We start from the raw sequence: 72,089 nt of genomic DNA on the forward strand, positions 1-72,089 counted from the left end.
GTAGGAGCTTGATCAGAAGTATCTTGATCATTATCATCAACTTCCTCTCCAATCGGTGCAGGCACCTCAGGAACATTTTCTTGAGCTGCGCCATTTTCCGGTTCAAGAGGCAATACTTCATCAAGTTCTACTTTCCTCCCACTTACTTCTTTCGAGAGAAACTCTTTCTCCAGAAAGAGTCCGTTCTTGGAAACAAAGACCTTGCCTTCGGATCTTAGGTAGAAGGTATACCCAATGGTTTCCTTAGGGTATCCTATGAAGACACATTTTTCCGACTTGGGTTCGAGCTTCTCAGGTTGAAGTTTCTTGACATAAGCATCGCATCCCCAAACTTTTAGAAACGACAGCTTAGGTTTCTTCCCAAACCATAATTCATACGGTGTCGTCTCAACGGATTTCGACGGAGCCCTATTTAAAGTGAATGCGGCAGTCTCTAAAGCATAGCCCCAAAAAGATAGCGGTAAATCGGTAAGAGACATCATAGATTGCACCATATCTAATAGAGTGCGATTACGACGTTCGGACACACCATTACGCTGAGGTGTTCCAGGCGGCGTGAGTTGTGAAACTATTCCACATTTTCTTAAGTGTGTGCCAAATTCGTGACTCAAGTATTCTCCTCCACGATCTGATCGTAGAAACTTGATTTTCCTGTCACGTTCATTCTCAACCTCACTCTGAAATTCCTTGAACTTTTCAAAGGTTTCAGACTTGTGTTTCATTAAGTAGACATACCCATATCTACTCAAGTCATCAATGAGGGTGAGAATATAACGATAGCCACCGCGAGCCTCAACACTCATTGGACCGCACACATCAGTATGTATGATTTCCAATAAGTTGGTTGCTCGCTCCATTGTTCCTGAGAGCGGAGTCTTGGTCATTTTACCCATGAGGCATGGTTCGCACGTGTCAAATGATTCATAATCAAGAGACTCTAAAAGTCCATCTGCATGGAGCTTCTTCATGCGTTTGACACCTATGTGACCAAGGCGGCAGTGCCACAAGTATGTGGGACTATCATTATCAACTTTACATCTTTTGGTACTCACACTATGAATATGTGTAGCAATACGCTCGAGATTCATTAAGAATAAACCATTCACCATAGGAGCATGACCATAAAATATATATCTCATATAAATGGAACAACCATTATTCTCGGATTTAAATGAGTAGCCATCTCGAATTAAACGAGATCCCGATACAATGTTCATGCTCAAAGCTGGCACTAAATAACAATTATTGAGGTTTAAAACTAATCCCGTAGGTAAATGTAGAGGTAGCGTGCCGACGGCGATCACATCGACCTTGGAGCCATTCCCGACGCGCATCGTCACCTCGTCCTTTGCCAGTCTCCGTTTATTCTGCAGCTCCTGCTGTGAGTTACAAATATGAGCAACGACACCGGTATCAAATACCCAGGAGTTACTACGAGTACTAGTAAGGTACACATCAATTACGTATATATCAAATATACCTTTGGTGTTGCCGGCCTTCTTGTCCGCTAAGTATTTGGGGCAGTTCCGCTTCCAGTGACCCTTCCCTTTGCAATAAAAGCACTCTGTCTCAGGCTTGGGTCCATTCTTTGACTTCTTCCCGGCAGCTTGCTTGCCAGGCGCGGCAACTTCCTTGCCGTCCTTCTTGAAGTTCTTTTTACCCTTTCCCTTTTTGAACTTAGTGGTTTTATTCACCATCAACACTTGATGTTCCTTCTTGACTTCTACCTCTGCTGATTTCAGCATAGCAAATACTTCAGGAATGGTCTTTACCATCCCCTGCATATTGAAGTTCATCACAAAGCTCTTGTAGCTTGGTGGAAGCGACTGGAGGGTTCTGTCAATGACCGCGTCATCTGGGAGATTAACTCCCAGCTGAGTCAAGCGGTTATGTAACCCAGACATAGTGAGTATGTGTTCACTGACAGAACTATTTTGCTCCATCTTACAGCTGAAGAACTTATCGGAGACTTCATATCTCTCGATCCGGGCATGAGCTTGAAAAACCATTTTCAGCTCTTCGAACATCTCATATGCTCCATGTCTCTCAAAACGCTTTTGGAGCCCCGGCTCTAAGCTGTAAAGCATGCCGCACTGAACGAGGGAGTAGTCATCAGTACGTGTCTGCCAAGCGTTCATAGCGTCTTGGTTCTGTGGGACGGGTGGATCACCTAGCGGTGCTTGTAGGACATAATCTTTCTTGGCAGCTATGAGGATGATCCTCAGGTTCCGGACCCAGTCCGTATAGTTGCTGCCATCGTCTTTCAGCTTGGTTTTCTCTAGGAACGCGTTGAAATTGAATACAATGTTGGCCATTTGATCTACAAGACATATTGCAAAGATTTTAGACTAAGTTCATGATAATTAAGTTCATCTAATCAAATTATTAATGAACTCCCACTTAGATTAGACATCCCTCTTAGTCATCTAAGTATTACATGATCCGAGTTAACTAGACTGTGTCCGATCATCACGTGAGATGGACTAGTCAACGTCGGTGAACATCTTCATGTTGATCGTATCTTCTATACGACTCATGCTCGACCTTTCAGTCTTCTGTGTTCCGAGGCCATGTCTGTACATGCTAGGCTCATCAAGTTAACCCTAAGTGTTTTGCATGTGTAAAACTGTCTTACACCCACTATATGTGAACGTAAGGATCTATCACACCCGATCATCATGGCGTGCTTCGAAACGACGAACTTTAGCAACGGTGCACAGTTAGGGGAGAACACTTCTTGAAATTGTTATGAGGGATCATCTTATTTACTACCGTCGTTCTAAGTAAACAAGATGCAAAACATGATAAACATCACATGCAATCAAATAATAAACGTGACATGATATGGCCAATATCACATAGCTCCTTTGATCTCCATCTTGGGGCTCCATGATCATCTTGTCACCGGCTTGACACCATGATCTCCATCATCATGATCTCCATCATCGTGTCCCCATGAAGTTGCTCGCCAACTATTACTTCTACTACTATGGCTAACGCGTTTAGCAATAAAGTAAAGTAATTTACATGGCGTTTCTCAATGACACGCAGGTCATACAAAAAATAAAGACAACTCCTATGGCTCCTGCCGGTTGTCATACTCATCGACATGCAAGTTGTGATTCCTATTACAATAGCATGAACATCTCATACATCACATATAGATCTTTCATCATTCATCACAACTTTGGCCATATCATATCACAAAGCACTTGCTGCAAAAACAAGTTAGACGTCCTCTAATTGTTGTTGCAAGTTTTACGTGGCTGAATTAGGGTTCTAGCAAGAACGTTTTCTTACCTACGTGAAAGCCACAACGTGATTTGTCAACTTCTATTTACCCTTCATAAGGACCCTTTTCATTGAATCCGCTCCAACTAAAGTAGGAGAGACAGACACCCGCCAGCCACCTTATGCAACTAGTGCATGTTAGTCGGTGGAACCGGTCTCATGTAAGTGTACGTGTAAGGTTGGTCCAGGCCGCTTCATCCCACAATACCGCTGAAGCAAGATAAGACTAGTAGCAGCAAGAAAGTTGACAAATCTACGCCCACAACAAATTGTGTTCTACTCGCGCAAGAAGAACTACGCATAGACCTAGCTCATCATGCCACTGTTGGGGAACGTTGCAGAAAACAAAAATTTTCCTACGGTTTCACCAAGATCCATCTATGAGTCCATCTAGCAACGAGTGATCGGATGCATCTACATACCTTTGTAGATCGCGAGCGGAAGCATTCAAAGAACGGAGTTGATGTAGTCGAACACGACGTGATCCAAATCACCGATGACCAAGCGCCGAACGGACGGAACCTCCGCGTTCAACACACGTACGGAGCGGATGACGTCTCCTCCTTTCTTGATCCAGCAAGGGGGAAGGAGAGGTTGATGAAGATCTAGCAGCACGACGGCGTGGTGGTGGATGCAGGGCGTCACAGTAGCAGGGCTTCGCCTATACTGCGAGAGATAGAGATGTAACGGGGAGAGGGAGGTGCCAAAGGCTGAGCTTTCAAGTCCCTCCTCTCCCCCACTATATATAGGAGGGCCAAGGGGGGGGGTGCGCCAGCCTAGGAGATCTAATCTCCTAGGGGCGGCGGCCAAGGGGAGGTTTCCCTCCCCCCCAAGGCACCTAGGGGTGCCTTCCACTAGTGGGACTCCTCCCCTATGGAAACCCTAGGCGCATGGGCCTATAGGGGCTGGTGCCCTTGGCCCATATAGGCCAAGGCGCACCCCCTATAGCCCATGGGGGCCCTCCAGGATGGGTGGTCCCACCCGATGGACCCCCGGGACCCATCTAGTGGTCCCGGTACAATACCGGTGACTCCTGAAACTCTCCCGATGGCCGAAACGGCACTTCCTATATATAATTCTTCACCTCCGGACCATTCCGGAACTCCTCTTGACGTCCGGGATTTCATCCGGGACTCCGACCAACTTACGGGTTACTGCATATTCATATCTCTATAACCCTAGCGTCAATGAACCTTAAGTGTGTAGACCCTATGGGTTCGGGAGACATGTAGACATGACCGAGATGGCTCTCCGGTCAATAACCAACAGCGGGATCTGGATACCCATGTTGGCTCCCACATACTCCTCGATGATCTCATCGGATGAACCACGATGTCGAGGATTCAAGCAACCCCGTATTCAATTCCCTTTGTCAATCGGTACGTTACTTGCCCGAGATTCGATCGTCGGTATCCCAATACCTCGTTCAATCTCGTTACCGGCAAGTCACTTTACTCGTACCGTAATGCATGATCCCGTGACCAGACACTTGGTCACTTTGAGCTCATTATGATGATGCATTACCGAGTGGGCCCAGAGATACCTCTCCGTCATACGAAGTGACAAATCCCAGTCTTGATCCGTGTCAACCCAACAGACACTTTCGGAGATACCCGTAGTATACCTTTATAGTCACCCAGTTACGTTGTGACGTTTGGTACACCCAAAGCACTCCTAGGGTATCCTGGGAGTTACACGATCTCATGGTCAAAGGAAAAGATACTTGACATTGGAAAAGCTCTAGCAAACGAACTACACGATCTTGTGCTATGCTTAGGATTGGGTCTTGTCCATCACATCATTCTCCTAATGATGTGATCCCGTTATCAATGACATCCAATGTCCATAGCCAGGAAAACATGACTATCTGTTGATCAACGAGCTAGTCAACTAGAGGCTTACTAGGGACATATTATGGTCTATGTATTCACACGTGTATTACGATTTCCGGATAATACAGTTATAGCATGAATAAAGACAATTATCATGAACAAAGAAATATAATAATAATACTTTTATTATTGCCTCTAGGGCATATTTCCAACAGTCTCCCACTTGCACTAGAGTCAATAATCTAGTTACATTGTGATGAATCGAACACCCATGGAATTCTGGTGTTGATCATGTTTTGCCCTAGGGAGAGGTTTAGTCAACGGATCTGCTATATTCAGGTCCGTATGTACTTTACAAATCTCTATGTCTCCATCTTGAACATTTTCACGAATGGAGTTGAAGCGACGCTTGATGTGCCTTGTCTTCTTGTGAAACCTGGGCTCCTTGGCAAGTGCAATAGCTCCAGTGTTGTCACAAAAGAGTTTGATTGGCCCCGACGCATTGGGTATGACTCCTAGGTCGGTGATGAACTCCTTCACCCATATTGCTTCATGTGCTGCCTCCGAGGCTGCCATGTACTCCGCTTCACATGTAGATCCCGCCACGACGCTCTGCTTGCAGCTGCACCAGCTCACTGCTCCACCATTCAACATATACACGTATCCGGTTTGTGACTTAGAGTCATCCAGATCTGTGTCGAAGCTAGCGTCGATGTAACCCTTTACGACGAGCTCTTCGTCACCTCCATAAACGAGAAACATTTCCTTAGTCCTTTTTAGGCACTTCAGGATATTCTTGACCGCTGTCCAGTGTTCCTTGCCGGGATTACTTTGGTATCTTCCTACCAAACTTACGGCAAGGTTTACATCAGGTCTGGTACATAGCATGGCATACATAATAGAACCTTGACTTGGAACTTCTTTCCTTGCTTCTACTCTTGTAGAACTTGTTGAAGTTCTTCACCATTAGGCGCAATTCTTCATTGAAGACTTGTTTCTCACTTGATGATGTAGGAACATCACATGAGGCTTTGTAAGCACCACTTAACTTGTTGTGAAGCTCTTCCTTATCCTTGAGTGACATCTCATGAGCAACAATTCTTCCAATGACTTCCGTTGGTTTGAGATCTTTGTAGTTGGGCATCATTTGGATCAATGTGCACACGGTATCATATTTTCCATCCAAGGCTCTTAGGATCTTCTTGATGATGAATCTATCGGTCATCTCTTCACTTCCTAAGCCGGCAATCTCATTTGTGATGAGAGCAAGCCTAGAGTACATTTCAGCGACACCTTCACCATCCTTTATTTTGAACTTGTCACATTCACTTTAAATAGGGCTTCGTCGAAATCCGTTGAGACGACACTGTATGAATTATGGTTTGGGAAGAAACCTAAGCTGTCGTTTCTGAAAGTTTGGGGATGCGATGCTTATATCAAGAAACTTCAACCTGAAAAGCTCGAACCCAAGTCGGAAAAATGCGTCTTCATAGGATACCGTAAGGAAACTATTGGGTATACCTTCTACCTCAGATCCGAAGGCAAGATCTTTGTTGCCAAGAATGGATCCTTTATGGAGAAAGAGTTTCTCTCGAAAGAAGTAAGTGGGAGGAAAGTAGAACTTGATGAGGTACTGCCTCTTTAACCGGACAGTACTGCAGCTCAGGAAGATGTTTCTGTGGTGCCTGCACCGACTAGAGAGGAAGTTAATGATGATGATCATGAAACTTCGGATCAAGTTGCTACTGAACTTCATAGGTCCACAAGGACGCGTTCCGCACCAGAGTGGTACGACAACCCTGTCCTGGAAATCATGTTGTTAGACAATGGTGAACCAACTATGAAGAAGCGATAGCGGGCCCGGATTCCAAAAAATGGCTTGATGCCAAGAAATTCGAGATAGGATCCATGTATGGAAATGAAGTATGGACTTTGACAGACTTGCCCGATGATCGGCAAGCCATGGAGAATAAATGGATCTTTAAGAAGAAGACTGACGCGGATGGTAATGTGACCGTCTATAAGGCTCGACTTATTGCCAAGGGTTATCGACAAGTTCAAGGGGTTGACTACGATGAGACCTTCTCACCCATAGCGAAGCCGAAGTCCGTCTGAATCATGTTAGCAGTTGCCGCATTCTACGATTATGAGATATGGCAAATGGACGTCAAATCGACATTCCTTAATGGTTTCCTTAAGGAAGAATTGTATATGATGCAGCCAAAAGGTTTTGTCGATCCTAAGAATGCTGACAAGGTATGCAAGCTCCAACGCTCCATCTATGGGTTGGTGCAAGCATCTCGGAGTTGGAACATTCGCTTTGATGAAATGATCAAAGCGTTTGGGTTTACGCAGACTTATGGAGAAGTCCGTGTTTACAAGAAAGTGAGTGGGAGCTCTATAGCATTTCTCATATTATATGTGGATGACATACTATTGATGGGATATGATATAGAACTTTTGGAAAGCATAAGGCCTACTTGAATAAGTGTTTTTCAATGAAGGACCTTGGAGAAGTTGCTTACATATTAGGCATCAAAATCTATAGAGATAGATCGAGACGCCTCATTGGTCTTCCACAAAGCACATACCTTGACAAGATATTGAAGAAGTTCAATATGGATCAGTCCAAGAAGGGGTTTTTGCCTGTGTTGCAAGGTGTGAGATTGAGCACGACTCAATGCCCGACCTCGGTAGAAGATAGAGAAAAGATGAGTGTCATCTCAGCCATAGGTTCTATTATGTATGCCATGATGTGTACCAGACCTGATGTGAACCTTGCCGTAAGTTTGGTTGGGAGGTACCAAAGTGATCCCGGTATGGAACATTGGACAGCGGTCAAGAATATCATGAAATACCTGAAAAGGACCAAGGATATGTTTCTCGTTTATGGAGGTGACGAAGAGCTCGTCGTAAAGGGTTATGTCAATGCTAGCTTCGACACAGATCTGGATGACTCCAAGTCACAAACCGGATACGTGTACATTTTGAATGGTGGGGCAGTCACTGGTTGTAACGCCCCTAGTGTCATGCTATAGTGATCTCATGCTAATGATGCCATGTCATCATGATTACTATGCTAATTGCCACCTATTTCAAATCAACTCCAAAAATTCAATACAAACTGCAAGTGAGATTTTTTTTCAAACTGACAAATAAAAATGTTCAATGGGTTGACAATAATCACTAGCTAAATTTTCCTGTAAGAACTAATATTTTTCAAAATATAAAAATTGCTCCCGGGTATTAAAACAGTGCACCAACAGCGTTAAGTAAGCCCATTTAAATTCAAAACTAGATTTGAACTGTTCCAATTGCCCAAACTTTTTGTGCAACCTAGTAGTGTTGTGTTTGACTTATGTGTCAAGTTTCATCATTTACAAAAATCATTTAGTACCTCAAACTAATGCAAAATGATGACTGAATTGTTTGGTAGAAAAGGAAAAAGTAAAATACCAACACACTACTGTGCACTTCGGCCCATGGGAGCAGTACAAGCCCAGCCCATCAGCACTTTAATCCTCAACCTCCTGTTCACAGGGGGCGCGTTGGAGGTGCGTGCGGCGTCCAGCCGTGGATGGCCACACGGCGACCATCCGGTGATACCCCTGCGAGGATAAAGCCACCCCGACCCCCTCCGAACCCTAGACGTCGTCACTTCCCCCCTCTCCCTTTTGCTCACCTCCTCCACTGAAGCTGCAGCCGCCACCATCGCCATGGCCAAGTTCGTTCTCGCGGCCACTGTCGTCCCTGCAGGCTGAGCCAACGTTGGGGACTCCTCCGGCCACCTCTACTTCGACTACATGGAGCAGATCAACTCGGGAATCCCCTGCTATGCCGGATTGAGGCCTTCTTCCTCCTGCTACCAACGACATTCCTCATCGAATCCGCCACCCCTGCTGCTCCTAAATCCACGCCGAGCCTCCGTGTGCTCGCCCGGTGAGCATCGCATCCATCCCCCATTGTTTTCCTCCGCTATGTCGCTCCTAGATGCTCCGGCCGCCATTGCCAAAGCTTACTTTCGCTGCTCACCTTGTTGTCGCTGCCACAACACGTGATGCTCGCTTCCGAGCACGGCATCGTGCTCCTAGCACTTCCAGGAGGCCTAAGATCCCTCCAACGCCTGCTACCACGCCCTGCAACCCCGTCCCCGACGAGCTCCCGTTGCAACTTCCGCCTCGGCTCGTTGCCGGTGCTGATTCCCGTCGCCCCCGGATGCGCTATGGCCACCCATCGACGCCCCTCGTCGCGAGCATTCGGACGCGGCAATCTGCACGCCTAACCCTGCTCCGCACGCGTTTTCCATGACCTCCCGTGTCGGCGCCCGGAGCTCCAAGCCCGCGCGCGCCCGCGCACGCCTGCAGCCGCCCGAGGCCATGCCCTGCTCGCCTGGCCTCAACCTGGCGCGCGGCCACACGCGCCCATCCACCCGCTGCCGCCGCGCCTGCTTCTGCCCGAGCGCCGGCCGCCGTTCAGCACGTCGTCGCCGTAGCTGCTGCTCCGGCCACCCCCTGCACGGGCCGTTGGTCCCGTTCGCTGCCTCGCCGCGCTCCGCAGCCCTCCCGCGTCGCTCGCCCCGCCGTCCGCCGGAGTACTCGGCCCCGCGCGCGCTGCACATCAGCCACCCACCGCTGAATACTGCTGCTCCTTTGCTACAGTAAATGTTCAGTTACTGTAGCAAGCAGTAGCTAGCTTTGGTACGTTTACACTGACTAGCCCTCTGTACTATAGTAAAACAACATCAAAACGACTTCTATTGTGGATAAGAATTATATGGCAGGTAGTACACTTGACAAGCTCCAAGTTACCCCATTGGACCAAATTCAAATAAGACATGGATTAAATCTGATGAAAATCACAAAATCCTATGTTCGTATATTTTAACTGTTTCTGGAATTAACAAGAAGTGGCATTTTTCAAGCAAATTTTTAATTAAGCAAATGAACTCTAACAGTGATGCGATGGTTACCATCTTGTAGATCACATAAAATTGATCAAGATTGATATAAGACACTACTACATAGGATGAGAAGAACACTAGCTATAGACTTTGGAAAAGAGCTACATGATGTTCAAAACTGAGGGATTCTCAGACTTGGCCAAATTTCAGTAAATCTCGAGAATAGCTAAAACTTGGAAATTCATGGGAAAATAACCGTAACTCGGATGAAAATACTTTGTATATAAAAGTTTCTCAGAACGACGAGACGAATCCGGATACGCAGTCCGTTCGTCCGTCACACAACCCTAGCATAGCGAACACGCAACTTTCCCCCTCCGGTTCATCTGCCGGAAAACGCGAAACACCGGGAATACTTTCCCGGATGTTTCCCCCCTACGCCGGTATCGCCTATCTCTACGTTAGGCCACCCCTAGCCCAACGTATTGACGCGTCTTGCTTTGTGTTGCATTTGATTGCTCTGTTATTCATTGTGTTCCCCCTCCGTTACTCCTTTCCGGTAGACTCCGAGACCGCTGTCGATGTCCGTGTGTTCAACTACATCGAAGACGACCCCTCTTTCTTGCCAGAGCAACCAGGCAAGCCCCCCCCCCCTTGATCACCAGATATCGCCTATTCTTCTCTCTACTGCTTGCATTAGAGTAGTGTAGTATGTTACTGCTTTCCGTTTATCCTATTCTGATGCATACCCTGTCATTGTTGCTACAACTGTTGATACCTTACCTGCAATCTTAAATGCTTAGTACAGGATGCTAGTTTATCATCAGTGGCCCTACATTCTTGTCCGTCTGCCATGCTATACTATCGGGCCGTGATCACTTGGGAAGTGATCACGGGTATATACTTATACATATATACATGCTATACATGTGTGACTAAAGTCGGGTCGGCTCGTAGGAGTACCCGCGAGTGATTCCGATGTTGGGGGCTGAAGGGGCAGGTGGCTCCATCCCAGTAGAGGTGGGCCTGAGTTCCCGAAGGCCCCCGACGTTAATTGTGGCGGAGCGACAGGGCAGGTGGCTCCATCCCAGTAGAGGTGGGCCTGAGTTCCCGAAGGCCCCCGACGGTTACTTGTGGCGGAGCGACAGGGCAGGTTGAGACCACCTAGGAGAGAGGTGGGCCTGGCCCTAGTCGGCGTCCGTGGTTATTTCAAAATAACACGCTTAACGAGATCTTGGTATTTTGATCTGAGTCTGGCTACTGGCCTATACGCACTAACCATCTACGCGGGGACAGTTATGGGCACTCGACGTCGTGGTATCAACCGAAGCCTTCTTGACGTTAGCGACTGAGCGGCGCGCGCCGGGTTGGACCGCGTAACACAACTTCCTTTGTAATGGAGGTTGCTAGGTCTGCTCACCGGCCGCGTCCGCAACGTGCAGGTGTGCAACGGGCGATGGGCCCAGACCCCTGCGCCATAGGATTTAGACCGGTGTGCTGACCTCTCTGTTGTGCCTAGGTAGGGCTGCGACGTGTTGATCTTCCGAGGCCGGGCATGACCCAGAAAAGTGTGTCCGGACAAAGGGGATCGAGCGTGTTGGGAAATGTGGTGCACCCCTGCAGGGAAGTTGATCTATTTGAATAGCCGTGTCCCTCGGTAAAAGGACGGCCCGGAGTTGTACCTTGACCTTGTGACAACTAGAACCGGATACTTAATAAAACACACCCTTCCAAGTGCCAGATACAACCGGTGATCGCTCTCTCACAGGGCGACGAAGGGAGGATCATCGGTTAGGATTATGCTATGCGATGTTACTTGGTGAACTTACCATCTACTCTCTTCTTCTGCTGCAAGATGGAGGTGGCCAGAAGCGTAGTCTTCGATAAGGACTAGCTATCCCCCTCTTATTCCGGCATTCTGCAGTTCAGTCCACATATGATACCCTCATTCCATTTGATACCAATGCATACATATGTAGTGTAGCTCCTTGCTTGCGAGTACTTTGGATGAGTACTCACGGTTGCTTTGCTCCCTCTTTCCCCCCTTTCTATACTCGATTGTTGCGACCAGACGATGGAGCCCAGGAGCCAGACGCCACCGTTGACGACGACTCCTACTACTCTGGAGGTGCCTACTACTACGTGCAGGCCGTTGGCGACGACCAGGAGTAGCTTAGGAGGATCCCAGGCAGGAGGCCTGCGCCTCTTTCGATATGTATCCCAGTTTGTGCTAGCCTTCTTAAGGCAAACTTGTTTAACTTATGTCTGTACTCAGATATTGTTGCTTCTGCTGACTCTTGTGTCTTCGAGCATTTGTATTCGAGCCTTCGAGGCCCCTGGCTTGTAATATAAAGCTTGTATATTTTAATTGTGTCTAGAGTTGTGTTGTGATATCTTCCCGTGAGTCCCTGATCTTGGTCATACACATTTGCGTGTATGATTAGTGTACGGTCAAATTGGGGGCGTCACACTGGTGTAGTTGCAAGCAAAGCGTCGTGGAGGGATCTACATGTGAAGCGGAGTACATAGCTGCCTCGGAGGCAGCGCATGAAGTAGTCTGGATGAAGGAGTTCATCACCAACCTAGGAGTTATTCCCAATGCATCGGGCTCGATGACTCTCTTCTGTGACAACACTGGAGCTATTGCCCTTGCCAAGGGGTCCAGGTTTCACAAGAAGACTAGACACATCAAGCGTCACTTCAACTCCATTCATGGATATATTCAAGATGGAGACATAGATATATGTAAAGTGCACACAGATCTGAATGTTGCAGATCCATTGACTAAACCTTTTCCATGAGCAAAACATGAGCAACACCAGAACTCTATGGGTGTTCGATTCATCACAATGTAACTAGATTATTGACTCTAGTGCAAGCAGGAGACTATTGAAAATATGCCCTAGAGACAATAATAAAGTGGTTGTTATTATATTTCCTTGATCATGATAATTGTCTATTGTTCATCCTATAATTGTATTAACCGGAAACCGTAATACATGTGTGAATACATAGATCGTAATATGTCCCTAGTAAGCCTCTAGTTGACTAGCTCGTTGATCAATAGATGGTCATGGTTTCCTGAGCATGGACATTGGATGTCGTTGATAACGGGATCACATCATTAGGAGAATGATGTGATGGACAAGACCCAATCCTACGCATAGCACAAGATCGTGTAGTTCGTTTGCTAAAGCTTTTCTAATGCCAAGTATCATTTCCTTGGACCATGAAATTGTGCAACTCCCGGATACCGTAGGAGTGCTTTAGGTGTATCAAACGTCACAATGTAACTGGGTGACTATAAAGGTGCACTACAGGTATCTCCAAAGTGTCTGTTGGGTTGGCACGAATCGAGACTGGGATTTGTCACTCTGTATGACAGAGAGGTATCTCTGGGCCCACTCGGTAATGCATCATCATAACGAGCTCAATCTGACTAAGGAGTTAGCCACGGGATCATGCATTACAGAACGACTAAAGAGACTTGCCGGTAACGAGATTGAACGAGGTATAGAGATACTGACGATCGAATCTCGGGCAAGTAACATACCGATGGACAAAGGGAATTGTATACGGGATTGATTGAATCCTCGACATCGTGGTTCATCCGATGAGATCATCGTGGAACATGTGGGAGCCAACATGGGTATCCAGATCCCGTTGTTGGTTATTGGCCGGAGAGATGTCTCGGTCATGTCTGCATGGTTCCCGAACCCGTAGGGTCTACACACTTAAGGTTCGGTGACGCTAGAGCTGTTATGGGAAATTGTATGTTGTTACCGAAGGTTGTTTGGAGTCCCAGATGAGATCTCGGACGTCACGAGGAGTTTTGAAATGGTCAGGAGGTGAAGATTTATATATGGAAGTCCAATTTCAGTCGCCGGAATAGTTTCGGGGGTTATCGGAATTGTACCGGGACCACCGAAAGGTGTCCGAGAGTCCACCGGGTGGGGCCACCTACCCCGGGGGACTTAATGGGCTGAATATGGGAGGGAACCAGCCCCTGGTGGGCTGGTGCACCCCCCAAGGGCCCAAGGCACCTAGGGATGGAAACCCTAGGGGGAGGGGGGCCTCCCACCTTGCTTGGGGGGCAAGTCTCCCTCCTTGGCCGCCCCCCTCTAGATGCATCTAGGGGGGCCGGCCCCTCTCCCCTTCACCCTATAAAAGGGGGGGGGAGGGCTGCCACACCCCTTCTCTGGCGCAGCCCCTCCCTCCTCCAACACCTCCTCCTCCTCCGTAGTGCTTAGCGAAGCTCTGCCGGAGAACCACGAGCTCCACCACCACCACGTCGTCGTGCTGTCGGAGTTCTCCCTCAACTTCTCTTCTCCCCCTGCTGGATCAAGAAGGAGGATACGTCCCCGGGCTGTATGTGTGTTTAATGCGGAGGCGCCGTCCGTTTGGCGCTTGATCGGATCTTCCGCGATTTGAATCGCCGCGAGTATGACTCCATCAACCGCGTTCTTGTAACGCTTCCGCTTAGCAATCTTCAAGGGTATGAAGACGCACTCCCTATCTCTCGTTGCTAGCATCTCCTAGATTGATCTTGGTGACACGTATGAAAATTTTGACTTAGTACTACGTTCCGCAACAGTATTCACTATGTGTTAATGCTTTGTTTCAGTTCTTTATTAAAAGGAGGCCTTAATATCCCTTAGATTTCCCTACGGACTCCGCTGCCGCAGGAGGGTAGGATGGAAGATATCATGCAAGTTCTTTCTATAAGCACGTATGACTATATAAGAAATACATGCCTACATTGAATTGATAAATTGGAGCTATTGTGTATCGCTCTAGGTTGCGACTGTTATATGATGAATGTCATCCAACACAAATATACAACGTTGATCCAATGCCTACGTTTTTCTCATATTGATCTTTGCTTAGTCACTATTGTTGTTGTTGTTGTTACAATCACTACAAAACTGCTTCTGTTATTGTTCTTGTTACTATTGCTACTATTACTATTAGTAACAAACTATCAAACTACTGTGTGTTTGCTTGTATTTGCGTTGGTATTTCCTTAAAGAGGAGATGATGATGTAGCACAACAACGGTAAATTTTTCCATCAGTTATGAAACCAAGGTTATTAATTCAGTAGGAGAACCAAGCAACACTATGTAAACAACAATTGCACACAAATAACAACTACTTGCAACCCAACACGTAAAAGAGGTTGTCAATCCCTTCTCAATATTGAGATAGATTAAATTGTATGAGATTGGATAAACAGATTTAGCAAAAACAGAAAATAAAATAAAGAAAGAAAAAGTGCAACAAGGCATTTTTGGGTTTCTGGAATAATAGATCTGAAAATAATATGATAGGAAATAAACCCGGTGACCGCAAGATCAAACCTATCACAAAGCACCTCTTTTCATTGCTAGAAAAATCAATCTAATTCGTAGTCTTCAAAATCTTTCAACTTCACCTTCTTAACCAGCCCGCGAAGAATCTTATCTACCTCACGAGCGGAGAAACTGTGGCCAGGAAGGAGCGGTTGCAAAAACCGCACCAGAATCTCTGCCAAGAACACACGCCACCATGGGCTTTAGAATCGCAATAGAAACCTGCCGCCTTGTGTGGGGGAAGAGAAAGAGCAGCGGTTAGGTTTAATCGCCTAGGGTACTTGAAACATAGAGTGGGTCTTTTTACATGGAATCATTGGTACACGGGGAGATCGCACTAGAGATGAACTTATCTTTTTTTTCTTTGTGAGGATGAGATGAACTTATCTTAATGTGTAGGATGTCAAACGGCTACGCGTGGATCCATTAGTTCGTGTGATTGTGATCTTGGGCAGTAATCATTGCTTAACTACGCCATCCGTCGCCGCATAAAGCTATAATCCTTGGCAGTAATACGAAATTACTAGGATTTTGACAAAGAATATCTGGATCCATCTTGGACCTGGAATCTTTGACCCTGGCAGACCGGGCCCTGGCAGCCAGCGCGGGCAGACCACCACCACTGACTGACGCACTCGCAGCATCTCGATGCCGAAATGAACCTGAGCCCGGCCCTACCCGTCCGAGCCGCCGTCCCGGTCTTCCCTCAAGCCGGGCCACCCGACCCGCTGCCACGGCCCACCACCATACGAATTCACCACCAGTTTTCTTCCAGTGGCTCCTTCCGCCCGGCCAGTCAAACGGCAGTCGCGGTTGCTGCTGGGCGTGGAGAGGCTGAGTCACGCACGCACGCACGCGACGCGACGCGGGCCAGCGAGCCAGCCGCGAGAGCCGGCGCGGACGGGGAGGGGACGCGACCCACACGCCTCCCTCCCCCCTCCCTACATTTCCTCCGCACTGTCCCCACCAGCACGCTCCCCCTCCCCCTCGCTCCGCTCAGTGTGTGCCGCCCCGCCCCCACCCCGCCCCCACCTGTTCGACGGAACTCCGGCGAGGCGGCGATGGTCTTCAAGGGCCGCTTCTTCTCGTCGCGGCACAAGTCGTCCGAGTCCTCCAGCCCCGACGGCAGCAACAGCCCGCGCACGCCCACCTCCGCCCCCGGGGCGGCCTCCGCGGCCTCGCCGGCCTCCTCCTCCGCCTCCTCCAGATCCGACAAGAAGAAGCCCAAATCCGAGACCCCCAAGAAGCGCGACAAGCTCTTCGGCTCCGCCGCCGTCGCCGTGCCCTCCCCCAGGGCCTCCCCGGCCTCCTCCACCTCCAGCCCCTCCGCCGCCAAGCACCACCTCAGGGATGCGGCCCCCGCCGCCGCGCTCTCGCCGATCCTCGCCTCCTCGCTCGGCCTCAACAAGATCAAGACGAGATCCGGCCCGCTGCCGCACGAGGGCCAGCGGATGGCCGCCGCGCTCGGGAGCAGCAACCTCGCGCGCGGCCACTCCCAGGCGGGGACAGCCTCCGGGAAGAAGGGCGTCAGCTCGTGGGCCGATTCCACCAGCGCTGGCAGTGCTAGTAACCGGGGCAAGGGAAAGGCCGCCGAGCAGCCCGTGCAACCCGTGCGCGCCGTGGAACCGGAAGGGAAGAGCGCTGCAAAAGGTAGTGGTGATCCTGCGTGTGTATGTACCCTGTTTGCAAGTTTTGTTCATGGCTTTGCTGCATAGTCCTGTAAGCTGGCTACTGATTGGTGGAAGCTAGGGCTTAGAACTTAGTACTAGTGCTGGTGAGCTCTCATATAGGCCGCGAATGGGAGTGTAGGCTCTAGCTATTCATGCTATTCAATTGCTTACTAAGTTGGCGGTTTCCGATAAGACATCACACAGCAGATGATCTGTAGTCTCACCTTAGATGTGTTGAGTTGTCGAGTGACGCAAATGCGTAACTCATCTTGATGTATGTCGTATCCAGATACCTGGTGCTGACGAAATGAATTTTCTAATCGTTGCCAAATCGAAACGGCAAGAGAATGTTCGTTATTGCTTACCTGTTTTAGTGATTCAGCATAAGGCGACCCCAACTAAATATAGGTGCATTGTGCGCCCCTTAATTCTATATAAACAATTCATTGTATGATAGTCTTTTTTCTGACACCTGGTAGGCGTCACTCAGTATCACTTCCTTGACACTTGTCGATGGGTACAGAGCCGTATTCGGCAATTCGCTTGTGCTTCATTTGTTCGTAATATTAAAGTGTTTGGTGCAGCGTACTGAATGATACTGTAGATATGCATATTGTATTGCTATAGCTGTCTGATTACAATCCTATAGTGCATGGTGTAATTGATTTTATGAATCTCATATGAAGATTACGAGTAGGCTCGAATGCAGTACATTCTACTTTACTACTCCCTCTGTTCCCAAATATAAGTCTTTCTAGAGATTTCAACAAGTGACTACATACGGAGCAAAATGAGTAAACCTACGCTCTAAAATATGTCTACATACATCCGTATGTTGTTGTCTTTTTGAAATGTCTAAAAAGACTTACATTTAGGAACGAAGGGAGTACATTTGTATGCCCATAGGGCAATACCTAACAGCTGCTGGATCTCTCTATGCAAATTAAAACCAAGTGTGTCTTCTCTATAACTCTATACCATGTTTGTGTGTTCTGGCGTCTTTCTTTTGTGGGGATTGTTCTCTTTGTTCTGCTAATAGATGTTTACATTTGACCTGGTCCTTTGCTCTGGCGCTCTTTTGTCTTGACAACCATATCTGATACGTGGGCATATAATCTATCTTATACACAGCTAAATCTAATTCATTTCGGAACCATTCGGGAGATTTGAGGACTCCGCCCCAAATACCAGCGACCGTGGTAATGATGTATTTGTATATGCTTTCCACTCCTTACTTACAAGTAAACGATGAGTTGTCCAACTTTCCCTTTTTTCTTCTTACACGTCTGCATCCACATTTTAATTGGCAGTCTGCATATGATGCCTGTGAAACGCCAAAGGAATCCGAGTCTCCACGCTTCAAGGCCATTATGCAGGCTACCAGTGCACCAAGGAAGAGAAACCCTTCAGATATAAAGAGTTTTTCACATGAGTTGAACTCCAAAGGGGTCCGACCATTCCCATTCTTGAAACCTCGAGGCGTATACAACTTGAAGGTAATCTCAGTTATTGTTCTGAGTGAGATGATTTCAATGCTGTATCCACATTTCACACTTTTATTTTATTTTTGCCTGATTCTTCTACTACCCAATAATTATGATCTTGTCATTTGTTGTCTATGCAGGAGGTGTTAAAAGTTATTCAGGTGAGATTTGAGAAGGCAAAGGAAGAGGTAAATACAGATTTGGCAGTTTTTGCGGGGGACTTGGTTAGTGTAATGGAGAAGTACGCAGACTCTCATCCTGAGTGGAAAGAAACTTTGGAGGATTTGTTAATACTTGCACGCAGCTGCTCTGTAATGACACCCGGGGAACTTTGGCTGCAATGTGAAGGTATAGTGCAAGATTTGGATGATCAACGTCAGGAGCTCCCAATGGGTGTGCTGAAGAAGCTTTACACTCGGATGCTCTTTATCCTTACAAGATGTACAAGGCTGCTCCAGTTTCACAAGGAGAGTGGATTTGCTGAGGATGAAATTGTTATGGATCAGCGAGATAAGATTATACAATCTGCTGATAACAAGATTTTAACGCAATCAGGTCCACATGCTACAACAAGCAGAAGTAGCAAAAGCGATGCAAGAAAATCATACAGTCAAGAGCAGCATAATCTGAAATGGAGAAGAAGCCAGGAGATAAAACCTGTTAAGCTTCTGCCCCTTGACACTGATATCAAGAAAGAGGTTGAATCTCCAACCAGAGAACGGATTTCTTCCTGGAAACCTTTTCCATCACCTGTTCCAAAGCCCCCAAAAGAACCTACCCCTATTAAAGAGGAATCGCCTACTAAGAAAATAGATACACTCGCTACGATTCCTAGCGGCGTTGAGTTAACCAGTCCAGTAGAATCTGTATCACATCAACCACTTCCTCCCAAGCATCAACACAAAACTTCATGGGGACACTGGTCTGACCAGCCAAATATTTCTGAAGAGGGTTCAATAATGTGTCGCATATGTGAAGAATATATCCCTACAAATTACGTAGAAAATCATTCGGCAGTCTGTGCAATCGCTGACAGGTGTGACCAAAAAGGTGTAAGCGTTGATGAACGTTTAGTAAGAGTTGCAGAAACACTTGAAAAGTTGGTCGAGTCTTATACGCAGAGAGACCTTATCAATTCTGTCAGCAGCCCAGATGCTGCAAAAGTTTCAAATCCAAGCATCAATGAAGAATCTGATGGTGCCTCTCCAAAACTGTCTGATTGGTCTAGAAGAGGTTCTGCTGATATGATCGACTATCTCCAAGAGGCTGATAACACTATTTCGTTGGATGATATAAAAAATCTTCCTTCAATGACATGTAAGACTCGCTTTGGGCCGAAATCTGATCATGGAATGGCTACATCATCGGCAGGAAGTATGACTCCTCGATCTCCACTAACGACTCCAAGATCAAATCATATAGACATGCTTTTAGCTGGGAGAAGTGCGATTAATGAGAGTAACGATCTTCCACAGGTAAGCCATGCATACAATTTATGTTATTATATGTATGTCTATGTTTTTGCATTAGTAACAGATCATTCTGCTAGAAAGTTGTTAGTTGTGAAATTACCCAGACTGTGGAAAAGTTAGCTAGTACTCCTATCTTTGTTTATATGAGTTTGATGTGCAAAGCTAGTAACCATGATAATATATGCCGAGTACTGAACTACTGATGTTTGATGTTTTATTCTCTTATTTATGAGTTATAACAATTTAATGCAATTGTGCAACTTCTGAATGTTAACTGCTCAAAATAAATAACATAAATACGACATAAAGGGATCCGTAGATTTTCATGATAGTAGGGGAAGTCATTCTTGTATCCCCATTAGCGTTTTTTTTTCTGTTAGGAAATTACTTATATTGCAGAATTAATTAGCTTAGAGCATCTCCAGCCGTTGCCCCCCCCAGGAGGCGCTAAAAATCACCGCCTGGGGGCGTACCAGCGCTAACTGCGCGCTGGGGGCGTGATGCTCCCCAGTCGCCGCGCCCACGTTTTTTTGAAAAACAAAATTCGGCACAAACAAGGCGCAAATTCAACCAAACTTCGGCGAGTTCATAACATATTTAAAATATTTTACAAAAGAAGGAAAAAACACACTACTAGACCCGTCGTCGCCCTCGCCGGCGAAGCTCTACATGTCGAGGAGCCTGTAGAACTTCGTGTAGTCGCCGCCGCCGCCGTCGTCGTCGTCGTCGCCTCCTCCGCGGCCGCCGTCCCTGCTGCTCCCCTGCCCAGGGTCGCCGACGCGCGGTGGGTTGGACGATCCGGGGGCGTCCTCGTCCTCGCCGCTGTCGAGGATCACCACGCCGTTATCGTCCTCGCGCCCAAGCTGGCGGGCGGCTATCTCCTCCAGGGCTCGGCGCTGCTGGACCATCTCGTCGCGGAGGTAGTCGTCCCGCGCCCACTTTAGGGCCTCCTCGTCGGAGAAGCCGTGCCGGACTATGGCCTCGTACTCCGCGGGGAGGCCGGGCTCCACCTTTGGCCTGACCAGCCGGGCAGAGGTGGGGGAGGAGTCGGTGATGCGGACGCCGGAGCTGCGGGTGCGCTGGCTGATCGGCGCGTCCTGGTGCTCCGGCTTGACGGGGAGGAGGGAGGGAGAGCTGGACGAGCGGCCGGACGAGGAGGACGCCGGGTCCATGCGTCTCGGCGTCCATGAGCTCCCACGCCGGCGGGAGAAGGAGGGGGGAGCGGGGTACTCCAGCCTGGGCGTGTTGCCGCCCTCGATGTACTCGAGGACGGCCTCCAGCGTGCGGCCGGGCTCGCCCCACCATCGGCGGCGGCCGTCGAAGTTGAGCCTTCCGGAGGGCACGACGCCGTTGGTGGCCTCGAGCTGCTCGGTGTGGCAGTGACGGAAATACCGCTCCCACAGTCGTGAATGTACCTCGGCCCTTCCCTCGCCGCCTGCGGCAGAGAGGCACGGATGCGGGCGATCTCCGCACGACGCGCCGGCCCGGTGGGCGGCGGTGGCACCGGGACCCCGCCGGCGCTGATCCTCCAAGCCCCGGGCACCCGCATGTCCGGCGGGACCGGGTACTCGGCCTCATAGAGAAGCCGAGCTTCGTCCTTGTGAAGGTGGCGGCGGCCGAAGCCGTTCGCCGCGCGCCGTTGCCTGGAAAGCGCTCGGCCATTGTGTGAACAGGAGACGGCGAGAAGAGAGGGAGGGACGGGGGCGTCAGCGGTGGAGAGTCTGTGCGTCACCGGTGCGGGAGGGATCGACTTATATAGGCGGCACTCGCATGGCCGCCGTGTGTACGCGTGGCGGGCGAGAGGACGCGCGTCGTCCCGTCTTCACTGCGCCGCCCGTGAGGCACCAATGGAGGAGGCTGACCGGCGCGGCAGCTTTGGCATTGATTCCGCCGCGGGAACCGAGGCGATGAGGACGACGACGCGACGAGTCGCTGCCAAGGAGGGCCCGTCGATTTTCGCGCCAAAAACGGTTCGGCCGGCGCCCCCAGCGCGCCGGGTTCGGCCTGGGTCCGCCGGCGCCAATTTCGGCCCGAGCCGGCGAAAAAAGGGCCTTTGGGGGCGTGACTGGGCCGATTTTTCGGCGCCGGCGGCCGAAAAATCGCCGGGGGGGGGGGGGGCTTTTGGGGGCGCGGCTGGAGATGCTCTTAGTACCAGCACAATGTTACTTACGTAATCAGAAAGTACCATATAGGACGTGTTTGTTTCACCGTTTTTGGCCTGGCATCTGATTACAGTGTCATCCAAACCCATTATTCATGTTTGGTTGAGGGGGTGTTTGTTTACAGGGACTTTTTTGTGTAGGGACTAGAAAAAGTCCCTCTTAGAGACTTTTTAACCAAACAGGAGGGACTACTAGGAACTAAAAGTTGCTTTTTGGGACTAAATGAAGAAGACTCTCAAGAAGAGTCTTTTTGGGACTTCTCCAACAATGCCCCTCCCTGCACCCATTGCCTCGCCGCCCCATGGTGTTGTTTGGCTGTTATTTTTCTTTATACTAGGGGTAACATGGTTTTTTACATGTCATTTAATAACCTCTAGGGAGGGACTAGGGACTTTTTAGTCCCTGGAAACAAACAGGGAGGGACTTTTTAGGGACTAGACTTTTAAGTTGGGACTAGAAAAAGTCCTAGGACTTATGAACCAAACAGGGCCTGAGTTATGCTGGAATTAAATACTGTGGAATCGGATTACAGCGCTGTACAAAGCCGATTACGCCCAGCCCTGGCCGTTAAATGATCTGGTCCTGATCTTTCTTCTCGCTTGACATCTCCTTCATATAGATGCCGAGCTCGACACATCACTCATCTATCGAGCAGCATCCACGCCAGTGGCCGGCCATCACCAGATCTGGTTGCTGCAATATCTGCCTCACAGTATCGGGCACCGATGGCCGGCCATCGCCAGATCTTGTCGCTGCATGTGCTGCTGCTGCCATTGGCACCACTGCAGCCGCTAATCTCTCTTCCAATCATGCGACCTCCTCTCAGCTTTTAGGCATCCAAGAACGGCGACCGGCGAACTCTGTCTTCTTTATACTAGGGGTAACATGGTTTTTTACATGTCATTTAATAACCTCTAGGGAGGGACTAGGGACTTTTTAGTCCCTGGAAACAAACAGGGAGGGACTTTTTAGGGACTAGACTTTTAAGTTGGGACTAGAAAAAGTCCTAGGACTTATGAACCAAACAGGGCCTGAGTTATGCTGGAATTAAATACTGTGGAATCGGATTACAGCGCTGTACAAAGCCGATTACGCCCAGCCCTGGCCGTTAAATGATCTGGTCCTGATCTTTCTTCTCGCTTGACATCTCCTTCATATAGATGCCGAGCTCGACACATCACTCATCTATCGAGCAGCATCCACGCCAGTGGCCGGCCATCACCAGATCTGGTTGCTGCAATATCTGCCTCACAGTATCGGGCACCGATGGCCGGCCATCGCCAGATCTTGTCGCTGCATGTGCTGCTGCTGCCATTGGCACCACTGCAGCCGCTAATCTCTCTTCCAATCATGCGACCTCCTCTCAGCTTTTAGGCATCCAAGAACGGCGACCGGCGAACTCTGTCTTCTTTATACTAGGGGTAACATGGTTTTTTACATGTCATTTAATAACCTCTAGGGAGGGACTAGGGACTTTTTAGTCCCTGGAAACAAACAGGGAGGGACTTTTCAGGGACTAGAGACTTTTTAGTTGGGACACCTCTGTTGATTGACTGCCTTTTCTGCGCGACAGTTACCGGGGGTAACCAAACAAAACGAGCAATCGCCTCGTCACAGCCGCAGCACCGTGTATCCTCATTACCTTACCCGTGGCCCAGCCAAACGCCTCCGTAACCTGAGGATGACATGTGGATAGTTCTTCCTAATTGTGCATCTTTGGTATTGATCTAATTATGTATTTCAATGTAACAAGTGCTAACCATTTCATATTTGAAATTTCTTCGGCTTCATCATCAACTTTTCAAGTTGCTAAAATAGTTCCATTCAATCTGTGCAGATTGTTGAACTTGCTGATATTGCACGATGTATTGCAAATACTCCTCTGGATGAAGAAAGTGCTTTGTCCCAATTGGTTACTTGCATAGAAGATCTGCAAGAAATTGTCAATCGTAGGAAGCACGAAGCCCTCACAGTGCAAACATTTGGCACTCGCATAGAAAAGCTCCACCGGTGAGGATCTGCTGAGTCAATACAATTCTTTCAGCAACTTCACTTTTGCTCATTTATAACAGTATTACTATTTTCCTTTTTTAACTCTTGAATTGATTCTGCCTTCTCATTTTCATAAATCCTTCAGGGAGAAATACCTGCAGCTTTGTGACTCAGTTGATATGGACAAGGTTGACTCGTCGAGTACCATAATGGACGAAGAAGATGATGTTGTTCGTAGCTTACGAGCAAGTCCTGTTCATCCAGTCAAGGATCGTACTTCAATCGATGACTTTGAAATCATAAAACCTATCAGCCGCGGAGCATTTGGACGTGTTTTCTTGGCCAAGAAAAGAACTACAGGAGACCTCTTTGCTATAAAGGTATTTTTTGTAGATACTCATGTCATCTGTCAGTATATTTTTTTTAGTGAATGTACCAAAAATGGCATGGAGCAAGTAATTGGATTGAAAAACATTAGCGGGCTTACATGAATGTCCTGACAGAGAGAAGTTCTTGTGGGATTTTAGTTTTCAGGGATGGGGGCATTTTCCCCTTGTATTGGCTCCCAGCTTGCTAATTCAAGAAAAAGAAAAGGTCGAGTATAGCTAGTGTTAGTTCTCACATTTCAATCTGGACTACCATCTTTGCCTATTCATGTTTGTTAGCACGTAAAACTAGGTTTCGGAAAGGATCATATTACATGATCACTTTCCATAAGAATGGATGTGTATTGTGCTTTTGATAGGACTTGATTGCATGCTGACACACCACATAAATCAATACCATGGGACTGATTTTACTACTAAACGCTTCTCAGCTTATGTTCATGTAGAAGTACAGCAGCAAATTTGAATTTGCTCTGGTAAAGCTTTCATTTGTTTCATGGCGAAGAATACTCATGTGCTGGATTCCTCTACTTTAAGCAGGTACTTAGGAAGGCAGATATGATTCGAAAAAATGCCGTCGAAAGTATATTGGCTGAACGCGATATATTGATCACGGTCAGGAATCCTTTTGTGGTGAGTGAACTTACAGTTATGACTATCAACTAGGATATAACTTGATTCTAAAATGGTTATGCTTTTGGAAGGTTCGTTTCTTCTATTCGTTTACCTCTCGGGAAAATTTGTATCTGGTCATGGAGTACTTAAATGGAGGCGACCTGTATTCTTTACTGAGAAATTTAGGGTGCTTGGATGAAGATGTTGCTCGTGTATATCTTGCAGAAGTTGTAAGTTTATTTACAAGTTTGTGTCTGAGCACTTCTCATTTTCTCCCTGCCAATTTATTAAAAAATAATATGCTGCAGGTGCTAGCTTTGGAATATTTGCACTCCATGCAGATTGTTCACAGAGATCTAAAACCTGACAACCTATTGATTGCTCATGATGGGCATGTAAAGGTAACGCACACAGATGATAATTGACCTCTCTCCGAATCATCGCATCTTCCACATTTGATAGTTGTAGAATAGCATTCTTATTTTTCAAATGTGATTCTTATTTCTGTTTGGTTACTGGTTGTATTTACTTTGATAGAAGAAAATCAGATTTGTAACAGGAGATAAAATAACCAGCCAACTTACATGCTATTGAGTATAATCAATATTCAAGTCCATGATGCGTTATTAGAAATTTATAATGCCACCATGTCATCTTTTTTTTTTGGATTTCAGAGGCTCCGAGCTTCGTGTTAGCGTATTAGGTAATGCTAAAAAACCATGATTTTTTTTCTTGGAGAAAAACATAGGATTTCGCTACAAATCGAACGTCAAATTTTTGAGCATGGCAAATCAAATGTTTTTAAGGGAAAATTATGTTGTCGCGTGGATGGTAATTTTTCCTTTAGCAAGCATGGCAAATCCTTGCCATGTTCAGTTTTTGGCCAGGATCTACCATGCTTGCTAAAGGAAATTGCCATCCTCGCGACAACATAAATTTCCATAAAAAATCGTTCGATTTGCCATGGTTAAAAATCTGATGAAAAACACAAGGCACTGTCAAATTTAAGCTTAGTGCAGATCCATTGGCTTATTACGAGGTGCTATACATAATTAAAGAACATATTTGTGACACAAGTTTGTTTCTGAATTCCCATTTCTTGCAGCCTAAAATTATTTCATTAGCCACTACTTCCATACCCAATATCCTATTTTCTAAGCATTTTACGGGCAGGAAGAATACCATTTCCGTTATTGCGATACCATGTCTATTTCCTCCTAATATTTATGCTGTTTTTAATCTTCATTTCCTTCAGTTGACAGATTTTGGGTTGTCCAAGGTTGGTCTGATCAATAGCACAGATGATCTATCTGGCCCTGCTGTTAGTGGGGCTTCATTGTATGGAGACGATGAACCTCAGATGAATGAATTAGAGGAAATGGATCACCGAGCACGGCGACAAAAGCGTTCTGCGGTTGGAACCCCTGATTATTTAGCACCAGAAATCCTTTTGGGGACAGGGCATGGTAAAATGATAAACATAATTTTAGTTTAAATTCTATGTTTTCTTCTGGTCTTGACTATTACTTTTTTGCTGTGTGCATTATCTTCACAGGTACTAGTGCAGATTGGTGGTCTGTAGGTGTAATTCTTTTTGAGTTACTTGTTGGAATACCTCCATTTAATGCAGAGCACCCTCAGGTACCATACTTTGCATTTTCTGTATAAAATGTTGGTTGCTAGAACTCAATGTTGGTTTTTGTTATCTGGATGTGTTGATGCAACTTGACATTCTTGTTGTACTTGTTTCTGCAGACAATTTTTGACAATATTCTTAATCGCAAAATACCTTGGCCACATGTCCCAGAAGAGATGAGTTTTGAAGCGAAAGATCTAATTGACAAGTAAGATTTTTTCCAAACCATCTGAGTACTTAATTAATAATATTTATAGCGTTACATGATAGTATGTTATTGCTTCCTGTTCAAATGTTAATAAGGGCTTTAGGTATTGTGCTTTGTCGTACTTTGGGGAGTTGGGATCTGGGAGCACTGTTCCAAATATGGCCAGTCAATCGACATCTTGGTCAGTTAATCGCCACTCGGTGGATCACCGAATAGCCAATTAACTGATTTATCGGACGATTAACTGGAAAATGCGCCTATTTATCCCTACTCAGCACCTGACCGATATATGGTACCAGTTACCGATATCCTGAACATTATCTGGGAGTTAAAGGGCTAATATTATTGCATGTTTGGGCTGCATTCATTTTGATTATTGTTGCAATACACAAAAGAAACCTAACCATACATGTCCACTAATTATACTCCCTCCGTCCCAAAATTCTTGTCTTAGATTTGTCTAGATACGGATGTATCAAGTCATGTTTTAGTATTAGATACATCCGTATCTAGACAAATGTAAGACAAGGATCTTGGGACGGAGGGAGTATCTTCTAAATCATACACTAATGATCCACCTTCTCCTCGAAAAGGAGATTTTAGTAAATAACCAAATATAGCACTGGGGCTAAGGATCTATCATGAGATTCACCTAAATAATCGAAGCCTGAAAGGTATAATCCATTATTATTCATTTATACGCTGTTGGGTAAACTGACATACGATCTTGCTTACTTCAACTGTTCGATCACCACACAAGTTGCTTCAGATCAAGTTTATTAATTAGAATTTCATATTGTTGGTTGTATTACACAGGTGGGATTTAGAGTCAAACTAGACACAAGTACTTCCATACTCATGTCATTGCAAACAGTTATAGTTGTTCGCCGGATAGCTTGGCATTTGCTCTCTACTTTGAGATGACATAGAACCGGCCTTTATAGTTTTGCAGTTTCTATGAATAGGATAATAGTAGTACTGTAGTAGCATGTTCCGTATATGCTATGTTTGTCACCCGTGCTCTCAGTGCAATATATAGTCTGGAATCTTTGTACATTTTCTCTTTTAAGTATAGGCATGCCATCAATGGTGCAGATTTCAGTTACAAGACCGCTTAGCAACTTCATGCTCAGATTCTAAATGTTTGATCTATTTAATTGCCGATATTGTTTAAGTAAGACTAGAGTGATCTTACAATAAGTTCCTCCAGATTTTTGACAGAAGACCCTCATCAACGTCTAGGATCAGATGGTGCCTCTGAGGTATTTTGATGGTGCTAGAAATTTCCTTTCATGGAACTTTATTTCATTGATACTCTATTAAAATATTTTATGATATATACCTGATTGATGTTGCTAATCCTATTTCCTTTAGGTCAAACAACATCCATTCTTTAAGGATGTTAGCTGGGATACCATTGCTAGGCAGAAGGTGAGATAGTGTTAACGATTATTTTCTGAAGACACGAACTGCATCTCTTTTGTACAGGCATACCAGGGATAACAGAAAAATCATTTGCAGGCTGCCTTCGTTCCCTCCTCAGATAGTGCATTTGATACCAGCTACTTCACCAGCCGTTACTCTTGGAATCCATCAGATGAAAACATATATGAAGCATATGAGTTTGAGGATTCCAGTGAGAATGGAAGCCTTAGTGGCAGCAGTAGTTGCGTGAGCAATCACCAAGATGACATGGTATGGATAATTTTTGTCTCAGTGATTGAAAAGAACATGATTAAGCAATTTCAGTAGTTGTAGGAAGCAAAAAAAAAAGCTGTATTTTCATTTCGGATTGTTAATCTACCTTTATGTTCTTCAGTTCCTTTGGTAAAACTGTTTCAAAATTGTGAATTAGGGGGATGAGCATGGAGGTGGCCCCACCGACTTTGAATCTGGCCCAAATGTCAATTACTCTTTCAGTAACTTCTCGTTCAAGGTAAACCTACAGCTTCACAGGCCTTACTTTTCGTTCATATCCAATGATGATTGAAGTATATCAACACATAGATTGAATGATCTTGAATTAACTGTTCCCCAAGTGTGTGTGTTAGCCCTTCCCTTTCCACTATATCAAACATAGCTTACATTTCTTTCTTCGAGTGAATTTTGAATATTACAAGTTTGCACGCAAATTGCAAGAAAATGACAGCTCAAGGACCAAATTGCAAGAAAATTGCTTTGTCCGATTGGTGGACAGGCAATTTGGCGTGCTGTGTGGGAATGGTGTAGTATTTTGTAAGTATGAAGTGAGCCTGGGTGGGACTTGGATGCATCCTAAAACTTGGTAGTTTTGTAGTAGAGTTTTTTGATCCCCAAAATCTGCAATCTTGTAATAGTTTCTACATCCAACCATTTTTACTAAATTTACGCGTCCTGTCCACTGCTTGGCATTAAATATCACCATTTTAACATCATCGTATACTGTTAAGAGCCAGATGCAAATATTCCGCACAATCATTGCCATAGTAGCCAGAGGCAAATATTGAATGCTAAGTTACTATAAATGGTGGTCGTCTATGGGTGAGTTGGTTAAGCTATAGTTCATTTATCCACTGTAACACATTATACACATAGTACAAATACCCAAAGTTATTAGTAATGTTCCAACACTGCAAATGACAGTTTTGACCTGTCACTGCATCTGTGGTCTGGTTTCAAATGCGAAACCAGTCCTTAAAATGTAAATCCAGTCCCTTTTGTGCATCGCCCTTGTAAATTCTTCTGGCCACAGAATCCATCCCAAAGTTATTAATAATGACCCGGCACTGCAAATAACAGTTTTCACCTGTCATTGTGATTGCGATCTGGTTTCAAATATGATATTAGTCCTTAAATATACATCCGTGAAATTTTATTATTAGCCCCCTCGTGCATATATGCTGCATATCATTCTTCTAAATTCTTCTTGCCGCAGAATCTTTCACAACTTGCATCCATCAATTATGATCTGCTGACGAAAGGATTGAAGGACGAGCCTCCTATGAAACCTGAAACATAGCCGTGTTTATACTGAGGTTTGATTTATTTGAAGTAACCAAAACAGTTTACAAGGCGCTTGGGTGGTGTGGATCTTGTACATGTAAGTGCGCCAGTTTTACGCGCAGTTAAATATCGCATATGCGATGCTGTTCCATCTAATTGCTACTATCAATTTTGCAGATGAAAGTGAGGCATGGACATCCAGCGGAGTGCAGTTTTGCGGTGGAAACAATTGTGGTGTCATCGTCGGTGAAACATCCTTGACCATAAGTTGGCATGAGTTACCTAGGAGCTCTGTTTTTTCTTTTCTTTTTCTTTTTTTCGTCCCATCATCGGCCTTGGGTGCCCAAGATTGGTCAAGGTTTACTGTATTCAGAATACAACTCCTGAAAGTGTAGATGGTCTCAGAATTGTCGTAATTGTGGCAGGTCAATGGGGATGGAGTAGGTTTACCTGTACCCAGAACTGTTGCGTAACATTCACTGGGTATAAATCTGGTCAATGCCAATGCTCCAAACTTCTTGCTGTTGGTATCAGTTTTCTTAATTGCCTGGTACATCTAGAGTATATTTTTACCCATCCGTTGACACTTATATGCTGACAAAGATTAAAATTTAGGCTTTTATTATTTCGTAAAATGAGGCATAATTCTTTTAGGCCCCGTTTGGATTGTTGTTTGCTCCTAAATACCATTGATAGACCTTGAGCCGTCATTTTTATTCCGGACAAAAATTATTTTACGGCCGGTATATACACTTGTAAATTAAATCCGGGTGAAAATGATTGGATCCAAGTATTATATAGCGACGTTTGTATTTGTATAATCTAGCTTAGTTCCATAGAACAGTCGGAGTTTTTGTAACAGAACCGTGCCCTGAAATTTAGCTGAAAATGATTGGATCCAAGTATATTTTTGTGCATGACATGACATATGCCTCAGGACTATCTACTCACTCTGCCCCAAAATATATAGTGCATATTAGATTTTTATAGTCCAACTTTGTAACCTTTAACCAAATTTATAGATGAAATTGTCGAACATCTAGAATACACTAGATTCATCACAAGATATATTTGATGTGGTAGCTATAGATATTTTTCTCTATAAACTCGGTCGAAGTCAGTGAAGCTCAACTTGAGAGAAAACCGGTCAACAAAGCGTGTATAATCATGAATAATCACGATGCGCTACAAAAAGGCAGCAATCAGTCCAACCACCTTCAGAAACAAGACATTCTGCTCTTTCTATGGCCACATTCAGTCAAATACATCAGACAGACAGGTGCCATAAAAAAGCGTTAGATAGAAAGCGAGCATTCACATATCCCAGGTAACATTGAAGATTAGAATACACGCCAAAACGCTGGAACATCAATGGTCAACCCAGGGCAGGAGAAATTTCGGTGAACATCGATTTGTCAACCAATGGCAGGAGCAGTTTCTTCTGGCCATATCCATACACTGATAGTAGGAATCTTCTTTCTTAGGTGTTCTCATTGAATGCGTGGCCGCACTCCGGGCACTCGTAGAAGATAGTCTGCCCCTCATCCGCTGACCGAAGCTGCAATTGCACGTCAAGAAGGTCGGTAGGATTCAGAACTAGAAAGAGAAAATCATAACTAAAGCTGAAGGTCAGCAAATAACCTGCTTCGTGTAATATTCGAGTTCATGATGGTTGCATTCTGGACAGGCTCGCTCTGTCTAAAGGCAGAAGAGGATATATGTGAAACGCTCAAGGTATCCATCCATCCACCCAAAAAGTAATAACCAGGGGGAAAAGGCAAATAATTTAGCTTACCAGGGATCTTTGCACGATTATGTCCATATTTGGCGCCGATTCAAGAACCACAAACGGTTTCATCTTTAGCTCTCTTCTAATATCCTGTCAACAACATATACAATTCAAAATCAAGCACGTGTTGCTAAAATAGAAACTTGTGTTGCCTGGTAAAAGAATCTGCACATGCCAAGCTAGCAGGATCTAGAATCAACAGGTATCTTATACTAGACCCCAAAATCAAAAATTGTTAAAGTATAACAGTTCTTGGGTAAGCTTACACACGCCGAGCTAGATAACCATCAGTTCTTAATTTATGGAATTCATTCCCTCAACAGGTATCTTATGCTAGACCCTAAGATCAAAATTGTCAAAGTATAACAGTTCTAGGGTAAGCTTACACATCCCGAGCTAGAAAATCATCAATTCTTAATGTATGGAATTTGTTCCATTTAATTAATTAAGCTAATTCATGCATTCCAAAAGACTGAACAATTTTCTCAAGTCCAGCAGTAGCTTGGCAGGACCAGTGTATTCCTTCAAGAAACACGACACTGCAATCTAATTAGCGCAGTATATAAGCCATCCTGCACACCTAGTTCTTCGCCTGGAACCATTGGTTGATTTTGACAGAGAGAGAGGGGCGTACCTCCGCGGTGACCGCGTACCGAGTTTCTTTCCCTTCGATATCTGCAGAAAATAAGGGGCCGGTTCTGCATTAGCCACGGGATTGCCAGTCACAAGGATGCTTGGGACCAAGAATTCTGTGATTGGGGGTCCGTAGAGAGGAGTAAACTTGGGCCTGGAGAAAGGATGGGAGGGAGGGGGGAGACCTTTGGCCTTGCGCTTGAAGCCGCAGAGAGGGCAGGAGGCGTAGCGGTGGGAGTTGAAGTCGAGGAGGGTGCCGCACACGCCGCAGAACAGGAAGTCGCGCGCCTGCCAGAAAGCCATCGCCGCCTGCCACGCTGCGCCGCCGTGCGGGAGATACGGGAAGAGAGGGGGAGAGAGCCTTTTCCTTCCTCTTCTTCGGACCTCTGTCTGCGGCGATGATCAGCAGGGGAACGGCCGGCTGCGCGCTTAGGGTTTCAGCGTGGATTCGCAGCCCGGCCCATTAAGATGGATGTGGACCGGTCACCACCAGGCGGGCCCTAGGGAAAACTCTAACGCCCAGCCCAAGAGGCCTGGTCACCGCGTGCACGCGCCAGAGGCTGGGTATCTTGTCTCAAAAAAAAAGAGGCTGGGTATCTTTTTTTTTCTTGAAAGGAGGATGGGTGCTTCCTGTTCTGAGTATCTTTTTAGAGCATCTCCAACAACGGCGCGAAAAGACGCGCACGTGGGGTAAACGGGCTTTTTAGCGCGTGGATTTTTTGACGCTCTTCAACGGTGGCGGAAAAGTAGCGCACGGGGGAAAACGCGGCAGCTCGCGCGCTAGATTTAGCGCACCGTTTCCAACGCGCCTATAAATTGCGGCGCTCGTCACGTGGCTTCCACCCTGCCACGCGTGTTCTCCCCGCTCCCTCTGCCGCTTCTCTGTTGCTTGCTCGCCGTGCCCTCACCGCGCCACCATGTCGCCGCGCAGCCGGGGATCGTCTGGCTACCGCGGTGTCCGCGAGCACCCTGGCGGCAGTTACTATGCCGAGATCCGGTCCGGCGACGTCCGGCTCGGCCTCGCCAAACCAGACGATGAACGCGCTGCAAAGTACTTTTTAACACGTCACGCGTTGGACGACTGTTGGAGATGCTCTTAGTACCACACAGTTATACGAGAAGAATTTCGACCACTTTAAAAGAGCGCTTCAACCGTTGCTCATCGCCGGGCTTGGTGACGCTTGCCTATGACCGTAGATGAACGGGGCAGACGGGAATTATGCAAGCCTCACATGATGCACCGTGTGAGTGCAGCATTTCCCTAATAACTGGATTTAAGCAAGCGGACTGGTACATCCGTGTACCGCTCCCGCAGCTTGTCTAGTACTTTCTTTTTTCCTTATTAATTGTTATATTTTGGCAATTTTCAATTACTAATATATTTTGAAAATTATATTTTGAAAATCATCAGCATTATGCACAGTTAATATCGCGGATGGCACCAACGGCCCTTGTCTGATGTATCTTTATTGTGTCTTAGCATTATTCATTGGCATAATCTTTGAAATCTTTGGCATCCCTAGCGGTTTGCACAGCCGATCAAACCAAGGGTTGTGGTATGTTCTTTTAATTACTCACTCCGTTCGAAATTACTTGTTGCAGAAATGGATGTATCTAGATGTATTTTAGTTCTAGATACATCCATATCCGAAACCAGTAATTCCGAACGGAAGGAGTATATCTTAGGCCTAATTTGGTTCATAGGATAGGAAAATCATAGGAACAGGAAAGTCATAGGAAATAAGATGATATGTACCTCAAATCCTATGAGTAGGAATAGAAAAGGAGATGCTCTTTGGTTCACATCATAAGATTTTTTCCATTGAGTCTAGGCTAATACTCCCTCCGTCCCAAAAAACATGTCGCGAGGGAAGTTTTGCAAAAAGCCCTCCAGTTTCTCCCGACCGAACCCGCGCTCCTCGTCTTGCTCCTCCGACAGAATCCCCAGCTCCGCTGCTCCCCGCCGCCGTAACTTCGCTCCTCCACGCCGCCGCAGCTGCCCTGTCCCCGCCGCCGCAGCTCCCCCGCTCCCCTGCTGCAGCTGCCTACTGCTCCACCGCCGCAGCTGCCACTCGCCTGCCTCACCAAGCTCCCCCCTTCATCATAAAAATGTTCAATTTCCCCAGCTACCGCCGCGCTCTGCTCCGGCTGTGTCGGAACCGGCGTCGGCGAGCCCAGAGGCGCTGGATCCGGACCACCACCAACAACCTCATGTCTTGGGGTCGAGCGTGGTGGCGGCGGAGCAAGGATGGAGTCCGGCAAGGGCGGTGCAGACCGGCCACGGGGCTCGCTGGAGAAGGAGTTGAGGGATGGCAGCGGCAGCAAGGCCATGAAGGCAGGGTCGACGGAGTGGCGGACGGCAGAGCAGGGCCTTGGCGGCTTGGCTGTAGGCAGGCGCTCGATGCGTCGTTCCCACGCAACAGAAGCAGGGGAGGCCGGCGGGGTCTTGGATGGCGACGCGGGACCTGACGGCAGCTTGGCGTGGGCGCCGGGGCCACCGGAGTTGGCCCCTCCAGTGGTAGCGCGGGGAGGCACGGCGCGGAAGGGAGGAGGTGGGCGGCGGGAGGCTGCAGGGGCGACGCGCTCGGGGAGGGAGAGTGGGGATCGGGAACGAGGGGGATGGAGCTCGCGGCGGCCATTGACACCCAGTGCATTGGGATGGATGCATGAGAGGTGCGTGCGTGCTTTCTTGCTGACCACCTGTTGGGGAACGTAGTAATTTCAAAAATTTCCCTACGCACACGCAAGATCATGGTGATGCACAGCAACGAGGGGGAGAGTATGATCTACGTACCCTGGTAGATCGCAACGGAAGCGTTGACACAACGTAGAGGAAGTAGTCGTACGTCTTCTTCCTGATCCGACCGATCCAAGCACCATTATTCTGGCACCTCCGAGTTCTTAGCACACGTATAGCTCGATGACGATCCCCGGGCTCCGATCCAGCAAAGCTTCGGGGAGGAGTTCCGTCAGCACGACGGCGTGGTGACGATCTTGATGTTCTACCGACGCAGGGCTTCGCCTAAGCACTACAACGATATGATCGAGGTGGAATATGGTGGCAGGGGGCACCGCACACGGCTAAGGAACGATCTCAATGATCAACTTGTGTCTTGGGGTGCCCCCTGCCCCCGTATATAAAGGAGCAAGGGGGAGGCTGGCCGGCCCTATGGGGTGCGCCAAGGGAAGGAGGAGTCCTCTCCCTAGTGGGAGTAGGACTCCCCTTTCCTAATCCAATTAGGAAGCCCTAAGGGGGAAGGAAAGAGAGGGAGAGGGAGAGGGAAAGAGGGGCCGCACCCCCCCTCCCTAGTCCAATTCGGACTGCCCATGTGGGGGGGGGGCGCCACCTCCTAGGCTGCAGCCCTCTCTCTCCCCTAAAGCCCAATAAGGCCCATTACTTCCCCGGGGGGTTCCGGTAACCCTTCCGGCACTCCGGTTTTATCCGATACTCTTCCGGAACCCTTCCGGTGTCCGAATATAGCCGTCCAATATATCAATCTTTATGTCTCGACCATTTCGAGACTCCTCGTCATGTCCGTGATCACATCCGGGACTCCGAACTAACTTCGGTACATCAAAATGCATAAACTCATAATAACTGTCATCGTAACGTTAAGCGTGCGGACCCTACGGTTCGAGAACAATGCAGACATGACTGAGACACATCTCCAGTCAATAACCAATAGCGGGACCTGGATGCCCATATTGGCTCCTACATATTCTACAAAGATCTTTATCGGTCAGACCGCATAACAACATACGTTGTTCCCTTTGTCATCGGTATGTTACTTGCCCGAGATTCGATCGTCGGTATCCAATACCTAGTTCAATCTCGTTACTGGCAAGTCTCTTTACTCATTCTGTAATACATCATCCCGCAACTAACTCATTAGTTGCAATGCTTGCAAGGCTTATGTGATGTGCATTACCGAGAGGGCCCAGAGATACCTCTCCGACAATCGGAGTGACAAATCCTAATCTCGAAATACGCCAACCCAACATCTACCTTTGGAGACACCTGTAGAGCACCTTTATAATCACCCATTTACGTTTTGACGTTTGGTAGCACACAAAGTGTTCCTCCGGCAAACGGGAGTTGTATAATCTCATAGTCATAGGAACATGTATAAGTCATGAAGAAAGCAATAGCAACATACTAAACAATCGGGTGCTAAGCTAATGGAATGGGTCATGTCAATCAGATCATTCATCTAATGATGTGATCCCGTTAATCAAATAACAACTCTTTGTCCATGGTTAGGAAACATAACCATCTTTGATTAACGAGCTAGTCAAGTAGAGGCATACTAGTGACACTCTGTTTGTCTATGTATTCACACATGTATCATGTTTCCGGTTAATACAATTCTAGCATGAATAATAAACATTTATCATGAAATAAGGAAATATATAATAACTTTATTATTGCCTCTAGGGCATATTTCCTTCAGTCTCCCACTTGCACTAGAGTCAATAATCTAGTTCACATCGCTATGTGATTAATACCAATAGTTCACATCTTTATATGATTGGTTCACATCTCCATGTGACTAACACCCAAAGGGTTTACTAGATTCAATAATCTAGTTCACATCGCTATGTGATTAACACCCAAAGAGCGATCATGTTTTGCTTGTGAGAGAAATTTAGTCAACGGGTCTGCCAAATTCAGATCCGTATGTATTTTGCAAAATTCTATGTCTATAATGCTCTGCACAGAGCTACTCTAGCTAATTGCTCCCACTTTCAATATGTATCCAGATTGAGACTTAGAATCATCTGGATCAGTGTCAAAAACTTGCATCGACGTAACCCTTTATGACGAACCTTTTTGTCACGTCCATAATCGAGAAACATATCCTTATTTCACTAAGGATAATTCTGACCGCTGTCCAGTGATCTACTCCTAGATCACTATTGTACTCCCTTGCCAAATTAGTGCAGGGTATACAATAGATCTGGTATATAGCATGACATACTTTATAGAACCTATGGCCAAGGCATAGGGAATGACTTTCATTCTCTTTCTATCTTCTGCCGTGGTCGGGCTTTGAGTCTTACTCAACTTCACACCTTGTAATACAGGCAAGAACTCTTTCTTTGACTGCTCCATTTTGAACTACTTCAAAATCTTGTCCAGGTATGTACTCATTGAAAAAACTTATCAAGCGTCTTGATCTATCTCTATAGATCTTGAAGCTCAATATGTAAGCAGCTTCATCGAAGTCTTTCTTTGAAAAACTCCTTTCAAACACTCCTTTATGCTTTATAGAATAATTCTACATTATTTCCGATCAACAATATGTCATTCACATATACTTATCAGAAATGCTGTAGTGCTCCCACTCACTTTCTCGTAAATACAGGCTTCACCGCAAGTCTGTATAAAACTATATGCTTTGATCAACTCATCAAAGCGTATATTCCAACTCTGAGATGCTTGCACCAGTCCACAGATGGATCGCTGGAGTTTGCACATTTTGTTAGCACCTTTCGGATTGACAAAACCTTCTGGTTGCATCATATACAACTCTTCTTTAATAAATCCATTAAGGAATGCAGTTTTGTTTATCCATTTGCCAGATTTCATAAAATGCGGCAATTACTAACATGATTCGGACAGACTCAAGCATAGATACAAGTGAGAAACTCTCATCGTAGTCAACACCTTGAACTTGTCGAAAACCTTTTGCGACAATTCTAGCTTTGTAGATAGTAACACTAATATCAGCGTCCGTCTTCCTCTTGAAGATCCATTTATTTTCTATGGCTTGCCGATCATCGGGCAAATCCATCAAAGTCCATACTTTGTTCTCATACATGGATCATATCTCAGATTTCATGGCCTCAAACCATTTCGCGGAATCTGGGCTCATCATCGCTTCCTCATAGTTTGCAAGTTTGTCATGGTCTAGTAACATGACTTCCAGAACAAGATTACCATACCACTCTGGTGCGGATCTCACTCTGGTTTACCTACGAGATTCGGTAGTAACTTGATCTGAAGTTACATGATCATCATCATTAGCTTCCTCACTAATTGGTGTAGTAGTCACAAGAACAAATTTCTATGATAAACTACTTTCCAATAAGGGAGCAGGTATAGTTACCTCATCAAGTTCTACTTTCCTCCCACTCACTTCTTTCGAGAGAAACTCCTTCTCTAGAAAGGATCCATTCTTAGCAACGAATGTCTTGCCTTTGGATCTGTGATAGAAGGTGTACCCAACATTTTCTTTTGGGTATCCTATGAAGACGCACTTCTCCGATTTGGGTTTGAGCTTATCAGGTTGAAACTTTTCACATAAGCATTGCAACCTCAAATTTTAAGAAACGACAGCTTAGGTTTCTTGCCAACCATAGTTCATACGGTGTCGTCTCAACGGATTTAGATGGTGCCCTATTTAACGTGAATGCAGCTGTCTCTAATGCATAACCCCAAAACGATAGTGGTAGATCGGTAAGAGACATCATAGATCGCACCATATCTAATAAAGTACGGTTATGACGTTCGGACACACCATTACATTGTGGTGTTCCAGGTGGCATTGAGTAGTGAAACTATTTCACATTGTTTTTAACTGAAGGCCAAACTCGTAACTCAAATACTCTTCTCTACGATCAGATCGTAGAAACTTTATTTTCTTGTTACGATGATTTTTCACTTCACTCTGAAATTCTTTGAACTTTTCAAATGTTTCAGACTTATGTTTCATCAAGTAGATATACTCATATCTGCTCAAATCATCTGTGAAGATCAGAAAATAATGATACCTGTCGCGAGCCTCAATATTCATCGGACCACATACATCAATATGTATGATTTCCAACAAATCTGTTGCTCGCTCCATTGTTCCGAAGAACAGAGTCTTAGTCATCTTGCCCATGAGGCATGGTTCGCAAGCATCAACTGATTCATAATCAAGTGATTCCAAAAGCCCATCATCATGGAGTTTCTTCATGCGCTTTACACAAATATGACCTAAACGACAGTGCTACAAATAAGTTGCACTATCATTATTAACTTTGCATCTTTTGGTTTCAATATTATGATTATGTGTATCACTACGATCGAGATCCAACGAACTATTTTCATTGGGTGTGTAACCATATAAGGTTTTATTCATGTAAACAGAACAGCAATTTATTCTCTTACTTAAATGAATAACCGTATTACAATAAACATGATCAAATCATATTCATGCTCAACGCAAACACCAAATAACACTTATTTAGGTTCAACACTAATCCCGAAATTATAGTGAGTGTGCGATGATGATCATATCAATCTTGGAACCACTTCCAACACACATCGTCACTTCACCCTTAACTAGTCTCTGTTTATTCTGCAACTCCCGTTTCGAGTTACTAATCTTAGCAACCGAACTAGTATCAAATACTGAGGGTTTGCTATAAACACTAGTAAAGTACACATCAATAACATGTATATCAAATATACTTATGTTCACTTTGCCATCCTTCTTATCCGCCAATCACTTGGGGTAGTTCCGCTTCCAGTGACCAGTCCCTTTGCAGTAGAAGCACTTAGTCTCAGGCTTAGGACCAGATTTGGGCTTCTTCACTTGAGCAGCAACTTGCTTGCTGTTCTTCTTGAAGTTCCCCTTCTTCCCTCTGCCCTTTTTTTTGAGACTAGTGGTCTTGTCAACCATCAACACTTGATGTTTTTCTTGATTTCTACCTTCGTTGATTTCAGCATCACGAAGAGCTTGGGAGTTGTTTCCGTTATCCCTTGCATATTATAGTTCATCACGAAGTTCTACTAACTTGGTGATGGTGACTAGAGAATTCTGTCAATCACTATCTTATCTGGAAGATTAACTCCCACTTGATTCAAGCGATTGTAGTACCTAGACAATCTGAGCACATGCTCACTAGTTGAGCGATTCTCCTCCATCTTTTAGCTATAGAACTTGTTGGAGACTTCATATCTCTCAACTCGGGTATTTGCTTGAAATATTAACTTCAACTCCTGGAACATCTCATATGGTCCATGATGTTCAAAATGTCTTTGAAGTCCCGATTCTAAGCCGTTAAGCGTGGTGCACTTAAACTATCAAGTAGTCATCATATTGAGCTAGCCAAACGTTCATAACGTCTGCATCTGCTCTTGCAATAGGTCTGTCACCTAGCGGTGCATCAAGGACATAATTCTTCTGTGCAGCAATGAGGATAAACCTCAGATCACGGATCCAATCCGCATCATTGCTACTAACATCTTTCAACACAATTTTCTCTAGGAACATATCAAAATAAACATATGAAAGCAACAACGCGAGCTATTGATCTACAACATTTGAATCTTGTTTTTGCGGTGTGTTTGTTGAGACCGATGAATTGTGGGTTTATGATCAAGTCTATCTATGAATAATATTTGAATCTTCTCTGAATTCTCTTATGCATGATTGGTTATCTTTGCAAGTCTCTTTGAATTATCCGTTTGGTTTGGCCAACTAGATTGGTAGTTCTTGCCATGGGAGAAGTGCTTAGCTTTGGGTTCGATCTTGCGGTGTCCTTACCCAGTGACAGAAGGGGCAGCAAGGCACGTATTGTATCGTTTCCATCGAGGATAACAAGTTGGGGTTTATTTCATATTGCATGAATTTATCTCTCTACATCATGTCATCTTGCTTAAGGCGTTACTCTATTTTTAACTTAATACTCTAGATGCATGCTGGATAGCTGTCGATGAGTGGAGTAATAGTAGTAGATGCAGAATCGTTTCGATCTACTTGTCACGGACGTGATGCCTATATACATGATCATGCCTAGATATTCTCATAATTATGCACAATTCTATCAATTGCTCAACAGTAATTTGTTCACCCACCGTAGAATACTTATGCTCTTGAGAGAAGCCACTAGTGAAACCTATGGCCCCCGAGTCTATTCTCATCATATCAATCTCCATCACTTAAATATTGTTTTGCTATTTACTTTGCCTTTACTTTTACTTTGCATCTTTATATCAAAAATACCAAAAATATTCTATCTATCAGATCTCACTCTCGTAAGTGACCGTGAAGGGCTTGACAACCCCTAATCGCGTTGGTTGCAAGTAGCTATCGCTTTGTGCAGGTACGAGGGACTTGAGCATGGCCTCCTACTAGATTGATACCATGGTTCTCAAAAACTGAGGGAAATACTTACGCTACTTTGCTGCATCATCCCTTGCTCTTCGGGGAAAACCAACGCAAGCTCAAGACGTAGAAAGAAGGATTTCTGGCGCCGTTGCCGGGGAGTCTACGCAAAAAGTCAATATACCAAGTACCCATCACAATCCCTATCTCTCGCATTACATTATTTGCCATTTTCCTCTCATTTTCCTCTCCCCCCAATTCACCCTTGCCGTTTTATTTGCCCTCTCTCCCTATCCTCCCTCTCTGTTTGCCTCTTTGTTTGCTCATGTGCTAGTTTGCTTGCTTGTCGTTATGTCTGAAATTGGGGAAGTTATCGCCAATATGGGCGATAACAATATCATGGAAAATTCTAATGCTCCTGCTAAAGAACCTACCATCTTTCATACAAAAAAATCTCGTGTTGGTAGCGGTAATATTATTGGAAAAGGAGTTATTCAAGATTTCTTTACTTGTGCCGGTGCTTTACCTTCTATGGGTAGTTCTATCCTTCACAGAACTAGTAGTCTTGCTGACGCTATTGCCATGCTTGTAGTTGAACTTGAAAGACAATTCATGCAGATACATCCTTCCATACAAAGGATTTTTCTGGAATTTTCTAATATTGAACATTCATCTGTTAAGCGTGCCGCTACTATCTTTTTGGCTCATGAGTTTATATTTATAATAAGAGAAGCCAAAGAAATCTTTGCGCATTATAGGGTGGACGCTTGCCGTTCTCCCATAGAGGCTATCCTCTTTGATCAAGAAGAAATAATGCGTTTTCAATCTCTAGATTATGTTTCTTTTAATGAAAATCTTAGAAGAAGGGTTCCTAGCAATGTTTTAGTTGATAAAATTTCTGAACTTAATGATGATTTGGCTATTCGAAATAATGAACTAGGATATTCTCTTGAATATAGGCTCACAAAGTTCTGTCAAAAGAATGCTTATAATGATGAATTGGTTGTGCATTATGAAGGACCAAAGGAGGAACCTATACCTCCCAAGGTTGATCTTGGGGACTTTTGTCCCGTTAAATTTAGTCCTTTTGATTACTTTTGCTTGCCTCAAATAAAACTTGCTGCCGAACATAGAGAATATGAAATGAGTTTCACCAATCTATCTTATTACTATGGCAATACCTAGATCTATTCTTGCTTGTTATGCCTAGCTAGGGGCGTTAAACGATAGCGCTTGTTGGCAGGCAACCAAATTTTATTTTTGTTCCTTTTTTTTTGCTCCTAATTAGTAATAAATAAATTATTTAGCCTCTGTTTAGGTTGTGTTTTTTGTGTTTAATTAGTGTTTGTGCCAAGTAGAACCGTTGGGAAGACTTGGGGAAAGTCTTGTTGAACTTGCTGTAAAAAACAGAAACTTTAGCGCTCACGAGAACTGCTGTAATTTTTATTTGAAGAGTGATATTTATTTAATTATTTTTTCATATGATTAATATATAAATTACTCACGTCCAGAAATTTATTTTAGAATTTTTGGGGTTCCAGATCTTGCGCTAGCTACAGATTACTACAGACTGTTCTGTTTTTGACAGATTCTGTTTTTCGTGTGTTGTTTGCTTATTTTGATGAATCTATGGCTAGTAAAATAGTTTATAATCCATAGAGAAGTTGGAATACAGTAGGTTTAACACCAATATAAATAAATACTGAGTTCATTACAGTACCTTGAAGTGGTCTTTTGTTTTCTTTCGCTAACGGAGCTCACGAGTTTTCTATTTTGAGTTTTGTGTTGTGAAGTTTTCAAGTTTTGGGTGAATTCTTTTGATGGATCATGGAACAAGGAGTGGCAAGAGCCTAAGCTTGGGGATGCCCATGGCACCCCCAAGATAATCCAAGGACACCAAAAAGTTAAAGCTTGGGGATGCCCCGGAAGGCATCCCCTCTTTTCGTCCACTTCCATCGGTAATTTACTTGGAGCTATATTTTTATTCACCAACATGATATGTGTTTTGCTTGGAGCGTCTTGTATTATTTGTGTCTTTGTTTGCTAGTATACCACAATCATCCTTGATGTACACACCTTTTGAGAGAGCCATACATGAATTAAAATTTGATAGAATACTCTATGTGCTTCACTTATATCTTTTGAGCTAAGTAATTTTGCTCTATGTGCTTCACTTATATCTTTTGAGCTAGATAATTTTGCTCTACGTGCTTCACTTAGATCTTTTAGAGCACGGTGGTGGATTCATTTTAAAGAAACTATTGATCTCTCATGCTTCACTTAAATTAATTTGAGAGTCTCTTAATAGCATGGTAATTTGCCTAATAATAATATGCTTGGTATTCAAGATTTGTGAAACTTTCTTTTGAGTGTGTTGAATACTAAGAAAAGATTGAAGCATGATAATTGTTTTGAGATATGGAGGTGATAATATTAAAGTCATGCTAGTTGAGTAGTTGTGAATTTAAAGAATACTTGTGTTGAAGTTTGTGATTCCCGTAGCATGCACGTATGGTGAACCGTTATGTGATGAAGTCGGAGCATGATTTATTTATTGATTGTCTTCCTTATGAGTGGCGGTCGGGGACGAGCGATGGTCTTTTCCTACCAATCTATCCCCCTAGGAGCATGCGCGTAGTACTTTACTTTGATAGCTTCTAAATTTTTGCAATAAGTATATGAGTTCTTTATGACTAATGTTGAGTCCATGGATTATACGCACTCTCACCTTTCCACCCTTGCTAGCCTCTCTAATACCGCACAACTTTCGCCGGTATCATACACCTACCATATAACTTCCTCAAAACAGCCACCATACCTACCTATTATGGCATTTCCATAGCCATTCCGAGATATATTGACATGCAACTTTCCACCATCTAGTTCATCATGACACATTCATCATTATCATATTGCATATCCCGGTACACCGCCGGATGCATTCACATAGAGTCATATTTTGTTCTAAGTATCGAGTTGTAATTCTTGAGTTGTAAGAAAAATAAAAGTGTGATGATCATCTTTATTAGAGCATTGTCCCAGTGAGGAAAGAATGATGGAGACTATGATTCCCCCACAAGTCGGGATGAGACTCCGGACGAAAAAAAGAGGCCAAAGAAGCCCAAATAGAAAAAAGAGAAAGGCCATAAAAAAAGAGAAAGGCCATATAAAAAAATATAAAAAAATGAGAGAAAAGAGAGAAGGGACAATGTTACTATCCTTTTACCACACTTGTGCTTCAAAGTAGCACCATGATCTTCATAGTAGAAAGTCTCTCATGTTATCACTTTCATATACTAGTGGGAATTTTTCATTATAGAACTTGGCTTGTATATTCCAATGATGGGCTTCCTCAAATTGCCCTAGGTCTTCATGAGCAAGCAAGTTGGATGCACACCCACTTAGTTTCTTTTTGAGCTTTCATATACTTATAGCTCTAGTGCATCCGTTGCATGGCAATCCCTACTCACTCACATTGATATCTATTGATGGGCATCTCCATAGCCCGTTGATACGCCTAGTTGATGTGAGACTATCTTCTCCCTTTTTGTATTCTCCACAACCACCATTCTATTCCACCCATAGTGCTATATCCATGGCTCATGCTCATGTATTGCGTGAAGATTGAAAAGGTTTTGAAGAAGTTAGAGTATGAAACAATTGCTTGGCTTGTCATCGGGGTTGTGCATGATTTAAATACTTTATGTGGGGAAGATGGAGCATAGTCAGACTATATGATTTTGTAGGGATAACTTTCTTTAGCCATGTTATTTTGAGAAGACATAATTGCTTTGTTAGTATGCTTGAAAGTATTATTATTTTCTATGTCAATATAAACCTTTGTCTTGAATCTTTCTAATATGAATATTCATACCACAATTAAGAAGATTTGCATTGAAATTATGCCAAGTAGCACTCCGCATCAAAAATTCTGTTTTTATCATTTACCTACTCGAGGACGAGCAGGAATTAAGCTTGGGGATGCCTGATACGTCTCCAACGTATCTATAATTTTTGATTGCTCCATGCTATATTATCTACTGTCTTGGACTATATTGGGCTTTATTTTCCACTTTTATATTATTTTTGGGACTAACCTATTAACCACAGGCCCAACCCAGAATTGCTGTTTTTGCCTATTTCAGTGTTTCGAAGAAACGGAATAAAATCTTCGGGAACATGATTTTCTCACCGAACGTGATCCAGGAGACTTGGACCCTGCTCCAAGGAACAAAAGAGGCGGTCACGAGGGTGGGGGGCACCCCCCCTAGGGTGTGCCCCCTGCCTCGTGGGCCCCTCGTTGCTCCTCCGGCGTACTTCTTCCTCCTATATATACACACGTACCCCCAAACGATCAGAACATGAGCCAAAAACCTAATTCCACCGCCACAACTTTCTGTATCCATGAGATCCCATCTTGGGGCCTGTTCCGTAGCTCTGCCGGAAGAGGGCCATCATCACGGAGGGCTTCTACATCACCATAGCCTCTCCGATGAAGTGTGAGTAGTTTACCTCAGACCTTCGGGTCCATAGTTAGTAGCTAGATGGCTTCTTCTCTCTCTTTGAATCTCAATACAAAGCTCTCCCCCTCTCTCGTGGAGATCTATTCGATGTAATCTTGTTTTTGCGGTGTGTTTGTTGAGACCGATGAATTGTGGGTTTATGATCAAGTCTATCTATGAATAATATTTGAATCTTCTCTGAATTCTCTTATGCATGATTGGTTATCTTTGCAAGTCTCTTCGAATTATCCATTTGGTTTGGCCAACTAGATTGGTAGTTCTTGCCATGGGAGAAGTGCTTAGCTTTGGGTTCGATCTTGCGATGTCCTTACCCAGTGACAGAAGGGGCAGCAAGGCACGTATTGTATCGTTGCCATCGAGGATAACAAGTTGGGGTTTATTTCATATTGCATGAATTTATCTCTCTACATCATGTCATCTTGCTTAAGGCGTTACTCTGTTTTTAACTTAATACTCTAGATGCATGCTGGATAGCGGTCGATGAGTGGAGTAATAGTAGTAGATGCAGAATCGTTTCGATCTACTTGTCACGGACGTGATGCCTATATACATGATCATGCCTAGATATGCTCATAATTATGCACAATTCTATCAATTGCTCAACAGTAATTTGTTCACCCACAGTAGAATACTTATGCTCTTGAGAGAAGCCACTAGTGAAACCTATGGCCCCTGGGTCTATTCTCATCATATCAATCTCCATCACTTTAATATTGTTTTGCTATTTACTTTGCCTTTAATTTTACTTTGCATCTTTATATCAAAAATACCAAAAATATTCTATCTATCAGATCTCACTCTTGTAAGTGACCGTGAAGGGCTTGACAACCCCTAATCGCGTTGGTTGCGAGTAGCTATCGCTTTGTGCAGGTACGAGGGACTTGAGCATGGCCTCCTACTAGATTGATACCTTGGTTCTCAAAAACTGAGGGAAATACTTACGATACTCTGCTGCATCATCCCTTGCTCTTCGGGGAAAACCAACGCAAGATCAAGACGTAGCAAGAAGGATTTCTGGCGCCGTTGCCGGGGAGTCTACGCAAAAATTCAATATACCAAGTACCCATCACAATCCCTATCTCTCGCATTACATTATTTTCCATTTGCCTCTTGTTTTCCTCTCCCCCCAATTCACCCTTGCCGTTTTATTTGCCCTCTCTCCCTATCCTCCCTCTCTGTTTGCCTCTTTGTTTGCTCGTGTGCTAGTTTGCTTGCTTGTCATTATGTCTGAAATTGGGGAAGTTATCGCCAATATGGGCGATAACAATATCATGGAAAATTCTGATGCTCCTGCTAAAGAACCTACCATCTTTCATACAAAAAAATTCCGTGTTGGTAGCAGTAATATTATTGGAAAATGAGTTATTCAAGATTTCTTTACTTGTGCCGGTGCTTTACCTTCTATGGGTAGTTCTATCTTTCACAGAACTAGTAGTCTTGCGGACGCTATTGCCATGCTTGTAGTTGAACTTGAAAGACAATTCATGCACATGCATCCTTCCATACAAAGGATTTTTCTGGAATTTTCTAATATTGAACATTCATCTGTTAAGCGTGCCGCTACTATCTTTTTGGCTCATGAGTTTAGATTTATAATAAGAGAAGCCAAAGAAATCTCTACCATCAAATGTCCGATGGTAGAGCTAAATCATGCTCATCGTGACCGTGCGGCGCACTCGGCAGGGGCTCGAATCCGTCGAAGATCAAGTCTCCGCGGATGTCGGCCGTGTAGTTTAAGCTTCCAAACCTGACCTGGTGGCCAGGGGCGTAACTCTCGATCTGCTCCAGATGGCCAAGCGAGTTGGTCCGCAGTGCGAAGCCACCGAATACAAAGATCTGTCCAGGGAGAAAAGTCTCACCCTGGACTGCATCGCTATCGATGATCGAAGGAGCCATCAAGCCTAACGATGACGACACAGAGGAACTCTCAATGAAAGCACCAATGTCGGTGTCAAAACCGGCGGATCTCTGGTAGGGGGTCCCGAACTGTGCTTCTAAGGCGGATGGTAACAGGAGGCAGGGGACACAATGTTTACCCAGGTTCGGGCCCTCTTGATGGAGGTAATACCCTACGTCCTGCTTGGTTGTTCTTGATAATATGAGTAATACAAGAGTTGATCTACCACGAGATCGGAGAGGCTAAACCCTAGAAGCTAGCCTATGGTATGATTGTCTGTTGTTTGTCCTACGGACTAAACCCTCCGGTTTATATAGACACCGGAGGGGGCTAGGGTTACACAGAGTCGGTTACAAAGAAGGAGATCTACATATCCGTATTGCCAAGCTTGCCTTCCACGCCAAGGAGAGTCCCATCCGGACACGGGACGGAGTCTTCAATCTTGTATCTTCATAGTTCAACAGTTCGGCCAAAGGATATAGTCCGGCTGTCCGGATACCCCCTAATCCAGGACTCCCTCAGGGGGCGAATCATTTTTTCGGATGCACTTCCTTGCATGCGAAGATGTAGCTGGTGGGTCCCAGCAGTCAGGGGGGCGAATCATTTTTTCATAGACGCACTTCCTTGCGTGCGAAGATGTAGCTCATGGGTCCCAGCAGTCAGGGGGAGAATCATTTTTTCGCGAAATACGGTGGCCCGTCCGGTGGGTCCCCGCTGTCAGGTGGAGGAATAATTATTTTGAGCGTAATAAGGAGGCACTTCCTTGCGGCTGCCGTGGACCCAGCTGTCAGCCTCTCCACGTACAGTCCATGTCCGATGGAAGTCGTTCCTTGGCCACATTGACCACGCCACGCCGAGAGCACCAGGGCGGTGGACGACGGCGAGGCCTAGGAAGGGGACAACACAGAGCCGGGGAAGACGCGGCAGTGGATGCACACGCGGAGAGGAGTACGAGGGTTCATTGGTTCGGCTGCGCTGCCGTCGCTGCAGAATAACAGGGGGTGTGGGTGAGTGGAGGGATGGCCTGGCCAGCGGTGGGAGTAGCAGGGGGCAGTGAGGCCTTCGCGGCAGCACAGCCGGCCACGGGAGGCAGGAGCAGGCGGCACGACCGGCGCTGCTTTGGGCGGCTGGAGCAAGAAGACCAGAGGTTGAAGAAGCACGACGGCCATTGGATGGACATTGTACGGTCACTGCAGCTAGAATCATTTATATTGACTAAGTTGACAAAGCCCTTGGTACGTCAACTTAGTAGGCCCACAGGTCAGCTTCCGAAACGGTGCGCCCCGGATGTCAGGGGGATGAATCATTTTTTCGGCGGGTGAAGCTAGAATATCCGAGATTGAAGAAGAAGCACGGCATCCGTTGGATGGATATCCAACGGCCACTGCTGCTAGAACCGTGTGTTGACTATAAGTTGACAAAGCCTTGCATACGCGTCAACTATGTTTTTTTAGGGGACGCGTCAACTTAGTAAGGCCAGAAGTGTGTGGCAGAGAACTTATAGCCCATTTGAGATTTGTAAGAATGTGTAGCCCATTTTTGAATTCTAATGGAATTTACTACAGCCCATTTACAGTTTGTTAAAAGTACAACCCATTTCAACCAACCGTTCAAAACAGAATTCAATAAAATTCCCCACATTTTGATGGGATCCGAAATATTTTTATCCTGAAATTTCTAGTCAGATTAAATACAATTTCAATATAAATTTATATTACGTAAAAATCCAACGAAACATTGCGCTCGCAACAATTAATGAAATTAAAATTTTCAATATCCAAAAATAATATTTTATAAACTAATCACGTGTTTGGTGCATTTTTTATAGTTATTATCCAGTTTTTATAATTACATCCCATTTATTATTTCTTAAAGCCCATTTTCTTGTTAAGCCTAATGCATCCCTCCTAGGAAAGATTTGCAGCCCAGCGGGGCGGAGAATAACAACTTGACCTTGCCTGGGTATTCCTAAAAAAAGTATAGCTGGGCTAGCCATTTTTGGCTTGAAAAAAATTTAATATCTGGGCTGGATATCTGGCCTGGCTAGATGGGCCACAACCCGCCCAGTTAATACCTGCAGCGATGTTTTCGTTGTTGTTCAGAGGAGAAAAAATAATATCTGGGCTAAACATCGAAAAACTCTGCAGTGCTCACACCTCAAAAACACAAATACTGCTCGAGCTGCTTAGTCCCAGCTGTCGGCCGCTTCTTTCCGGTTTATAAGGCTCAATTCAAAAATCTCACCAACCAAGGTAGATGATGAGTGGTGGAATATTTTTTGTAGTTTGCAAAAGCACCCAATTAATGCTCTTGTTTTCCTCAAAAAATTATGTTTAAGAATGCATTAATTGCAATGCATGCATGCATAAAGTGCATGCATTGGTCAGTTTTCTCTCAATACTTGCATGCAATGATTTAATGCACCTTGAAGTCTGAACATGTGATGGAGAACAACCAAATTGAGCCTTATAAAATGGAAAAACTAAAATTTTGAGATAAGCCCTATAAACCAGAAAGGAGGGAGTACTACATAGGTTGACAATGATGTGGGACCGTGATGTCAGGAAACCAGGAGGAAGCAAAATAAATTATAGTTATATATATATAAAATAAGGAGGCACTTGCGTACGTGAGGCTATGGACGTGGTGGGTCCCCATTGTCATCCCCTCCAAGTAAAGTCATCTCCTCGCCCGCGCGCGCTTTCCGCCCGAAACAGTCAGCACCGCCCGCCCCGCTTCCCGGTGCAGGCGATTTCTCTGCTTTCAAATGACACAAGTGCCGTCCGTCCATCCATCTGCCGCTCACATTAATGATACGCGGTTGCCGAGGCGGCTACTCCGGCGCCACACGTCCATCCCTCCGCCCGCCCACCATTGCTATATAAACTGCTGCGTCGGCCATAGACGTAGTCATCCGCATCCATTCCCTTTCTCCTGTCCACACCACTACTGCCCACCATGGCTTCCTCGCGCTCCAGTGCTCTTCGGGACGGGCGGATGACGAACCACAAGGAGATGGCAGCCATTGCCGCCGACCGGCTGGCTGGCAGGCAGCCGGAGGACGACGACGTCCCAATGGAGAACATGGTAGTCGACGATCCGGCACCAACCCCCTCCTCCATGCCATCCTCGCCGGTGCATTGCACCATTACCATCGGCGAGGCCCGTGCCCAATATATGGACATGGTGAGGCAGATGCGTGAGGAGCAGTTCCGGGAGGCGCAGGCCGACGCCGCCTACAACCACCATCTCCTCCAGGAGCACCTGCAGGCGGAGGAGCAGATCGTCGCAGAGCGGGCGGAGCAGGAGGCGCTGCTCGACTCGTACCGCTCCACCCTTAAGGGCCGCCTCGAGCGCTGGCGGTACCGCATGCAGGTGGCGGAGGCGCTATTTGGCGAGACCGAGGACGAGGCAGAGGACAATGCCAGCTCCGACAAGTCCCCGCTCCGCTGGCGTCGACGAGGCCCTGCTCCGCCGAGGCCCCGCGGCGCCAACAACGAGGCAGAGGACACCGCCGGCTCTGATGAGTCCTCGCTCCACTGGCGTCAACGAGGCCCTGCTTCGCCGAGGCCCCGCGGTGCCAACAACGAGGCAGAGGACACCGCCGGCTCCGCCGAGGCCCCGCCCCGCCAGCAATGAGGCAGAGGACATCACCGGCTCAGCCGAGGCCCCACCCTGCCGACAACGTGGGGGAGGATTTCCACCGCTCCGCTGAGCCGCCGCCCGCCGGCAACGAGATAGAGGACATCGCCGGCTCCGCCGAGGCCGCGCCCCGCTGCCAATGAGGCCGCGCCACACAAAAAACGAGGAAGAGTAGAACACGGTAGGTCGCCGCCGCTCGGGTCCAAGTAAGGCCACCGCTGCTACCCTCCGGTTGAAGCCAAGCTAGGCGGGTCGACCATTGACTGCCGGTTAGCTTCTTGGCGGCGACGTGGAGTCGGAGAGCTGCGCTGGAGAAGAGCGCTGATTCTACTTAACTGCTGGTGCAGTTGGCTGACTGACACGTGGGCCCAACAGGCCACATGTCAGTTACGCAACAACACCTGCATTTAAGTCACTGAAGCTTCTGTTCGGCTCAGCGGGACACAGGTGGGTAGCTTCGGTTAATTAATTATACCTCCAGTGCACCCCTTTTTAGTTTAAGAATGTATGAAATGTAATGAAATCCGGCATGTTTATATGAAATCCGACCGTGTATGAATGAATTTATTTCGATTAGTTCGAATTCCTGTATCACTGGCATTGGATGAACATGCAAAACAATACGTACTAGCATTATTCCAGGGTGATCTCCTCGTTTGCAGCAGTTTCACATGTACTCCCTCCGGTCCTTTCTAGTCTGCATACAAGTTTTGTCTGCAGTCAAAGTATCTCTACTTTGACCAATCTTATATAAAAAGTATGCACTTTCACAATGTGCAAAGTAAAAAGGAACAGAAGGAGTAAAAAGAGTTTGAGCAGCTTTTTAGCGTTTCTGTACATTGCAATCAAACACACAGGCCTGGCAATTCATAGAGAACATTCAAAACAATCGATGATTATGCATCTCAGCGACTCACATGTCAGAGGCAATATTTACTTCACAACTAAAGAATAAAGAAAAAATTGATCGACGCTGCTGATAGCAAAGGGCGTCCCATTCGAAAATATCAAACGCATGTCTTGCTAAAATAAATGAGCAAAATTTGACAAGGTTGTCCCATTCCAAAATATCAAATGCCTACGATTGTGGAATGGGCAGGGTTTGCCGTCAGTTCGGACATTGACATGGCACCTCGTGCTAAATAAACAAGCTGTTCTTTTTGTGCAGTTCCACCAAAATCAACCAAATTCGCACATAGCTTGTATGATTTCGCCCTTATATGTTGCAACACCTTGAACTTATCGGCACCTCCTTTCTTGTGTTGGAAATGAATGATTCGATGTATTCATGAACATTTTGTGCAGTTCCCATTGAAATCAAGCTGAGCACCCCTATTTGCACAAATACAAAAAAGTGATTAGTATAAAGCAGACTGTACTATGAATTGACAGTTTCAACACGCAAATACATGGTCCATGTAGAACACACTTTTAGAAAAATGGAACTCACTAGAAAGAATCCTAGAACAACATTATACTCACGCATCACAGTAAAAAAATGGAGATTTGTCAGTCCTTGTGAGCTGAAGTTAGTTTGGTCTTGTAGGGAGTAACGTAACCATCCTTCAACTGCTCCTTCTGATGAGAAGATAGACAAGGCTTCTTCATCCTGGCATAATCGGAACTAGTCACTTCACGTACTCCATATTCTTCTTCAGAGGAAGATGATCCTGTTGTGCAAAGACAAGAGGACTACTAAATGCTAGCATCCCTGTTTGCTCGAAAAAGGAAAGGAAATATTTAAAACAGCATAGATGAAGCACTTCTCAAGGACAATACTACTTTTTCATGACAGTATCTAAACAGTAGCACACCACCAATAGAGATGAAAAAGCTCAATCATATGGATGAAATCAGTGGGCGAGTGCCAACCTTTGTCAGGAGGCTTATTGTGTAGAGCATACAGATGTAGCACTTCTTCGGAACCATCTGTTGCTATCTACGGTGGTGGCCATGCTTACTATATACTCCTCAATTAGTTTAATGTTTCCAACATCTTCTTGTGCGGTTCCACTAAAATATATGGTATCTTCAAAGAAGATCCCTGTTTGCACAAGTAGAGATAATTACATATTATATTAAGAGTGGCATCAAATCAATGGCAAAACAATTGCTCGTTCCAGCCATAGCAATAAATTCATATGCAAAACTATATCATTACTTGTGTCATCATAGTTCCACTGCTTCATTACAGCACCGAGAGTTGATTTTTGTTTTTCTTCCGCTTGTTCTTCCCCTTCATCACTTGGTTCAATAACAGACAAGCTTCGCCTTCAATGTAAGATTTGGCATGTCAATTAGGGAGCACAAGTATAGTACTAAACTTAATTTTCTGATGAAAGTGGCAAAATACAGGCCAGCAGTTGTGAAATATCCTTATCTTACCTCAATGGGATATTACGGTGCACATACAGATTGGAAGTCTTGTCTCCATTTGTGCAGTTCACTAAAATCAAGTAACATTATCGTACAAGTAGCACAACATATGAAAACACACTGCAGAATCATGTGAAAGAAGGCTAGTATTGACCTCTCATGATGCAGAATTCAAACAACTCACAAGAAGAAGATCTGAACCAAATTCGCCTTAACGGATAGGAAGTAAGATCTCCTCTTGTGCAGTTCCACTAAGATCAAGCAATCAAGCAACGTTGTCGGTGTGACATTTTGGTTGAACTGCACAAAACACTCTTGAAACAAAAGTGTTTTGTGTAGTGCAACAAAAGGTCACAATGGCAATGAGGTGAAGTAGATAACCCTATTTACACAGAGGTGCAAAGGAAACAATTAGTGGTCAATAACGGTGGATGACATAGAAGCCAACAAAAAGAAGCATGTACCTTATCTAAATGGGAAAGAAAGCAAGACAATAGCATTTCTCGAACGGTGGCATTGATTAATATTAACATAGAGATTATATTAACAATAAAATTCATTAAACATGTAATTTGCTTTTAACTATGGCATTGCATCAATTTTCCAGCGACATTATTAGAGGGTGTTTGTTTACAGGGACATTTTGGTGTAGGGACTAAAAAAACTCCGTGTCAGTCCGATCTAAACCAAACAAGAGGGACTTTTAGGGACTAAAAGTGGGCATTTGGGACTAAAGAAAGAAGACCCCGAGGGAGTCTTTTTGGGACTTTTTCCAACAGTTGCCCCTGCCACGCATCGCACCTTGTCTCTATTAGTTCATTACTAGGGGTAACATGGTCTTTTAGCATGTCATTTAATAACCTCTAGTCCATGTTTAGTCCCTGGAACCAAGAAGGTAGGGACTAGGGAGTTTTTAACCAAACAGGGCCTTAGATTAACAACAGCTAATGAGTTGCACGGGACAGTGGACGCACCAGCACCATGTGCATCTACCGATGTACTGTGGTCATGCACAGTCTGTTGCAACAAAGAGCAAACAACCAAGGAGCATATTTGTGTTGGTCCCAGTTTTGTTATCTTTAGACACCTTTCCATATGTGAGCGCAACAAATCTAGTCCTGCTCAAACTCTACAACCTTGTCCCTTCCTTTCCTTTTTGAACTAGTACTTTCGCCCCTTCCTTTCCTCTTTGTACCACATCCTAGATTTATGTGATACAACTTTCCCCACTACTTTCCCCGATTCCTTTCCTCTTTGAACCACATCCTAGATTCATGCTATACAACTTCCCCCCTTCATTTCCTCTTTGAACCACGTCCTAGATTCATGCTATATACAACTTCTCCCACTACTTTCCCCCACTCTTTTCCTCTTTGAACCACGTCCTAGATTCATGGTATACATGCAGCTAGAGCAATGCATGTGGAGTAAGTAAATTATACCTTAAGGTTCTTGGGGCATGGTTCGGTGGGCGACGGGACAGCGTCGAAGAAGAAGGGGTCGGAGGCCCTCCCGCGCCACCGCTGGGTGGAAAGTGAACAGATGCGCCGGTAGTCCCTCGCCGACGGCGACATCGTTAAGCCTCCTTCCCTTCCCGGCGGACGGATCCTGCCGGCTCTTTGATCAGCAGTGAGGGGAGAGAGAGGCCAACGAAGTCTTGTTTAGATCTGGAGAGGGTGAGAGAGTGTGAAGAGAGCAACTACAAGCGCTGAGGCTCCAGCGGGAGAGGGCGAGAGAGTGTGAAGAGAGCAACTACAAGCGCTGAGGCTCCAGCGTGTATATATATACTGGAGAGAGAGTGTGAAGCATGCAAACCCTAGAAAACATTTTGAACAGTCAAAGAATCCTCCTGGCACAAATTATGCTCAAGTGTAGTTATCGAACCCGAGACCTCAAGTTTGATGAGCGAACAGGCTAACCAACTACACAACCCTCCCGTTATGTTCAACGAGAGGGAAATAACCTTTTATACATTCCTGCATTCGTGTGACAAGCAGGCCATGTTTTTTTGTGTGTGTGGGAGTCATTGGGATTTCAATCATAATCGTGTCATGTGGCTTTGGTGGTAAGACTATCCACAGTGGTGCAGAAATAATGCAGCCTTAGTCACCTTACCTCTCTCCATGTAGTACGTTGGGTCCCACCAGTCAGTGGGTGAAACAAACAAATTAATAAGAAAAATTAAAAGCGCCGGCAGTGTTTCTTACCTCACACATCTCGCTACTGCTCGGGAACACTGTCCAATTGATCCCTCTGTTCGCTCACGTACTATTTTAAGTGAATCCTTATTATAACATGCACACAAATTTTGGGCACCTGTATTCGACTTAAGTCAGTGTACCACCGTATCTCGTATATTTACTACTCCCTCCGTCTAGGTGTAATAAGTCACGTTAGAAGGTGCAACGGGACCAAGGTGCATGCGTGTGCGTGCGCGCGCGTATGTGTGTGTGTGTGTTTAATAGCATGTGTGTGTTAGAGAGAGCGACAGATCGACCTACTCCTACAGAGAGATGTTGTGTAGTGTACGATGATGTCTACTACACAACCTTCTTCTTGTAGACGTTGTTGGGCCTCCAAGTGCAGAGGTTTGTAGGACAGTAGCAAATTTCCCTCAAGTGGATGACCTAAGGTTTATCAATCCGTAGGAGGCGTAGGATGAAGATGGTCTCTCTCAAGCAACCCTGCAACCAAATAACAAAGAGTCTCTTGTGTCCCCAACACACCCAATACAATGGTAAATTGTATAGGTGCACTAGTTCGGCGAAGAGATGGTGATACAAGTGGTATATGGATAGTAGATAATAGTTTTTGTAATCTGAAAATATAAAAACAGCAAGGTAACGAATGATAAAAGTGAGCGTAAACGGTATTGCAATGTGTGGAAATAAGGCCTAGGGTTCATACTTTCGCTAGTGTAAGTTCCCTCAACAATACTAACATAATTGGATCACATAACCATCCCTCAACATGCAACAAAGAGTCACTCCAAAGTCACTAATAGCGGAGAACGAATGAAGAGATTATGGTAGGGTACTAATAGAGTCACTTCAAAGTTATTCTTTCCAATCAATCCATTGGGCTATTCCTATAAGTGTCACAAACAGCCCTAGAGTTCGTACTAGAATAACACCTTAAGACACAAATCAACCAAAACCCTAATGTCACCTAGATACTCCAATGTCACCTCAAGTATCCATGGTTATGATTATATGATATGAGTCACACAATCTCAGATTCATCTATTCAACCAACACAAAGGACCTCAAAGAGTGCCCTAAAGTTTCTACCGGAGAATCATGACAAAAACATGTGCCAACCCCTATGCATAGGTTCATGGGCGGAGCCCGCAAGTTGATCACCAAAACATACATCAAGTGAATCACGTGATATCCCATTGTCACCACAGATATCCACGGCAAGACATACATCAAGTGTTCTCAAATCTTTAAAGACTCAATCCGATAAGATTACTTCAAAGGGGAAACTAAATTCATTACAAGAGAGAAGAGGGGGAGGAGAAACATAAGATCCAACTATAATAGCAAAGCTCGCGATACATCAAGATCGTGCCAAATCAAGAACACGAGAGAGAGAGAGAGATCAAACACATAGCTACTGGTACATACCCTCAGCCCCGAGGGAGAACTACTCCCTCCTCGTCATGGAGAGCACCGGGATGATGAAGATGGCCACCGAAGAGGGATTGCCCCCTCCGGCAGGGTGCCGGAATGGGTCTAGATTGGCTTTCGGTGGCTACGGAGGCTTCTGGCGGTGGAACTCCCGATCTATTGTGCTCTTGGATGTTTTTAGGGTATATGGAGATATATAGGTGGAAGAAGTATGTCAGGGGGGCCACGAGGGGCTCACGAGGGTGGAGGGCGCGCCCCCTGCCTCGTGACCTCCTCGTAGGTTCCCCAACGTGCACTCCAAGTCTTATGGGCTCCTTTCCTTCCAAAAAAGAGTTCCGTGAAGTTTCAGGTCAATTGGACTCCGTTTGATTTTCCCTTTCTTCGAAACCCTAAAACAGGGTAAAAACAGAAACTGGCACTGGGCTCTAGGTTAATAGGTTAGTCCCAAAAATGATATAAAAGTGTATAATAAAGCCCATAAACATTCAAAACAGTAGATAAGATAGCATGCAACAATCAAAAATTATAGATACGTTGGAGACGTATCAGCATCCCCAAGCTTAATTCCTTCTCGTCCTCGAGTAGGTAAATGATAAAAACTGAATTTTTGATGCGGAGTGCTACTTGGCATAATTTCAATGTGATTCTTCTTAATTGTGGTATGAATATTCAGATCTGGAAGATTCAAGACAAAAGTTCATATTAAAATAAAAAAATAATACTTCAAGCATACTAACTAAGCAATCATGTCTTCTCAAAATAACATGGCCAAAGAAAGTTATCCCTACAAAATCATATAGTCTGGCTATGCTCTATCTTCACCACACAAAATATTTAAATCATGCACAACCCCGATGACAAGCCAAGCAATTGTTTCATACTTTTGATGTTCTCAAACTTTTTCAATATTCACGCAATACATGAGCATGAGCCATGGATATAGCACTATAGGTGGAATAGAGTGGTGGTTGTGGAGAAGACAAAAAGGAGAAGATAGTTTCACATCAACTAGGCGTATCAACGGGCTATGGAGATGCCCACCAATAGATATCAACGTGAGTGAGTAGGGATTGCCATGCAACGGATGCAGTAGAGCTATAAGTGTATGTAAGCTCAAAAAGAAACTAAGTGGGTGTGCATCCAACTTGCTTGCTCACGAAGACCTAGGGCATTTTGAGGAAGCCCATCATTGGAATATACAAGCCAAGTTCTATAATGAAAGATTCCCACTAGTATATGAAAGTAACAACATAGGAGACTCTCTATCATGAAGATCATGGTGCTACTTTGAAGCACAAGTGTGGTAAAAGGATAGTAGCATTGCCCCTTCTCTCTTTTTCTCTCATTTTTTTTATTTTTTTGGGCCTTCTCTTTTTATGGCCTCTTTTCTCTTTTTTTATTTGGGCTTCTTTGGCCTCTTTTATTTATTTATTTTTTTCCGGAGTCTCATCCCGACTTATGGGGGAATCATAGTCTCCATCATCCTTTCCTCACTGGGACAATGCTCTAATAATGATGATCATCACACTTTTATTTACTTACAACTCAAGAATTACAACTCGATACTTAGAACAAGATATGACTCTATATGAATGCCTTCGATGGTGTACCGGGATATGCAATGATGCATGAGTGACATGTATGAAAGAATTATGAACGGTGGCTTTGCCACAAATACAATGTCAACTACATGATCATGCTAAGCAATATGACAATGATGGAGAGTGTCATAATAAACGGAACGGTGGAGAGTTGCATGGCAATATATCTCGAAATGGCTATGGAAATGCCATAGTAGGTAGGTATGGTGGCTGTTTTGAGGAAGATATATGGTGGGTGTATGATACCGGCAAAAGGTGCGCGGTATTAGAGAGGCTAGCAATGGTGGAAGGGTGAGAGTGCATATAATCCATGGACTCAACATTAGTCATAAAGAACTCACATACTTATTGCAAAAATCTATTAGTTATCAAAGCAAAGTATTACGCGCATGCTCCTAGGGGGATAGATTGGTAGGAAAAGACCATCGCTCGTCCCCGACCGCCACTCATAAGGAAGACAATCAATAAATAAATCATGCTCCGACTTCATCACATAACGGTTCACCATACGTGCATGCTAGGGGAATCACAAACTTCAACACAAGTATTTCTCAAATTCACAACTACTAAACTAGCATGACTCTAATATTACCATCCTCATATCTCAAAACAATCATCAAGTATCAAACTTCTCATAGTATTCAACACACTCATAAGAGAATTTTATTATTCTTGAATACCTAGCATATTAGGATTTTAGTAAATTACCATGCTATTAAGACTCTTAAAATTATATAAGTGAAGCATGAGAGTTCATCTATTTCTTCAAAATAAAACTACCACCATGCTCTATAAGGATATAAGTGAAGCACTAGAGCAACAACAAACTGCTCCAAAAGATATAAGTGAAGATCAATGAGTAGTCGAATAATTATGCAACTATGTGAAGACTCTCTAACATCTAAGAATTTCAGATCTTGGTATTTTATTCAAACAGCAAGCAAAGCAAAAGAAAATGACATCTAAGAATAGCAAACATCATGTGAAGAAACAAAAACTTAGGATCAACCGATACTAACCGATAGTTGTTGAAGAACAAAGGTGGGATGCCAACCGGGGCATCCCCAAGCTTAGACGCTTGAGACTTCTTGAGATATTATCTTGGGGTGCCTTGGTGTAACGCCCCAAGACCGGAGCTTCAGATGCCTTCCAGGGTTTCCGGGTTTTTCGTCATGTGAGTTTGTTTGGTCCGTTGCATTTAATCTTTGCATCATGTGCATTGCATCATGTCATCATGCCATCATCTCATAAATCTTTTGCATCTCAACTAAATAAATCGTATGGATCTTCGATCCATTTAAATCGAGGGAAGGATGACTTCTCTTTATAATATATCCTCCCGATATTAGTGGAGCTATTATAAAATAATCCATTCTTATGGAATCACCAAAAACACACTTGCAAATTTCCCCATGCCTTTGTTATCTCGTTGCTTGACCTCGAACCTTGCCATTTATTCTTTCATCATTTTCCGGAGCTCTACCAAAATTCTCAACATTTTTGGAAACTCCTAGAACCTAGTCCTAGTTCAAACCCATTTGAATTAAATTCATATGAGTTTGAATTTACATCTTCCAATCTTGGCTTTTTCTATTTTCTCGGAACAAGCGTATTTTTGTGAGTTCGGGAAAATTATCCCCTTGTCCAAAATCTTTTCCTAAACCTCTCTTTCTTTTCCTCTCTTTTTTTGGTCTTTTCTGCTAAAGTAATATGAGAGAGGGAGTGGAGAGCCCAGCAGCCTCCCTCTCCTCTGGGCCGGCCAGCCAGGCCACCCTGCCCCCCTCGGCCCACCATGGGCCCAACCGGCACCCTCACTACCTAAACCTAGCCCGTTCAATCCCCTCGTTCTCTCCCTCTCGTTTCCACCAGCACCGCCAGGAGCCTCGCTCCCCTTCTTTCCCCGTGCCCGATCCCCCATCTCCTTTCTCTGCCTCCTTCCTCCTCCGTCGCGCCAAGCACCCCCTTCTCCTTCCCGAGGCTGCCGCCGGCGCCCCAGCAGGCTGCTGCCATCCGTCTCCTCCGCCTGGTGCCTGCACAGCCGCGCGCCCAGAGGCTGCCGCCCGCTCCTCCCTCGATCCCGCCGTAATCAAGCGCCGCCGAGCAGCTCCCTCTCCTCGAGCACCTGCGCTGGTAGCCGTCGTCCTCCGTGCCCTGCTGCAGCTGCTCTTTCCACGCGTCGCCGGACCTCCCCATCCACCAGCGCCTGACCCTGCTGCCGTTAGAACTCCGAAACTTGACGCCACGGACCTCCCCGTCGCCGGCCAAGACCTACAGCCGTCATACTTCGTCGTCGTGCCGGGCCCGGACCTCCGCTGCGAGCCTCGTCGCCCCTGCGTCGCGCGAGTCACCGATTCCCTGCCTCCCCTACGACCCAACCGGGCTGCCACTGCGTCCTCTACATCCTCTGCGTCACGCGACCGTGGCCACCCTCGAACCCTGGATCGGTCAAGACTTGTACAGGAAACAAGAAGATGGAAGACCACTGTGGACGTGTGCCCTAGAGCCACTCGGATTCGTCAAGACCGCCAAGACCTTCTCCTCTGGTACACAAGTACCACTTTGGTTTCAAAACGCGACAAGTACCATGATGACCTCTGAAGAACTCGGTTTCACCAAGTCCCACTACTGTCGCCTCTGAAAGCCTCGGATCCATCAAGTCCCTCGACGACAAGTGCATGACTATGCGGATTGTATCAAGTACCCCTTCGGGTTGACGAGATAGGCATGTCCGAAGACCCCAAGTACCGTTCGGATGCGCCAAGTTCGACTACATGGACCGCCAAGTTCCTCCACCGATGACTCGAACTGCTACAAACGTGAACCACGATCGTCGACCCGCAAGACCCCGTGGACGTCAAGTTCCAGGTCACGACCCCGAACAACTACGAAACGAGAACAACTACTTCGACTACCGTCACGGAACGTCTACTTCCCGTACACCGCATCGAACTCGAACCGCTCTGAAAAATGCACGCTTCAAAGGTATAACCCCGAGGCGAGCACCCGTGGACCGAATGCATGTGTTGTATGAGATGCTCATGTTTGCACCGTGATCGAGTTGTCGCTTGCGATGCCCCTCTTTTGCCATGCCACCTTCATGTGGGACACCCGGTATCCGGGATCACTCCCCATCTCTCGCGTGTTCCACACATCTGCACACTTCTCGTTTGCATTGGTATCTCACTCAAGTTGTCGTTGCTGTGGCACCTCTTTCGTTCCGCCATGGTGACCAAATGCTTCATAATGCTCTTATCAACTTTTAATAAAATTTGCATAAACTTGCACGTGTCACCCGCATCATGTTAACAACATCAAGAATGTTTAATTTGTTGTTTGCATTAATTTGCTAAATGCATATGGGGATTTACCGGATTTGTTGTTTGTTATATCCGGCCCCATTTAAATTGTTTAGATGGTGCAGTTTTGTTATGCCTCACCTCTTGCCATGTTTAACAACTTTTAATATTGTTGAGTACCTAACCGAGAGTGAACTAAATAAGTGATGTGGTGTTCCGTCAATATGCAACGGAGTTGTATATTGAGCTCCACTTAATTTGTAGTATTGTTTGTGCACTTTGCCATGCCATGCTTCATTTAACCGGACATGCATCATACTTGATTGTGTATCATACCATGTTCATGTGCGGTTTGTTTACTATGTGGTGTGCTTCTTTTCCGGTGTTTGCTCCTTCGGGTTGGTTCCGTGAACGTCGCGTTTGTGAGGATCCGTTCGACTACGACCGTTTGTCTTCTTCACGGACTCGTTCTTCTTCCTTGCGGGATTTCAGGCAAGATGACCATACCCTCGAAATCACTTCTATCTTTGCTTGCTAGTTGCTCGCTCTTTTGCTATGCCTATGCTGCGATACCTACCACTTGCTTATCATGCCTCCCATATTGTTGAACCAAGCCTCTAACCCACCTTGTCCCAGCAAACCGTTGTTTGACTATGTTACCGCTTTGCTCAGCCCCTCTTATAGCGTTGTTAGTTGCAGGTGAAGATTGAAGTTTGTTCCTTGTTGGAACATGGAGATCGTTCCTTGTTGGAACATGTTTACTTGTTGGGATATCACTATATATCTTATTTAATTAATGCATCTATATACTTGGTAAAGGGTGGAAGGCTCGGCCTTATGCCTGGTGTTTTGTTCCACTCTTGCCGCCCTAGTTTCCGTCACATCGGTGTTATGTTCCCGGATTTTGCGTCCCTTACGCGGTTGGGCTATTATGGGAACCCCTTGACAGTCCGCCTTGAATTAAAACTTCTCCAGCAATGCCCAACATTGGTTTTACCATTCGCCACCTAGCCTTTTCTTTCCCTTGGGTCGGCCAGCCCAAGGGTCATCGTTATTTTACCCCCCCGGGCCAGTGCTCCTCTGAGTGTTGGTCCAAACTAGAGTCCTGTGCAGCGCCCCCTCGGGGAAACTCGAGGTTTGGTTTTAGTTGTATGGAGCGCTCATCTGAGTGTGCCCTGAGAAAGAGATATGTGCAGCTCCTATCGGGATTTGTCGGCACATTCGGGCGGTGTTGCTGGTTTATTTTTACCCTGTCGAAATGCCTTGTTGTACCGGGATACCGAGTCTGATCGGAACGTCTCGGGTGGAGGTCTATTCCTTCGTTGACCGTGAGAGCTTGTTATGGGCTAAGTTGGGACACCCTGTAGGGATTTGAACTTTCGAAAGCCGTGCCCGCGGTTATGGGCAGATGGGAATTTGTTAACGTCTGGTTGTAGAAAACCTGAAGTTGACCTTAATTAAAATATATCAACCGCGTGTGTAACTGTGATGGTCTCTTTCCGGCGGAGTCCGGGAAGTGAACACGGTGTTGGAGTTATGCTTGACGTAGGTTGTTTAGGATCACTTCTTGATCATACTTTTATCGACCGTGCTTTGCCTTCTCTTCTCGCACTCTTTTGCGAATATGTTAGCCACCATATATGCTAGTCGCTTGCTGCAGCTCCACCTCATACCTTTACCTTACCCATAAGCTTAAATAGTCTTGATCGCGAGGGTGCGAGATTGCTGAGTCCCTGTGGCTCACAGATACTTCCAAAACCAGCTTGCATGCGCCGATGAGTCCGTGCAGATGACGCAACCCAGCTCAGGAGGAGCTCGATGAAGATCTTGTCCTTTGTTTTGTTTCGTTCTAGTTGATCAGTAGTGGAGCCCAGTTGGGGTCGATCGGGGACCTTGTCGCATTTGGGGTTCTTCTTTTATTTTGGTTCCGTAGTCGGACCATGAGTGTATTTGGATGATGTAATGTTTATTCATGTAATTGTGTGAAGTGGCGATTGTAAGCCAACTATGTATCTCTTTCCCTTATGTATTACATGGGTTGTGTGAAGATTACCTCACTTGCGACATATGCCTTCAATGCGATTATGTGTCTAAGTCATGCCTCGACACGTGGGAGCTATAGTCGCATCGAGGGTGTTACACTTGGACATCCCCAAGCTTGATCTTTTGTGTCTCCTTAATTTCTCTCATATCAAGGTCTCCCTAAATCTCAAAAGCTTCATTCACACAAAACTCAACAAGGACTCGTGAGATAAGTTAGTATAAACCATTGCAAAAACCTTATCATACTCTACTGTAGCAAATCACTAAAATTATTATTCAACATTGCATACTAAATGCCTCTGAATATTTAATAGTCCTATCCTCAAATAGAATCATTAAAGAAGCAAACATATGCAAACAATGCAAACATAACAGCAATCTGCCTAAACAGGACAGTTTGTAAAGAATGCAGCAACATCCATACTTCCCTAGCTCCAAAAATTATTAAAGAAAATTCCCACTGTAGTAAATTTATCATAGCTTAATATGCAAAAGTTTTCAACATTTTATCACATTCTGACTTTTCTAGGGAATTATTGCAACAGCGGTAAACTTTCTGTTTTCAAACAGCAACATGTATACTTGTAACATAGGCATAGTAAAGGCTATCAATGCCACTTTTATTGAAATAAAAGATGCAAAACATTGTGCTAAATAACAGAAAGCAAATCCTAACAAAATAAATTGACGCTCCAAGCAAAACACATATCATGTGGCGAATAAAAATATAGCTCCAAGTAAAGTTACCGATGAACGAAGACGAAAGAGGGGATGCCTTCCGGGGCATCCCCAAGCTTAGGCTCTTGGTTGTCCTTGAATATTACCTTGGGGTGCCTCGGGCATCCCCAAGCTTAGGCTCTTGCCACTCCTTATTCCATAGTCCATCGAATCCTTACCCAAAACTTGAAAACTTCACAACACAAAACTTAAAGTAGAAAACTCGTAAGCTCCGTTAGTATAAGAAAATAAATCACCACTTCAAGATACTATAATGAACTCATTCTTTATTTATATGGGTGTTATACCTACTGTATTCCAACTTCTCTATGGTTCATAAACTATTTTACTAGCCATAGATTCATCAAAATAAGCAAACAACACACGCAAAACAGAATCTATCAAAAACAGAACAGTCTGTAGTAATCTGTAGCTAGCGCAAGATCTGGAACCCCAAAAATTCTAAAATAAATTTCTGGACATGAGGAATTTATCTATTAAACATCTGAAAAAAGAATTAACTAAATAGCACTCTCCAAAAAAATTGGCAGCAATTCTCGTGAGCGCTAAAGTTTCTGTTTTTGACAGCATGATCAACAAGACTTTCCCCAAGTCTTCCCAAAGGTTCTACTTGGCACAAACACTAACTAAAAGCATAAAACCACATCTAAAAACAGGCTATATGAATTATTTATTACTAAACAGGAACAAGAATAAAGTTGGGTTGCCTCCCAACAAGCGCTATCGTTTAACGCCCCTAGCTAGGCACATAAAGGATAAGAATTGTAACATAAAGAGAGCATCATGAAGAATATGACTAGCACATTTAAGTCTAACCCACTTCCTATGCATAGGGATTTTGTGAGCAAACAACTTGTGGGAACAAGAATCAACTTGCATAGGAAGGTAAAACAAGCATAACTTCAAAACTTTAAGCACATAGAGAGGAAACTTGATATTATTGCAATTCCTACAAGCATATGTTCCTCCCTCATAATAATTTTCAGTAGCATCATGAATGAATTCAACAATATAACCAGCACCTAAGGCATTCTTTTCATGATCTACAAGCATAGAATTTTTATTACTCTCCACATAAGCAAAACTCTTCTCATTAATAGTAGTGGGAGCAAACTCAACAAAGTAACAATCATGTGATTGAAAATTGAAATCAAGATGACAAGTTTCATTGTTATTATTATTCTTTAAAGCATACATGTCATCACAATAATCATCATAGATAGGAGGCATGCTTTCATCGTAATAAATTTGCTCATCAAAACTTGGGGGACAAAAAATATCATCTTCATCAAACATAGCTTCCCCAAGCTTGTGGCTTTGCATATCATTAGCATCACTGATATTCAAGGAATTCATACTAACAACATTGCAATCATGCTCATCATTCAAATATTTAGTGCCAAACATTTTATAGATTTCTTATTCTAGCACTTGAGCACAATTATCCTTTCCATCATACTCACGAAAGATATTAAAAAGGTGAAGCGTATGAGACAAACTCAATTCCATTTTTTATAGTTTTCTTTTATAAACTAAACTAGTGCTAAAACAAGAAACAGAAAGATTCAATTGAAATATCTAAAGATATACCTTCAAGCACTCACCTCCCCGGCAACAGCGCCAGAAAAGAGCTTGATGTCTACTACACAACCTTCTTCTTGTAGACGTTGTTGGGCCTCCAAGTGCAGAGGTTTGTAGGACAGTAGCAAATTTCCCTCAAGTGGATGACCTAAGGTTTATCAATCCGTAGGAGGCGTAGGATGAAGATGGTCTCCCTCAAGCAACCCTACAACCAAATAACAAGGAGTCTCTTGTGTCCCTGTAGCGACCCGACCCGAATGGATCAAGTGCTCTGTGCTCAGGTGTCATCCCTGGATCAGTAATGCTGACACCACACAGTACATCGAAGGATTTATAGCAGAGTGGCAATCACACACTTATTACATCGTTGTCTCAAAAGAGAACTTATTACAATAAGTATGGCTTAAGGCCATCTAATAAGGATAACAGCGGAAGACTCGGAAGATAAAAGGGTCCATCAACTCCAACGGCATCACTGAGTATAGGACCACGACCTAAAGCACCTTACTCGTCGTCTAAAAAGTCTGCAACATGAGAAGTTGCAGCCCGAAAACGGGTCAGCACATGGAATATGCTGGCAAAGTAACACATAGAGAGTAATGGAATGAAACAGCTATACTATATGCATATATGGATGGTGGAAAGCTCTATGGTTACTGTTTTTGCGTAAAGCCAGTTTTTCCCTACTGCAAAGGAATAAATTTATTTAACTATCATGGTGGTTGTGAAACATCGAGAATGGTTGACAGCATTCCGATCCCAATTAAGTGAACAATTAAAACCCAACAACATTAATTAGAAGTAACATGTTGAGATTCACATGATATTCAAGTACTAGATACTCAAGTTGTCCATAACCGGGGACACGGCTAATCATGATTAGTTTATACACTCTGCAGAGGTTTGCGCACTTTTCCCCACAAGACTCGATCGCCTCCGTTGGATTTCTCGCACTACATGGTGTTTGAGAAACGAATGACCGAGACACAGTCTTTCAGAGGCGCTAGCACCTTACGATCGGGTAGACCGGTACACCTACATCCCCTACATCTGCTAGTCTACCACTGTAAGAGTTCGCACAACTTAATCAACTATGCCAGAGCCCATAATGGCTTTTGGTTGCACACGGAAGTTACTAGTATGAATGATCTTATGATCCCTTTGAGCCTGGGTGGCGGTCCAAAAAAAACAGGCAAGTCCTGATAGACATCAGGTGCCTCAATCCACCCAGATGTGTGTTTAAGTTGCCACCTTAGATAAACCATTAAAATTATCAACTCACATCTGTCATGGATATCACTCACCCAATCCACGTCTACTAGCATAGCATGGCATAATAAGCAAACATAGAAGTAACTCCCAAAGGTTTGATAATAAACAGGTAATAGGTACTACCTCATCTACTTCCCATCCCACATTTAATTAGATCCTAGTCATGCAATGTGTGAGGATTGATCTAATGCAATAAAACATGGGTTGTAGAAAGGTATGATCAAAGTGTTACTTGCCTTGCTGATGATCCGCGAGACCTAGGGTTTCGAAGTAACAAGCGGCGCAATCCGGGTGAACTATCGCAGACAAACAACAAGCACACAATAAGTACTCATCTAATGCACAGGTAAAACTCGAACAAGAGAACGAACCAGAAAGTTCAATTTAAGAACTCCGGTTGCAAAGAAAGAACGAACCGAACAAAGAAACGGAAAACAAACGGCCGAAGAAAACAACTCGGTTCTAGCAAGTTGAAACTAGGTCAAATTTTATTGAAGCAAAAGCTTGTTTTAAGTCGATTAGACGGAACGGCGGTTTCGAAACGAAACTCCAGGCGCTTGAATCACCTGATTCCGATAAACGAGCGAGAAGATAAACTAGAACGAAGATCGGATCTGAGATCGCGATCGCGGAATAAATCTGACGAGAAGAAAAAGAAGAACGGTTATACGAACGGACGTTCGTTAACCTAGAAGAATCCGGTGATCACGTTTGTTAGGACGAACGGTCCGGCGAACGGTCCAAAGGCAACTAAATCGGAAAAGAAAACGAATCCGATCTAGGGTTTCGGAGAAGAAAACCGAAAAAGAAACGAAAAACCGATCTAGAAAACAGGAACGGTTTAGAAAAGAACCGGAAAGAAAATGAATCGGAAGAGAAGAAAAGAATCGGAACGATTAGAAGAAGACGATCCGAGGAAAAGAGACGCGGGGCAACCTCCGGCGAGGTCTCCGGCGTGAGGCTCCGGCGGCGGCGTAGGGCGGCGGCGGCGTGGGCAAGGTGCGGCGGTGGCGTGGGCAAGGTGCGGCGGCGCGGGTGTGGGGTGGCGCGGTGGCGGCGACTTGGGGCGCGGCGCGGGTGTGGGGTGCGGTGGAGGGCTTGGGGTTTGATTTGATGGGTTTAGAGGGGGGGGGGGGGGTTGGGGTATTTATATTGGGGAGGGGGGAGGAAACTTGGGGTAGGGGACAAGAAATAGAGTAGGAATAGGAAAACGAAACAAAGGAAAGGGGAGGGGCTAACCGGCCAGAGTCCAAGCCAGACTCGGCTTAGAGCGAGGCGGCGGCCTGGCTGGCGCCTGGCGCGCAGCGCTGCTGGGGGCGGCGGCTGGCTGGGCCTTTGGCCCGGCTGGCCTGCAGGTTTTTTTTAAAATAATTCCACGCGCAGAAAAACACAGAAAAGAAAATCTAAACGGGCTCCAAAATTTCTAAAGTAAACTTTCCCCGACTCCTAAAAATGAGCCGAACAAAATGAACTTTTCTCCGGACCTAAAATGCAATTTTTAAAACACGCATTTTTCCCTATCCAAATAAAATGCAAATAAGACTCCGGCAAAACCAAAACTTGATCTATTTATTAAATCTTCATTTTTCCTCAATTTTGGGAAAGTCATATTATTCCCTCTCTTATATTTTTTTTGATAAGGGAAAATTGTTTGAAGATGAAATAATAAATCAAATGATCCTCTTTTCAAATTCGAGAAAACTCTCAAATATGAAAATAACGAAATCTCCAACTCTCTCCGAGGGTCCTTGAGTTGCGTGAAATTTCTAGGATCTACCAAAAATGCAAGAAATATGATATGCTTGATGATCTAGTGTATAACATTCCAAATTGCAAAATTTGGGATGTTACAAACCTACCCCCCTTAAGATGAATCTCGCCCTCGAGATTCGGGTTGGCTAGAAAATAGGTGAGGGTGGTCCTTGAGCAAATCTTCTTCTCTCTCCCAGGTGGCTTCATCCTCTGAGTGGTGGTTCCACTGAACTTTGCAAAATTTGATAACCTTGCTGCGAGTAACTCTACTGGCAAACTCGAGAATCTTGACTGGCTTCTCCTCATATGTTAAGTCATCCTTCAACTGAATCGCTTCCAGCGGCACTGTATCTCTTAGCGGTATCTCTGCCATCTCGGCATGACATCTCTTCAGCTGAGAAACATGGAATACATCATGAACTCCTGATAGTCCCTCTGGTAATTCCAACTTATAAGCGACTTCTCCCATACGTTGCAAAATCTTATATGGTCCAACGAAACGCGGTGCTAACTTTCCCTTAACTCCAAAGCGCTTAACTCCTCAAGTGGGGATACTCGAAGATAAACTCTGTCTCCGGGTTCGTAAACTGTCTCCTTGCGTTTAGAATCCGCGTAGCTCTTCTGCCTGGACTGGGCTACCTTGAGCCTATCACGAATCAACTTAACCTTCCGTTCAGACTCCTTAATCAAATCTGGTCCAAAGAATTGACGGTCTCCAACTTCGTCCCATGACAACGGTGTCCTGCACCTCCTTCCGTATAAAGCTTCGAAAGGTGCCATCTTCAAACTGGTTTGGTAACTGTTGTTGTAGGAAAACTCCGCATACGGCAAGTTATCGTCCCAGCTAGATCCATAATCCAGTGCACAAGCTCTCAGCATATCTTCCAAAATCTGATTGACTCTCTCAGTCTGTCCATCTGTCTGCGGATGAAAAGCTGTGCTGAACTCTAGTCTGGTTCCGAAAGTCTCATGCAACTGATTCCAAAACTTTGAGGTAAATTGGGTTCCTCTATCTGATACGATACTCCTCGGAACTCCATGCAAACAAATGATTCTAGTCATGTATATCTTTGCCAACTTAGCACTGGTGTAAGTGGTCTTAACTGGAATAAAATGTGCTACCTTCGTCAAACGATCAACTACTACCCATATCGAGTCATAGCCTGCTTTCGTCCTGGGTAGTCATGTGATAAAATCCATGCCTATCTTATCCCACTTCCATTCGGGTATCGGCAATGGTTGTAACAATCCTGCTGGCTTCTGATGCTCTGCCTTTACTCTCTGACATACGTCACAAACTGCTACATATGCTGCAATATCCTTCTTCATTCCGGTCCACCAGAATGTTTCCTTTAAATCCAAATACATCTTGGTATTCCCTGGGTGAATCGAATATGGTGAATCATGTGCCTCTTGCAAAATCAACTTCCTGATCTCCGGGTCATTGGGCACATAAACACGGTCCTCAAACCATAAGGTATTGTGCTCATCCTCATGAAATCCCTTAGCTTTTCCTTTGCTAAGTTTCTCCTTTATAGCAGCAATCTCTTTGTCAGATCTCTGAGCTTCTCTGATTTTATCCATCAATGTTGACTGAATCTCCAATGCGGCTACATAGCCTCTCGGAACTATTTCCAAACATAGCTCACGAAGGTTTTCTGCTAACTCCTTGGGTATTTTCCCCATCATTAGGGTATTGACATGGCTCTTATGGCTCAATGTGTCAGCTACTACATTAGCTTTTCCAGGATGGTAATGCAATCTCATGTCATAATCCTTGATGAGCTCCAACCATCTCCTCTGTCTGAGGTTCAACTCCTTCTGCGTGAAAATGTACTTCAAACTCTTGTGATCTGTGTACACCTCACAATGATTTCCAATGAGGAAATGTCTCCACGTCTTCAATGCATGCACTACGGCTGCTAACTCCAAATCATGCGTGGCATAATTCAACTCATGAGGCTTCGGTTGCCGTGAAGCATACGAAACAACTCTTCCTTCCTGCATAAGCACTGCTCCAAGTCCTCGACGTGAAGCGTCGCAGTACACCTCATAATCCTTGGTCTGATCTGGCAAAATCAATACTAGTGAGGTAACCAAACATTTCTTCAACTCCTGGAAACTAGCCTCACACTCCTCAGTCCATTTGGACTTAGTATCCTTCTTCAACAACTCCATCATAGGCTTTGCAATCTTTGAAAAGTTCTCAATGAATCTCCGGCAGTATCCTGCGAGTC

The 72,089-nt window shown here is 44.9% G+C and overlaps 2 protein-coding genes across 2 annotated transcripts; one reads left to right on the forward strand and one right to left on the reverse strand.

Annotated features, from left to right (window-relative positions):
* Window positions 1-16,247: 16,247 nt before the first annotated feature.
* Window positions 16,248-30,509, forward strand: LOC125550400 (probable serine/threonine protein kinase IREH1). The gene is made up of 18 exons (XM_048713393.1): window positions 16,248-17,022; window positions 18,174-18,241; window positions 18,353-18,538; window positions 18,667-20,001; window positions 23,998-24,170; window positions 24,298-24,532; window positions 25,079-25,171; window positions 25,243-25,383; window positions 25,462-25,554; window positions 26,409-26,619; window positions 26,709-26,794; window positions 26,909-26,997; window positions 28,208-28,259; window positions 28,372-28,428; window positions 28,519-28,692; window positions 28,853-28,933; window positions 29,912-30,076; window positions 30,157-30,509. Exons 1-17 carry the CDS (start codon window positions 16,434-16,436, stop codon window positions 29,993-29,995), a joined length of 3,747 nt encoding a protein of 1,248 aa, XP_048569350.1. The 5' UTR covers window positions 16,248-16,433; the 3' UTR covers window positions 29,996-30,076; window positions 30,157-30,509.
* A 587-nt stretch (window positions 30,510-31,096) lies between these two features.
* LOC125550401 (DNA-directed RNA polymerase I subunit RPA12-like) lies at window positions 31,097-32,831 on the reverse strand. The gene is made up of 5 exons (XM_048713394.1): window positions 32,587-32,831; window positions 32,403-32,443; window positions 31,775-31,858; window positions 31,621-31,677; window positions 31,097-31,537 (listed from the first exon to the last, which is right to left on the reverse strand). The coding sequence occupies exons 1-5, from the start codon at window positions 32,702-32,704 to the stop codon at window positions 31,460-31,462; spliced, it is 378 nt and encodes a 125-aa protein (XP_048569351.1). The 5' UTR covers window positions 32,705-32,831; the 3' UTR covers window positions 31,097-31,459.
* Between the last annotated feature and the right edge of the window lie 39,258 nt (window positions 32,832-72,089).

Source organism: Triticum urartu, chromosome 4, assembly GCF_003073215.2.
Source record: "Triticum urartu cultivar G1812 chromosome 4, Tu2.1, whole genome shotgun sequence".
Classification (NCBI taxonomy): Eukaryota; Viridiplantae; Streptophyta; class Magnoliopsida; order Poales; family Poaceae; genus Triticum; species Triticum urartu.

Coding starts and splice junctions, on each gene's coding strand:
- LOC125550400 (XM_048713393.1), top strand. CDS start 16,434: ATGGTCTTCAAGGGCCGCTTCTTCTCGTCGCGGCACAAGTCGTCCGAG. Junction 20,002..23,997: donor AGAGTAACGATCTTCCACAG/GTAAGCCATGCA, acceptor CAATCTGTGCAG/ATTGTTGAACTTGCTGATAT. Junction 24,171..24,297: donor CGCATAGAAAAGCTCCACCG/GTGAGGATCTGC, acceptor TAAATCCTTCAG/GGAGAAATACCTGCAGCTTT.
- LOC125550401 (XM_048713394.1), bottom strand. CDS start 32,704: ATGGCTTTCTGGCAGGCGCGCGACTTCCTGTTCTGCGGCGTGTGCGGC. Junction 32,444..32,586: donor CTTCAAGCGCAAGGCCAAAG/GTCTCCCCCCTC, acceptor TATTTTCTGCAG/ATATCGAAGGGAAAGAAACT. Junction 31,538..31,620: donor TCGAATATTACACGAAGCAG/GTTATTTGCTGA, acceptor GTGCAATTGCAG/CTTCGGTCAGCGGATGAGGG.